The 72,089-nt window shown below is 32.4% G+C and overlaps 1 protein-coding gene and 2 long non-coding RNA genes across 3 annotated transcripts; 2 read left to right on the top strand and 1 right to left on the bottom strand.

The window, feature by feature from the left end:
* The first annotated feature begins 30,770 nt into the window (after positions 1–30,770).
* Positions 30,771–33,727, top strand: LOC139877399 (uncharacterized). The gene is made up of 3 exons (XR_011768565.1): positions 30,771–31,036; positions 31,941–33,046; positions 33,125–33,727. It is a non-coding gene; the product is annotated as an uncharacterized lncRNA (long non-coding RNA).
* Positions 33,728–34,151: 424 nt separating this feature from the next.
* On the bottom strand, positions 34,152–34,944 carry LOC139876265 (uncharacterized). The gene is made up of 3 exons (XR_011767993.1): positions 34,729–34,944; positions 34,536–34,632; positions 34,152–34,442 (listed from the first exon to the last, which is right to left on the bottom strand). It is a non-coding gene; the product is annotated as an uncharacterized lncRNA (long non-coding RNA).
* A 9,885-nt stretch (positions 34,945–44,829) lies between these two features.
* On the top strand, positions 44,830–49,500 carry LOC139874424 (uncharacterized). The gene is made up of 2 exons (XM_071861858.1): positions 44,830–45,920; positions 49,188–49,500. The coding sequence occupies exons 1-2, from the start codon at positions 44,830–44,832 to the stop codon at positions 49,498–49,500; spliced, it is 1,404 nt and encodes a 467-aa protein (XP_071717959.1).
* The last annotated feature ends 22,589 nt before the right edge of the window (positions 49,501–72,089 follow it).

Genomic DNA, 72,089 nt, shown 5'->3' with positions numbered 1-72,089 from the left:
AATAACAATTATATCATTAATAATATATAAATTGTTCGATTACAATTATATGTGTTAATATATATATATATATATATATATATATATATATATATATATATATATATATATATATATATATATATATATATATATATATATATATATATATATATATATAAATGATATAGGTTCGTGAATCCGAGGCCAAACTTATACTTATTAAATGGTGTTAAATGTATTTTTACTACAAAATACATTAGGTGAGTTTCATTACTCCCTTTTTATATATATTTTTGGGCTGAGAATACATGCGCTGTTTTATAAATGTTTTACGAAATAGGCATAAGTACTAAAACTAATTCTATGTGGGTTTAAACCAGAAATATACCCTTAGCTTGGTAACATTAAAACTACTTGTCTATGTACGGTAGGCGCGAATCCTAAAGATAGATCTATTGGGCCTGACAAACCCCATCCTGACTATGGGATGCTTTAGTACTTCGAGGTTATTTTAAACACACCTAATCTGGTGTACTTCAGAGGGTAAAACATGAACGTTAAGGCTTGTTACCGGGTGCCTATAGCTTATAGAATACTTTTATACACTTGCGAGTGTACATATATTTATAAACAGAAATCGTGTGGTCTATTAATATATTTAAATGATTGTTATGATAAACCTATGAACTCACCAACCCTTTCGTTGACACTTTTAAGCATGTTTATTCTCAGGTACGAATTAAGTCTTCCGCTGTGCATTTGCTCATTTTAAAGATATTACTTGGAGTCGTACAAGGCATATTTAGGTCAGTACCTCGCAATGGGACCAGATGTTGATGACTTCGTCCAGGTGGATTAGGACGGGTCGTTTCTGTTGGTATCAGAGCGTTGGTCCTAGCGAACCAGGTCTTGCATTAGTGTGTCTAACTGATAGTTGTTAGGATGCATTAGCGAGTCTGGACTTCGACCTTAGCTGCATATTATAAGTATTGTTTATCATTTCTAGTGGAAAATTACATGCTTATCATTCCTAAGTCTAGACACAACTTCCTGCACTTATTTGATAGATAGTGTACAGATAAATACATATCTTAGCGTATCTGCTAATTCATATCTTAGCGTATCTGTTACTGCAAACTTTATCTGACACGTTTCCTTATTTTTCTTCGTAATCTATGGGATCTTCTGTACTATGTATAGGTATTCTATATAATTAGAATATCATCCGATATCTGAAAATCATTTCATATCGAAAAATCCTTTATTCAATCGTACGCAATGGAACTCACCATTAGATCAAGTCCCTCGGATTCTGATATGGAGTCCCACTCCAGCCCCAGAAGCAGCGTCACCAGAATGAATCAATCAATCAGTCATCCCCGATTCATCTGATGGGTTCGTAATATACTAAATCACTGGAAACAAGAAGAAGGCGATCCTTTTCACCAACTGAATTTACCTCTTGGCGATGAACCTGAAGCATTTACCGATGAATCAGTCCGAAATCCCATTTTCACCCTCATTTCCTGAATATCTCAACACGATTATATTTTATCTAAAATTCTAAACCTTATTCATCCGCTCGTTCTGACCGACAATCATCCCGGAGTAATAGAAGAAGTCAATGAGCTTCGCGCTCGAGTAGTGGCTTTGGAGAATATGGTGCAAAATTTACCAGCTCCAGCAACATTACCGGCACCAACATTACCATCAATAATAGCACCAGTACCATCAATAATCCATGCCTCAACATCTCATTCTATACCTCGAATATAATCATCATTCTACGTATCGTTCTTCATCATTTATCTTCGTTCTACATGGCAATTATGTAATCTTTAATGTTTTAGAGATTATGTATTCTAGTTCTAACGGTAAATCAAATGAGTTTAATATCTTATTGACTCATTAAATCCATGATTACATCCGAAGAAAATATATATGTATGTATATTTTCATAAAGATTGTGATTTAAAAATTCTTTCGTACAAACTGTTAATGATGAAAATATTTTAACGGGTAGGTAATACCCGAGGAATATTTAGACTCCACATTAATAAGTTACACTGTACATTCTTCGAATCTGACTAAACGTTTACTCACTATCCTACTTGTATCCACCGATATACGAATCCGTTCATCATAGAACAACCATCTCCATTCAAATTTCATATTTGGATTTTGACCTATCAGAATCCAACAAGTGGCATAATGAAGAAAACATTGAACAAATAAAATTTGTTAGAAACAAACGGATTAACTAATTGAAATATTGTTAAGATTCCACGCTAACTGTTCCTAGCTAACTGTTCCCAGCTAACTGTTAATTCCGTATTACATTTTATTTATCGCAATTTTATTTATCGTCATTTAATTTCTGTTATTTACTTTTACGCACTTTAAATTGGGACACATGTACACAATACGTCGGATTAAATCTGAGACAATACGTTGTACACGGGTCATGATACATATTTATTTACTTTACGCATTTTAAATAACGGGACACGTATACAAGGTTTCGACCTATCATATCGAACCATCTATATATATATTTCGGAACAACCATAGACACTCTATATGTGAATGTTGGAGTTGGCTATACATGGTTGGAGTTGATTCCAAAATATACATATGGTTTGAGTTGTGATCAATACTGAGACAGGTACACGGGTCACGATACGTATTAATTAATTTGAATATTATAAATTAAACTATATATGAATTATTGGACTGTTAACTGTGGACTATCGACTATGGACTATCAAGATTGGACAATTAAAAATGAATTAAAATATTGATTATAATATATGAAATTAAATAATTCTTCAAGTTTGCCACTTGATTTCATCTTAAACCTCATTTGTATCTCGACGATTACAATTCGCGTTCAAATCTTTTATGATTCTTGAAAACACCTCAATCGAGAAGATGAACCAGCCGCACATCATCTACGGAAGAAAAGATATATGCATATAGTTATGCACTTGAAAAACTCTTGAACCCAAATTCATAGTTTAACACGTACCGCGACAAATTCTTTAGCATTTATTAGCAAAAACAACCTTACAACTTCTTTTCGAAGTAGCCAATTTTGTCACAGCTCCAGCAAGCCAACTCCGACTTTTCATTCGAACCAACCTTATTATAACTTTGATATATACGATTAGCTTTCCTCATCGTTACCGGAGAACCTTTTATATTCCACCATATTACCATCAGTGTTTAATCATCTAAAAACACAATTCTTCCGAAACCACCTTGGTTTGATAACCGATGACCCAGATCCGTTAACTTTGAAAATGCTAAAGAAGCAGCATGTTATAGGTGATCTCAATGGTCAAAAGTTGATGATAAAGAAGGAAGTGTTAGGAACACTTAATAGAAAATTTAGCACCGAAAAGTGGATTATGCGAAACTATGAAGGAAACCGTGAACAAATCACAAAGAATAATAAGTTTGACTTCAAAGAATCTAAATGATTCAGTGCCTGCTGAAATTCTTAGTACGTACCTTGCTCTTTACTCTAAAACCTTTACGGACAATATTCTTCATCATCATCATTATCTTAAATATTCTAAGATATTATCATATCTTTCATTATAAATATCCTCAATATTTCTGAAGATATTTTTATAACTATTCTTATCTGAAATCATTCATCTTTTTGCGCTATCCGTGTCACATCATAAAAGAAACTATTTTAGTTTCTAAATTCCGAAACCTTCAAGTTTAAAATATGAATGCTTTGAAGTAGTGTTGGGAACTGATGCATGAGTTAGTATAATATAATGACACTTGATCAACGTCATTATATTACAGTAAGTCATGTTGAGTTTCTAATGGAATGTGATGATTCACAGTACCATCATCATGTGCCATGTTACACGACTCTTACATTCTATCTAATCTCTAAACATATCAAGAAAATATTTTCTTGATGATTCGGTCTTTTCCAGGATATTCTGGTAATTTGACAAATCAAAATCGTGCCATTACCATTTCTTTCTTAGAGCATTAGCTATGTTCATTTCGAATTTCATACCTACGAATTCCGGATCATTACTCGCTTGACTCGAAGTCGGGAAGAGAAAATGAAAGCATGAAGCTCCGAAAAATAATGAAGAATATAAAACCCAACAATCACCCAGAAATTTCAAACCGTGTATATCAATACGTAGTGCAACGTAAAGACACGGGAGAATTAAAAACATTAAAATTTCAAGGAAATGATAGAAGTGAATAGATTCTTCTGGCAGTAGATGAAAAAGAAGAATGAAAGATATGGAAGAATCAGAACGGGATGGAGCATTTTAAAGAATACTCTAAGGTATAAGTTGAGGGAGAAATAATAGAAGATGTGAGGTATGAAAATAAGGAAGAAGGGAGTGGCTTTATAGTAAAATATTCGACAGAGAAATCGAAATAGATTACTGCAATAAATCAAAGGGATCCTGATTTTTTAATCGCCGAAGAACCAAATCTTATTACGTAAGATTTTCTTTAAATCCCATAAATTCTGAAAATCAATAGTAACTACGTTATCGGTTAAAACGATTCCATATTTACTCATTTCACTCTTTTGCGATAACTTCGCTTATACTCTTCACGTTATCAAATTGTTTTATCTATATTACTCGATAACGATAAAACTCTATTTTATCGACTCGTATTCGTCATGAAAACACTCATATTACTATCCATAACGACCTCTATCAAATTTCGGGGACGAAATTTCTTTAACGGGTAGGTACTGTAATGACCCAGAAATTTCCGACCAAATTTAAACCTTAAACTTTATATGTTTCTGACACGATAAGCAAAATCTATAATGTTGAGTCTCGAAAACCTTGAAATCTATATTCGGATAATCAGTTACCCTTTGACCATGCCTGATGATTCACGAACAATTGTTTGTAAATAAAAATGTAAATATATATAAATGTAAATATATATTATAATTTGAAATATTATTTGAAATATTATATGATTCAATTGTTGGAGATAAATATGTAAAATAATATGTATTGTAATAAATAATTTCGAGATTAATTAGTAAACGTCTGTGACACTCGATTGACGATTCGTTAGTTTTAATATAGATATATTACATGATCATGAAGGATTAAAATAAAAGTTGGAGTGTAAATAGATTATGAAGATTCTAGGTTTGTTAAAAATATTTTATACCTTTTTAGTTTAAATTTTAGTACTCCGTATATATTAATTGGTACAGAAAATAAATAATTTCCGAATCTTTTTGATCAGGTTTCAAACAGGTAATGAGTGAAATAATTAAACATAATTGCTCTAAAAGTTTGGGGATTTTTCGGAGAACTTTTATCCGTAACTGTTTAGCAATGGACACGGTATAGCACTCCGCGAATCAAAAAAAAAATCTTAATGTCGGCAGATGTGACACTTATATTCTCCCGTGATTGAATAATGAAATGATTTATTTACCGTTTCTTGCTTAATTACATTGAATTAGTTGTATATATATACAACTACATATATATGTAATACATATATGTACCCGATCACCAACTCACTTGCCGCCCTTTCACCCCCAACCGCCGCCACCCTAACCCATCATCCAAACCATCGGACCACCAATCACCATCATCTCCGGTCATCATAACTACCCTCTTTCCATTTTAACCGCTATTCTAAAACTCACTTAAACCATCATAAATTGTGCAGCTCATTAACCGTTTCCATTTTTTTATGTTTGTTTTGTTTTGTTAAGTTTAACCAAGAACCACCACAGCAGCCACCGGTTGCCACAACCACCGCAATCATCCTCCATCTCTCTACTCTCTCTCTATAATCTTTTATGGTGATACCCATTCTCGAACACCACTCATCACGAAATACCACTTTAATAGTTTGTTATTGCTACTGTTGTTCTATTATTATTCGAACACCACGAACCACCACCACATCTCCATAACCACCACCGGCAACCACTACTTTTGTTTTTCCATTCTTTGAAGAAAAAAAACGATGATGACGATGAGGTTACGTGATGATGATAATGATGTTCTGTGATGATGATGATTAAGATATTGATGATGATGAAACGTAATAAAAATGATGATGGTGACACTGAATTAACACAAAGGTGAATCACGATGATGATTGAATAATGGGGAAGATGATAACTGCTCCTATATACATTAAATATATAAATACGTATATTGTAATAAGAATCCACAGTGCTTCAGTGGTTGAGCGTGAGGTTGTTATACAAGAGGTCCTGGGTTCGAAACAACCAGGAGTCTCTATATATATATATATATATATATATATATATAATATGTCTTAAGAGTAGGTCGAAGATCCATCATATTCAGTTGGGCCGAGTAAATTTATTTGACTGTTGGGCCGTAAACTTGCTTAAGTTAGTTGGGCCGAATTATTTCATTTTGGGCCGTGTACTTGACTGTTGGACTTGAGAAAAAAAAACGGGTTTATTACAATTAAATAGTAAGATAATTTAATGAAAACTGAACAGAGGAATGGTTGGGTGTGTTTGTGTTAGACGAGAGGTCGCGGTTTCAAACCCGGGCTTGGACATTATTTTTAGGATTACTTCCTTTGAGGTAGTATTACTATTACCATTATCATTTTTATTATTACTATTATTATATGTATTATTATTATTAGTAAAATTATTATTATTATTATTATTATTATTATCACTTTTATTATTACTATTATTATTAATTTAATTGTTATTATCAATATTATTATCATTAAAAGTATTATTATTTTTAGTATCATAATTATTATTATGATCATTATTAAGTATATTACTAATATTATTATTATAAAATAATACAATTTTTTTTAGCTATTATTATTAAAATTATTTTATCAAATGATTTTTGGTTATATAACACTATAATTAATATATATAACATATCTATATTAACATTTTATTATAAATACTAATTATTAATTTAATGTACATAAAATAGAAATATTTAAATTAGTTATTAATAAAACATATAATTTATTAAAATAACAATTATATCATTAATAATATATAAATTGTTCGATTACAATTATATGTGTTAATATATATATATATATATATATATATATATATATATATATATATATATATATATATATATATATATATATATATATAATGATATAGGTTCGTGAATCCGAGGCCAAACTTATACTTGTTAAATGGTGTTAAATGTATTTTTACTACAAAATACATTAGGTGAGTTTCATTACTCCCTTTTTATATATATTTTTGGGCTGAGAATACATGCGCTGTTTTATAAATGTTTTACGAAATAGGCACAAGTACTAAAACTAATTCTATGTGGGTTTAAACCAGAAATATACCCTTAGCTTGGTAACATTAAAACTACTTGTCTATGTACGGTAGGCGCGAATCCTAAAGATAGATCTATTGGGCCTGACAAACCCCATCCTGACTATGCAATGCTTTAGTACTTCGAGGTTATTTTAAACACACCTAATCTGGTGTACTTCAGAGGGTAAAACATGAACGTTAAGGCTTGTTACCGGGTGCCTACAGCTTATAGAATACTTTTATACACTTGCGAGTGTACATATATTTATAAACAGAAATCTTGTGGTCTATTAATATATTGAAATGATTGTTATGATAAATAAATGAACTCACCAACCTTTTGGTTGACACTTTTAAGCATGTTTATTCTCAGGTACGAATTAAGTCTTCCGCTATGCATTTCCTTATTTTAAAGATATTACTTGGAGTCGTACAAGGCATATTTAGGTCAGTACCTCGCAATGGGACCAGATGTTGATGACTTCGTCCAGGTGGATTAGGACGGGTCATTTCATGTATTTATATACTTTTGAAAGACTTCAATACACTTATCAAAATACTTCTACTTAACAAAAATGCTTACAATTACATCCTCGTTCAGTTTCATCAACAATTCTACTCGTATGCACCCGTATTCGTACTCGTACAATACACAGCTTTTAGATGTATGTACTATTAGTATATACACTCCAATGATCAGCTCTTAGCAGCCCATGTGAGTCACCTAACACATGTGGGAACTATCATTTGGCAACTAGCATGAAATATCTCATAAAATTACAAAAATATGAGTAATCATTCATGACTTATTTACATGAAAACAAAATTACATATCCTTTATATCTAATCCATACACCAACGACCAAAAACACCTACAAAAACTTTCATTCTTCAATTTTCTTCATCTAATTGATCTCTCTCAAGTTCTATCTTCAAGTTCTAAGTGTTCTTCATATATTCTACAAGTTCTAGTTACATAAAATCAAGAATACTTTCAAGTTTGCTAGCTCACTTCCAATCTTGTAAGGTGATCATCCAACCTCGAGAAATCTTTGTTTCTTACAGTAGGTTATCATTCTAATACAAGGTAATAATCATATTCAAACTTTGGTTCAATTTCTATAACTATAACAATCTTATTTCAAGTGATGATCTTACTTGAACTTGTTTTCGTGTCATGATTCTGCTTCAAGAACTTCGAGCCATCCAAGGATCCGTTGAAGCTAGATCCATTTTTCTCTTTTTCAGTAGTTTTATCCAAGGAACTTAAGGTAGTAATGATGTTCATAACATCATTCGATTCATACATATAAAGCTATCTTATTCGAAGGTTTAAACTTGTAATTACTAGAACATAGTTTAGTTAATTCTAAACTTGTTCGCAAACAAAAGTTAATACTTCTAAATTGACTTTTAAAATCAACTAAACACATGTTCTATATCTATATGATATGCTAACTTAATGATTTAAAACCTGGAAACACGAAAAACACCGTAAAACCGGATTTACGCCGTCGTAGTAACACCGCGGGCTGTTTTGGGTTAGTTAATTAAAAACTATGATAAACTTTGATTTAAAAGTTGTTATTCTGAGAAAATGATTTTTATTATGAACATGAAACTATATCCAAAAATTATGGTTAAACTCAAAGTGGAAGTATGTTTTCTAAAATGGTCATCTAGACGTCGTTCTTTCGACTGAAATGACTACCTTTACAAAAACAACTTGTAACTTATTTTTCCGACTATAAACCTATACTTTTTCTGTTTATATTCATAAAATAGAGTTCAATATGAAACCATAGAAATTTGATTCACTCAAAACGGATTTAAAATGAAGAAGTTATGGGTAAAACAAGATTGGATAATTTTTCTCATTTTAGCTACGTGAAAATTGGTAACAAATCTATTCCAACCATAACTTAATCAACTTGTATTGTATATTATGTAATCTTGAGATACCATAGACACGTATACAATGTTTCAACCTATCATGTCGACACATCTATATATATTTTGGAACAACCATAGACACTCTATATGTGAATGTTGGAGTTAGCTATACAGGGTTGAGGTTCATTCCAAAATATATATAGTTTGAGTTGTGATCAATACTGAGATACGTATACACTGGGTCGTGGATTGATTCAAGATAATATTTATCAATTTATTTCTGTACATCTAACTGTGGACAACTAGTTGTAGGTTACTAACGAGGACAGCTGACTTAATAAACTTAAAACATCAAAATATATTAAAAGTGTTGTAAATATATTTTGAACATACTTTGATATATATGTATATATTGTTATAGGTTCGTGAATCAACCAGTGGCCAAGTCTTACTTCCCCACGAAGTAAAAATCTGTGAAAGTGAGTTATAGTCCCACTTTTAAAATCTAATATTTTTGGGATGAGAATACATGCAGGTTTTATAAATGATTTACAAAATAGACACAAGTACGTGAAACTACATTCTATGGTTGAATTATCGAAATCGAATATGCCCCTTTTTATTAAGTCTGGTAATCTAAGAATTAGGGAACAGACACCCTAATTGACGCGAATCCTAAAGATAGATCTATTGGGCCTAATAAACCCCATCCAAAGTACCGGATGCTTTAGTACTTCGAAATTTATATCATATCCGAAGGGTGTCCCGGAATGATGGGGATATTCTTATATATGCATCTTGTTAATGTCGGTTACCAGGTGTTCACCATATGAATGATTTTTATCTCTATGTATGGGATGTGTATTGAAATATGAAATCTTGTGGTCTATTATTATGATTTGATATATATAGGTTAAACCTATAACTCACCAACATTTTTGTTGACGTTTTAAGCATGTTTATTCTCAGGTGATTATTAAGAGCTTCCGCTGTCGCATACTTAAATAAGTACGAGATTTAGAGTCCATGCTTGTATGATATTGTGTAAAAACTGCATTCAAGAAACTTACTTTGTTGTAACATATTTGTATTGTAAACCATTATGTAATGGTCGTGTGTAAACAGGATATTTTAGATTATCATTATTTGATAATCTACGTAAAGCTTTTTAAAACCTTTATCTATGAAATAAAGGTTATGGTTTGTTTTAAAAATGAATGCAGTCTTTGAAAAACGTCTCATATAGAGGTCAAAACCTCGCAACGAAATCAATTAATATGGAACGTTTTTAATCAATAAGAACGGGACATTTCAGTTAGTATCCGAGCGTTGGTCTTAGAGAACCAGAATTTTGCATTAGTGTGTCTTATCGAGTTTGTTAGGATGCATTAGTGAGTCTGGACTTCGACCGTGTTTACTTGAAAAATGATTGCTTAACAAATTTTGTTGGAAACTATATATTTTTAACATGTGAATATTATGTGATATATTAATCTCTTAACTCGTTTGATATTATGTGATAGATGTCTACCTCTAGAACAAGTCCCATTGACTCACCTAATAATAATGAAGAGTCAAATGTAAATTGGAATGATTCGTGGACTGATTCACAAGTTCCCGAAGAGGAACCGGAAGAAGAGTCGGAACCGGAAGAAGAATCGGAACCGGAAGAAGAATCGGAACCGAATGAAGAAATAGAACCGGTGGGGGAAATAATAAAACGGTTAAGTAAAAGAAAATCCTCAACCAACCGACCAAGGTTAATTATGGTAAATGGTGTTTCCGCCAAGGGAGCAAAATATTGGGAGGATTACCAATTCTCCGATGAATCGGATTCCGACGAGAATTCCGATGATGTTATAGAAATTACCCCAACTGAATTTAAAAAGGCAAAAGAAAATAATAAGGGAAAGGCATAAAAATAGAGAAATCTAATTCCAACCCCGATGAACTTTATATGTATCGTCAACTCCCGAAGTCCTTAAGTTGTAACAATGACCCGGGAACCTCTAAACCACCAGGTTTTTCTAAACCAATGTGGAAAACGACGGCTCGTATTAGGGGAACATCATATATCCCTAGAAACTTGGCAAAACGAACCAAAACCGAAGAAGAAGAAACAAGCGAGTCGGAATAAGATAGTTGTATTCGTGTGGTGTAATATATGTAATATAGTGTGCTTATGCTTTATGATATATGTAAAAATTGCTTGTATTAATAAGTATTTTTTTTTTTATGAATCTAACTCTTGTCTACTTTACAGTATAAAAACACAAAATGGATAGACAACCCAATATTTTAAGAGACCTACCCGGAGACATGATTGATGAAATCTTGTCTAGAGTCGGTCAGAATTCTTCGGCACAACTATTTAAGGCGAGATCAGTTTGTAAGACATTCGAAGAACGTTCCAAGAATGCCTTGGTTTATAAAAGGCTTTCGTTCGAAAGATGGGGGATATCACATTGGGAAATCCATAAGTTACGATGTGTTTACTTTGACGCATATATTGCGGGGAACCCAAATGCTATTTTACGCAATGGGTTAAGAAATTATTTTGACTCAATATATCCGAATATTGGACTTCGTGATTTAGAAAAAGCGGCTAACATGCAACATAAAGAAGCAAGTTATGCTTACGGATTAGTAATGTTCGCTTCTCACCAAAGTGAGAACAAGAACATCGGGCTACAACTATTAAACAAAACTTTCTCACAAGTGACGGAGTCGGTAATTGGGGTAAGAAATGAGGTTTTTAGATTGTTACGGGACTGTTGGACATTACGTAACCCTCATCCCTTTGACGACGTTACAACACGCTGTCTTATCAACGGCCATAACGGTTATGTTCCACAAGACCAAGGATGGGAAGTAATCCTAGTAAAACCAGAATGCATGACTTGTTTCTGGACGTATGAATTACGTGTCTTTATTGCCTTTGCTGAACGACTTGTGTACTAGCTAGAATTATCTTCACAACCATCTTGTATCAAATTTATTGTGTGCTATATTTCATGCTATATGTAAAATAAGCGGTATTGTAAGTTTGTAAAATATTGTGTAAAAGTTTGAACGCGAAATATTATTATAATCAGTTTTTCATATAGAATTGTAGTAGCTGAATTGTATATTAGCTACTAAGTATGAACTTAACGGGTAGGTACTACCCGAATTTAAACTTATAAAACGCTAATATGAAGAAAAAGCTTTTATAAATGAGTTCATATTATGCTACGAAATACTATTAACTACTCTTAATATTCTGTATGATTAACTTGTTCCATTTGACTATTTTGAAGGAAATGGCACCGACTACTCAAAACACCGTGAATATGAATGAAGAGGAATTCCGTACTTTTCTAGCTTCAAACATAGCCGCAGTACAGGCTGCGCTACATACCAACAATAACCTTGGATCTAGCAGTACAGGAAATCGTGTAGGATGCACCTACAAAGAATTCACTGCCTGCAAACCTTTGGAATTTGATGGAACCGAAGGACCGATCGGATTGAAACGGTGGACCGAGAAGGTCGAATCGGTGTTTGCCATAAGTAAGTGTACTGAAGAGGACAAAGTGAAGTACGCTACACATACCTTCACAGGTTCTGCGTTAACATGGTGGAATACCTATCTAGAGCAAGTGGGACAAGACGATGCTTACGCACTACCGTGGTCAGCATTCAAGCACTTGATGAACGAGAAGTACCGTCCCAGAACCGAGGTCAATAAGCTCAAGACAGAACTTAGAGGGATACGAACCCAAGGATTTGATATTACCACGTACGAAAGACGATTCACAGAATTGTGCCTATTGTGTCCGGGAGCATTCGAAGATGAGGAAGAGAAGATCGACGCGTTTGTGAAAGGATTACCGGAAAGAATCCAAGAAGATATAAGTTCACACGAGCCCGCCTCCATACAACAGGCATGTAGAATGGCTCACAAACTAGTGAACCAGATTGAAGAAAGAATTAAAGAACAGACTGCTGAAGAGGCCAATGTGAAGCAAGTCAAAAGAAAGTGGGAGGAAAACAGTGATAAGAATCACCAATACAACAACAACAGCAATTACAACAATAATCGCAACAATTATCCCAACAATCGTAACATCAATCGCAACTACAACAAACGGCCCAACAACAACAACAACAACAACAACAACAACAACAACAACAACAACAACAACAACAACAACAACAACAACAACAGCAACTACAACAATCATCCCAACAACAATAATAACCACAACAACAACAACAATCAGAAGCAGCTATGCCAAAGGTGTGAAAAGTATCACTCGGGGTTCTGCACCAAATTTTGCAACAAGTGTAAAAGAAATGGTCATAGTGTGGCGAAGTGTGAGGTCTACGGACCAGGGGTTAATAGAACGAAAGGAACAAATGGTGTCGGAACGAGTAATGGCGGAGCAAGTAGTGTCGGAGCAAGTTATGCCAATGTAGTTTGTTATAAATGTGGAAAACCGGGCCACATTATTAGAAATTGCCCGAACCAGGAGAACACGAATGGACAAGGCCGCGGAAGAGTTTTTAATATTAATGCGGCAGAGGCACAGGAAGACCCGGAGCTTGTTACGGGTACGTTTCTTATTGACAATAAATCTTCTTACGTTTTATTTGATTCGGGTGCGAATAGAAGCTATATGAGTAGAGATTTTTGTGCTAAATTAAGTTATCCATTGACACCTTTGGATAGTAAATTTTTACTCGAATTAGCAAATGGTAATTTAATTTCAGCAGATAATATATGTCGGAATCGAGAAATTAAACTGGTTAGCGAAACATTTAAGATTGATTTGATACCAGTAGAGTTAGGGATTTTTGATGTGATAATCGGTATGGACTGGTTGAAAGAATTGAAATCAGAGATCGTTTGTTACAAAAATGCAATTCGCATTATACGAGAAAAAGGAAAACCCTTAATGGTGTACGGAGAAAAGGGCAACACGAAGCTACATCTTATTAGTAATTTGAAGGCACAAAAACTAATAAGAAAAGGTTGCTATGCTGTTCTAGCACACGTCGAGAAAGTACAAAATGAAGAAAAGAGCATCAATGATATTCCCATTGCAAAAGAATTTCCCGATGTATTTCCGAAAGAATTACCGGGATTACCCCCACATCGATCCGTTGAATTTCAAATAGATCTTGTACCAGGAGCTGCACCAATAGCTCGTGCTCCTTACAGACTCGCACCCAGCGAGATGAAAGAACTGCAAAGCCAATTACAAGAACTTTTAGAGCGTGGTTTCATTCGACCAAGCACATCACCGTGGGGAGCTCCTGTTTTGTTTGTCAAGAAGAAAGATGGTACATTCAGGTTGTGTATCGACTACTGAGAGTTGAACAAACTTACCATCAAGAACCATTACCCACTACTGAGAATCGACGACTTATTTTATCAACTACAAGGCTCGTCTGTTTATTCAAAGATTGACTTACGTTCCGGGTATCATCAAATGCGGGTGAAAGAAGATGATATTCCAAAGACTGCTTTCAGAACACGTTACAGTCATTACGAGTTTATGGTCATGCCGTTTGGTTTAACTAATGCACCAGCTGTGTTCATGGACCTTATGAACCGAGTGTGTGGACCATACCTTGACAAGTTTGTCATTGTTTTCATTGATGACATACTTATTTACTCAAAGAATGACCAAGAACACGGTGAACATTTGAGAAAGATGTTAGAAGTATTGAGGAAGGAAGAATTGTACGCTAAGTTTTCAAAGTGTGCATTTTGGTTGGAAGAAGTTCAATTCCTCGGTCACATAGTGAACAAAGAAGGTATTAAGGTGGATCCGGCAAAGATAGAAACTGTTGAAAAGTGGAAAACCCCGAAAAATCCAAAACACATACGCCAGTTTTTAGGACTAGCTGGTTACTACAGAAGGTTCATCCAAGACTTTTCCAGAATAGCAAAACCCTTGACTGCATTAACGCATAAAGGGAAGAAATTTGAATGGAATGATGAACAAGAGAAAGCGTTTCAGTTATTGAAGAAAAAGCTAACTACGCCACCTATATTGTCATTGCCTGAAGGGAATGATGATTTTGTGATTTATTGTAATGCATCAAAGCAAGGTCTCGGTTGTGTATTAATGCAACGAACGAAGGTGATTGCTTATGCGTCTAGACAATTGAAGATTCACGAACAAAATTATACGACGCATGATTTGGAATTAGGCGCGGTTGTTTTTGCATTAAAGACTTGGAGGCACTACTTATATGGGGTCAAAAGTATTATATATACCGACCACAAAAGTCTTTAACACATATTTAATCATAAACAACTGAATATGAGGCAGCGTAGGTGGATTGAATTATTGAATGATTACGACTTTGAGATTCGTTACCACACAGGGAAGGCAAATGTGGTAGCCGATGCCTTGAGCAGGAAGGACAGAGAACCCATTCGAGTAAAATCTATGAATATAATGATTCATAATAACCTTACTACTCAAATAAAGGAGGCGCAACAAAGAGTTTTAAAAGACGGAAATTTAAAGGATGAAATACCCAAAGGATCGGAGAAGCATCTTAATATTCGGGAAGATGGAACCCGGTATAGGGCTGAAAGGATTTGGGTACCAAAATTTGGAGATATGAGAGAAATGGTACTTAGAGAAGCTCATAAAACCAGATACTCAATACATCCTGGAACGGGGAAGATGTACAAGGATCTCAAGAAACATTTTTGGTGGCCGGGTATGAAATCCGATGTTGCTAAATACGTAGGAGAATGTTTAACGTGTTCTAAGGTCAAAGCTGAGCATCAGAAACCATCAGGTCTACTTCAACAACTCGAAATCCCGGAATGGAAATGGGAAAACATTACCATGGATTTCATCACTAAATTGCCAAGGACTGCAAGTGGTTTTGATACTATTTGGGTAATAGTTGATCGTCTCACCAAATCAGCACACTTCCTGCCAATAAAAGAAGATGACAAGATGGAGAAGTTAGCACGACTGTATTTGAAGGAAGTTATCTCCAGACATGGAATACCAATCTCTATTATCTCTGATAGGGATGGCAGATTTATTTCAAGATTCTGGCAGACATTACAGCAAGCATTAGGAACTCGTCTAGACATGAGTACTGCCTATCATCCACAAACTGATGGGCAGAGCGAAAGGACGATACAAACGCTTGAAGACATGCTACGAGCATGTGTTATTAATTTCAGAAACAGTTGGGATCGACATCTACCGTTAGCAGAATTTTCCTACAACAACAGCTACCATTCAAACATTGAGATGGCACCGTTTGAAGCACTTTATGGTAGAAAGTGCAGGTCTCTGATTTGTTGGAGTGAAGTGGGGGATAGACAGATTACGGGTCCAGAGATTATACAAGAAACTACCGAGAAGATCATCCAAATTCAACAACGGTTGAAAACCGCCCAAAGTCGACAAAAGAGCTACGCTGACATTAAAAGAAAAGATATAGAATTTGAAATTGGAAAGGCGTTGTTCGATTTGGTAAACGAGGGAAATTAAATCCAAGGTATATTGGACCATTCAATATTATTGATCGTGTCGGACCAGTAGCTTACCGACTTGAGTTACCTCAACAACTCGCGGCTGTACATAACACTTTCCACGTCTCGAATTTGAAGAAATGTTTTGCTAAAGAAGATCTCACTATTCCGTTAGATGAAATACAAATCAACGAAAAACTTCAATTCATCGAAGAACCCGTCGAAATAATGGATCGTGAGGTTAAAAGACTTAAGTAAAACAAGATACCAATTGTTAAGGTTCGATGGAATGCTCGTAGAGGACCCGAGTTCACCTGGGAGCGTGAAGATCAGATGAAGAAGAAATACCCGCATCTATTTCCAGAAGATTCGTCAACACCTTCAACAGCTTAAAATTTCGGAACGAAATTTATTTAACGGGTAGGTACTATAGTGACCCGAACTTTTCCATGTTTATATATATTAATTGAGATTGATATTTACATGATTAAATGTTTCCAACATGTTAAGCAATCAAACTTGTTAAGACTTGATTAATTGAAATATGTTTCATATAGACAATTGACCACCCAAGTTGACCGGCGATTCACGAACGTTAAAACATGAACGTTAAGGCTTGTTACCGGGTGCCTACAGCTTATAGAATACTTTTATACACTTGCGAGTGTACATATATTTATAAACAGAAATCTTTTGGTCTATTAATATATTGAAATGATTGTTATGATAAACATATGAACTCACCAACCTTTTGGTTGACACTTTTAAGCATGTTTATTCTCAGGTACGAATTAAGTCTTCCGCTGTGTATTTGCTTATTTTAAAGATATTACTTGGAGTCGTACAAGGCATATTTAGGTCAGTACCTCGCAATGGGACCAGATGTTGATGACTTCATCCAGGTGGATTAGGACGGGTCGTTTCATGTATTTATACACTTTTGAAAGACTTCAATACACTTATCAAAATACTTCTACTTAACAAAAATGCTTACAATTACATCCTCGTTCAGTTTCATCAACAATTCTACTCGTATGCACCCGTATTCGTACTCGTACAATACACAGCTTTTAGATGTATGTACTATTGGTATATACACTCCAATGATCAGCTCTTAGCAGCCCATGTGAGTTACCTAACACATGTGGGAACCATCATTTGGCAACTAGCATGAAATATCTCATAAAATTACAAAAATATGAGTAATCATTCATGACTTATTTACATGAAAACAAAATTACATATCCTTTATATCTAATCCATACACCAACGACCAAAAACACCTACAAACACTTTCATTCTTCAATTTTCTTCATCTAATTGATCTCTCTCAAGTTCTATCTTCAAGTTCTAAGTGTTCTTCATATATTCTACAAGTTCTAGTTACATAAAATCAAGAATACTTTCAAGTTTGCTAGCTCACTTCCAATCTTGTAAGGTGATCATCCAACCTCAAGAAATCTTTATTTCTTACAGTAGGTTATCATTCTAATACAAGGTAATAATCATATTCAAACTTTGGTTCAATTTCTATAACTATAACAATCTTATTTCAAGTGATGATCTTACTTGAACTTGTTTTCGTGTCATGATTCTGCTTCAAGAACTTCGAGCCATCCAAGGATCAGTTGAAGCTAGATCCATTTTTCTCTTTTCCAGTAGGTTTATCCAAGGAACTTAAGGTAGTAATGATATTCATAACATCATTCGATTCATACATATAAAGCTATCTTATTCGAAGGTTTAAACTTGTAGTCACTAGAACATAGTTTAGTTAATTCTAAACTTGTTCGCAAACAAAAGTTAATCCTTCTAACTTGACTTTTAAAATCAACTAAACACATGTTCTATATCTATATGATATGCTAACTTAATGATTTAAAACCTGGAAACACGAAAAACACCGTAAAACCGGATTTACGCCGTCGTAGTAACACCGCGGGCTGTTTTGGGTTAGTCAATTAAAAACTATGATAAACTTTGATTTAAAAGTTGTTATTCTGAGAAAATGATTTTTATTATGAACATGAAACTATATCCAAAAATTATGGTTAAACTCAAAGTGGAAGTATGTTTTCTAAAATGGTCATCTAGACGTCGTTCTTTAGACTAAAATGACTACCTTTACAAAAACGACTTGTAACTTATTTTTCCGACTATAAACCTATAATTTTTCTGTTTAGATTCATAAAATAGTATATATATATATATATATATATATATATATATATATATATATATATATATATATATATATATATATAATATATGAAACCATAGCAATTTGATTCACTCAAAACGGATTTAAAATGAAGAAGTTATGGGTAAAACAAGATTGGATAATTTTTCTCATTTTAGCTACGTGAAAATTGGTAACAAATCTATTCCAACCATAACTTAATCAACTTGTATTGTATATTATGTAATCTTGAGATACCATAGACACGTATACAATGTTTCGACCTATCATGTCGACACATCTATATATATTTTAGAACAACCATAGACACTCTATATGTGAATGTTGGAGTTAGCTATACAGGGTTGAGGTTGATTCCAAAATATATATAGTTTGAGTTGTGATCAATACTGAGATACGTATACACTGGGTCGTGGATTGATTCAAGATAATATTTATCAATTTATTTCTGTACATCTAACTGTGGACAACTAGTTGTAGGTTACTAACGAGGACAGCTGACTTAATAAACTTAAAACATCAAAATATATTAAAAGTGTTGTAAATATATTTTGAACATACTTTGATATATATGTATATATTGTTATAGGTTCGTGAATCAACCAGTGGCCAAGTCTTACTTCCCGACGAAGTAAAAATCTGTGAAAGTGAGTTATAGTCCCACTTTTAAAATCTAATATTTTTGGAATGAGAATACATGCAGGTTTTATAAATGATTTACAAAATAGACACAAGTACGTGAAACTACATTCTACGTTTGAATTATCGAAATCGAATATGCCCCTTTTTATTAAGTCTGGTAATCTAAGAATTAGGGAACAGACACCCTAATTGACGCGAATCCTAAAGATAGATCTATTGGGCCTAACAAACCCCATCCAAAGTACCGGATGCTTTAGTACTTCGAAATTTATATCATATCCGAAGGGTGTCCCGGAATGATGGGGATATTCTTATATATGCATCTTGTTAATGTCGGTTACTAGGTGTTCACCATATGAATGATTTTTATCTCTATGTATGGGATGTGTATTGAAATATGAAATCTTGTGGTCTATTATTATGATTTTATATATATATAGGTTAAACCTATAACTCACCAACATTTTTGTTGACGTTTTAAGCATGTTTATTCTCAGGTGATTATTAAGAGCTTCCGCTGTCGCATACTTAAGTAAGGACGAGATTTGGAGTCCATGCTTGTATGATATTGTGTAAAAACTGCATTCAAGAAACTTATTTTGTTGTAACATATTTGTATTGTAAACCATTATGTAATTTTTGTGTGTAAACAGGATATTTTAGATTATCATTATTTGATAATCTACGTAAAGCTTTTTAAAACCTTTATCTATGAAATAAAGGTTATGGTTTGTTTTAAAAATGAATGCAGTCTTTGAAAAACATCTCATATAGAGGTCAAAACCTCGCAACGAAATCAATTAATATGGAACGTTTTTAATCAATAAGAACGGGACATTTCGGATGGTGCCGTCGCCAAAGGGAGAAGGAAGAGGGAGGAGAGCAAATTAAATTTAGGTTTTTAATTAAAAGTGGAAGTGATAAAATTAAAATGCCAAAAAAAGAAAATGGGGAGTATTACTCCCTCCCCCCTTGGAATTTCGGCTGAATAGGGGTGTGTGGAGTGGGCCCCACTAGCCCAAGTTGCTAAGTGATTAATTCCTGATGGCCCGAAAGCCCGAACGAGTCCCGAAACGCGAAAACGCAATTACGCGATTAAAAATCCGGAAAGATAATAAACGCGCGACGAAAAATAAATATAAATACCCTATATAATTATATGACCTTAAAATATCATATTTAAAATAATTAGGATTTAAATATCCCAAAAACGCGACCGTTGATTTGAAAACCGAAAAGATTCGCCGGACAGAAATCCGCGACACGTAGAAACGTACGATTTAAAATATGAATACAAATATTCATTTAACACATAATAATTAATATATTATTACAAAAATAATAATATAGGTCATAGAAATGACGTGGCACGAATAACAGTTAACGGTCGTTAAATAATTAACGGTAAAAGATAACGGAAAAAGTAGGGTCGTTACAGTATCACTTCTCGTTGTTTCAACTGGCACATTAACCTTTGTCTTATTATACTGGTTGTGAAATGGGTTGTGAAAACCAGTTTTCTGTGGCCTGGTACATGTTCTTTTGAAGTGTCCTAACTCATTGCAATTGAAACATCTCACTTTTGACATATCAAAGCCTAACTTAGTATCTCTAGTAACACCTAAGCTCTGTTGACCTGTCCTTTTCAGAAATTTCTTCTCTCGTCTAATCACACTACCCATAGCCCAGAGGATATCCATCTTTTCAAGTTCATCCTCGTCAATCTGCTGATAATCTTCTGCTTCTAAATGAGCATTACCAATTTGACCACCAACCATTTCATTATAAGAATTAACTACCAAAGCAACTAAAGCCATATCTTCCTCTACAACTGAAAAGGGCCTAGTTCTTAAATTCTCAGTGTTGAGAACTACAGTTTTTAGCTCCTGTCTAATGGTGGACTGATTTGTACTAATAGGCTTATTTACTTGGGTTTGAAACATCACATTTTGAGCAGGTTGTGATCTATTTACAGCACTATCATTAGTAACAAAAGCTGTTTGTAAGGGAGCATGAACATTACTCAATCCAGAAGTACCAGCTTTGTAAATTATAGGACTCTGCTGACCCTCAAGACGTTTCTTCTTGGTTTCCATATCCAAGTCCTTTACCATCAATTTTGATGTGAATTTATCTAGGGTCAGTGATTCACCAGCAGACGAAGCTCTGTCTTCTATATGTTCAATAAACGCATCCCACTTGTGTGGTAAACCATCTGTTAATTGTTTGATAGCTTTGTGTTCTGTAACTTCTACACCTAAGTTACCCAATTCAGAGACAAGATGACGATAACGAATGATTGTCTCCTCTAACGTTTCATGACTTAGAGCAGCAAACCTTTTCCATTCACTTTTGATTACTTTAGCTTTCTTTTCACGATACGCCTTATTTCCTTCTACACCTATCTTAATAGCATTCCAAAGAGAATAAGATGTTAAGTGCATTTGATATTGATGATAAATATCACCATCTAAACCCTGAGTCAATTGAGCATAACATCTACATTCTAAGGCATATGTTTCTTTTTCAGTCACGCTGTAATCTTCATACTTTTTACTATTACCATCAGTACCTAAAGGCTCTTTATATTCATGTTGTATCAAATCCCACATTCTAGGATCAAGGCCTCTAATGTAATTCATAAACCTAGACCTCCATCTAATGTAATCATTTGTATTATCAAGTCTAGGAGCACGATTGGCACTGCCTGATTCACTATCAGATAGTAAAATGTTTTGAACGCCGGAAGTAATTGCCATTGTCTGATCAGACATCGTTAAAATTAATTAAGGTTGAATCTGATCCAAAGTCGGTCGACTGTGGTTGACAGTCGGTCGATGAACAGTTACAATCGGTCGATTGTCAATGGTTAATCGGTCGAAGTTCTGTTTACATTTAGCCAAATGGTATTACTTTTCTCAATCGGTCGATGTTTCTTCAATTGGTCAGTTTAGAACTAAAGTCGGTCGGTTTAGAGATAAAATCGGTCGGTTTAGAACTAAAGTCGGTCGGTTTTAAGACAATCGGTTGAACTAACGTCAAGCAGTCGAACTAGTGACAATCGGTCGAAATACAAGAAAATCGGTCGATTGACACCTAAGTCGGTCGACTGTAAAAGTTAAACGTAAAAGTATGCAAAATTCAATCCAAGACCAATTTTTGACCCAAAAATATACCAAGAACTCGTTTAAAACAATTTATTCAGCAAGCCAATGCTCTGATACCAATTTGTAGACGCTGGGAGAGGATCTTAGAATCAATCTAACACGATCTAGAGGCGGAATAACACTAGAACGAGCTTAAACGAATATCTATGGGTTTTCGGGTTTGTACAAGTCAAACCAAGATTAGATCTTGATAAACACGAAGCCTAGACTGACATTCTGTGGTATTTGGACATGAAGATTGAGAGAGACCCGACCTGGAACTGTTTGTGTGTGTGAAAATATGCAGAATGATTAACCAAATTAGTGGAGATTAACTTGGCTTAAATACCTCAGTTCCTATGTCGGTCGACTGTGGTTGACAGTCGGTCGACTGACTATGTCAGTCGGCCGACTGTCGAGTAACATTACAGATTACATTTAAACGTTTACAAATATAAAATAACAACTCGACAATCAACGTTTAACAATATTGCAGGTTACAACATGATCAAATAAAACGTTAAAGTTCATGGAAGTAGGGATTACAAAATATGCACTAACAATAACCCTTCTACCAAAACACAAAAATACGTGAATAGTTTCTTCCAATATGTTTACATATTCTGTACTACATGTTTAAAAAGATGTACCTACCTTCTACATTTGTTCTTAACGACTAAAACCTCCATACCCTTCTATCCCTTACTTTTGCTGCAACTTATTCTTTCTTCGAGGGTTTTCCCTCTGTAGGTATTCCATTATGGTTTTAACGATTCACGTTCAGCTCCACCTGTTAGGGTTGATGAACAGTTTTTGGCTTGGAACAATTCTTGACTTTGGGGGTAAAAATTAGGGTTTCGTCTTTCATATGTCTGATTCCTGCGTTGTTGTTTGGCCCTAATCATGAGTTAATCGTAATGAAGAATCTTCCTTATCAATTTATTTTATTTCGTAGATTATCCTGTGTGTTTATATCTAAAATTAACGAGTTGCTTATGTCAATTTCGTCTTCTCCTTTGATTGGTAAAGTTCAGCTTTTCTTAGTTTTTGAAGTTTGTTGCGTTGTACTATATATTCTAATCCGCTTGCCCTACTTTAAAATCCGACATTTTTTTAATAGGTACTGCTTTCCTTGATGATTTGCAAAATAATTATTTAGTAAACAAAGTTTTTTATTTTCATCTACTCTGAACACGAATATCGGTTACCTGAAACCCTAAATCTGAACGTTGGTCTTCAAACATAAATCTAAGGTTTAATGTTGTAGAATTATAAAATTAAGTATGTGTTAGACCATTTTTAATGGTGATGGTGTGATGGGATTATTTGTGGAGTAAGGTGATGATGTGGCAAGTGTGATAGTATGATGGATGTTTTGAGTGTGGTGTGATGATGGTGTGATGATGGTGTGATAGAGTGTGGTGAGTGATGTGTTAAATTATGATTGGAAGTTGTAAGTAAAAAGTGGAGAAAAGAATGAAAATAATATTAAAATATATAAAAATAGCATGCTCACGCCACCTACTTCTACCATGATGAAACGATAACGCCAAAAAAATTTGTTCCATAACGCCGGGTTATGGTGTTATGGTGGCGTGATGGGCAAAAAATCGAGGCTATAACACTGCGTTAAATATGGTCTTGATATTTGCCTTCTGCTTTTTAGATTCGTTTTTTGCAGTGTCTTACATTATTTGATTTTTGGCTACCTTTTTTTATTTAACTTTATTCAGATACTTAAGGCCTTTATTTACTAGGATTTATATATTTTTTGGTCAAATTTGATTGCAATTGTTCTTAACTAGTAAAGATATGGCCCGCGTTGCTGGGCTGATGAAGGAAATACAAAGGAAAAAAACTCTGTTAGAAATACCGTATAAAAAAGTAAAAGCTAAAAAGTATAGCTACTATTTTACCATGGATAATTTTTTCAATAATAAAAGGTTTCGCTATATACAATATTTCAATTGTTTGTTAGTAAAATATGCATATTAATAATTAATTAAAAAAATACATATTTTCAATTAGTTAAATATTTTTATAATAATAAATTTTTACTGTCTATTATATGAGTAATGCTAATTAAAATTAGCCAATCATACCATGAAAAGAAATGAGTGAGCCGCAACAATTGACTACAACATTGTTTTAAGAGGAAAGTTGGACGGCAACGTTTTAGTTAACACACAATTATTTAGGGTATTAAACGACCACTAATGAGATGTACTTTAGCATATACTCGAAAGAAATCGGAACGCGCGTTGCGGCGGTCATATTTGAATATACGTTGTTCGGTACATGTTTGTAGTATCAGACGATATATATGTACAAAATGTCTACGTATGTTTTATACTCATTACAAACGTACATAATGTTGTACATTTGAAAATTTTAAAAACACGATATTTAAAGAAAACACGATATTTCTGAAAATAACGTTTTTTTGCCGATTCATTTTCTTCTTTTTTTCTATCAAAACCAAATACTGATATCATGATGCATTATATTGTTCTCTTTAATTCTACCCAAGGAAAAAAATATACCGAATGGTCCGTGCGTTGCGGTGGAATATTTTAACGTTTTTTATGAAATCAATGTTGAGCAAGAACTAAGAAAAAATTGTGAACAAAAAGAAAAAAAAAAGCAAGAGGACTCAAACCCAAATCTTTTCCCTTAATAACTCATTAATTTATCACTTATTCTAGCCATCCATTTAATATAATTAGTTGGGTTTATTTATTATTATATATATACATATATAATTTATCTAAAGTGTTCCCTTTTAAAAAAATCCGTTTCGAATCTAATTAATTGCGTTTTGTTCATAAAATTATTATGAGTTGAACGGTAATAACGAAGAAACTTATCTCGCGGCCGAAAAAAGATAAATTTCGTTAAAGAATTGGTTGAATTTTATTTAATGATTGTTGTATTAGATTAAAAACTTACATTTCAACCCCTTAAGTTATCCTTCATATCTAACTTGCAACCTTGAACAGTTACATATATTACCCCTAAATAGTAGATGAGTTTACCTAAGGGTGTGTTTGATTGCATCTGAACTGAAGCATTCAGCGCTGATTGCTGAATCGGTAAGCGTTCAGCGCGTTTGATTTACACACCTGAATGACTGGTCGGTGCTGAACGAGAAGATTGGGCCTCTGAACCGTTCACCTTCATGACTCTCTCTAAATCGTTCAGATCTTCACTTTTCCCTCTAATACCCTTCATTTCTCATCTCTTTCTCTTCTCTATTTTACAAGATCATCTTCAACCCAAAACAACAATTTGAACAAATTAATGATCAAAATCGATTGAAACAAGTTTCAGGTGTAGCGATTAACATTTTTGTTGAATAATCCGATTCAAAATATCATCTCAAAATCACTTCTTAATGCTCGAAAATCATTAGATTAACCAGAAACATCACATAAATTGCGAATTTGTTGAAGAACAAATCGGTTGACTTTTTACTCCGATGTTTGACTTCGAAATTCGGATTCGATATTGAGAATTAAGATATGAGATTAATTTTCCCCTAGAATATTGAAAAAAATCCATACCTCTTCTTCTTCATCCCGATTATTTTGATGAGATATTTAATGGGGTAGGTGTAAATGGAAGAAATTGAATGGGGTAGTTGTAAAGTGAGAAAGAAGATAAATTGGGAGAGTGATTCGGGTAGGTGTAGTGTAAACTGATTTCTAGTTCTGTGTGTGATTTTTTGGTAAAATAATACTCCATACTCCATAATATGAGTATAATATGAATAAATATTAATACATAAAAAATAATACAGATTTTATTTTATTTATTTAGCAGAAGGTTAAAATGGTAATTTTCTCTTATTCAAAGGGTTGATTCAGAACTCGTATCAAACACTGATTTTCATTCAGAATCATATTGATTCAGAGCTTCTGAACCATTCAGGCTCTGAATCATTCAGTGCTAAATCATTCAGTTTTATCAAACGCACCCTAAATCTTCCCTGGCCAAAACTACATCTTCCAAAACATAAGACTACATAAAAGTTGGTTGGTGTTAGTATATATGGTAATAAGCTTCAATTACCTATACGCTAATTGTTGTAGGTTAATTTGTTTTCTGTTTAGTGTCGTCGTGGACAGAATGTATGAGTTAAATGTTGTAGCTCCTTAGTGTTGGTATTAGGATTGTAAGCTGCTGTTTATCTTATGACCGGTGGGTTCTTGCATTTTAATTTAGTGGGTTTTTTGTGTAGTTATTTTGATATTTGTGTCCTTTTTGGAGTTGTAGACGTTGGTGACTGTTCTTCGTCTTCTGTTAGCAACTCCTAGCTTTATATTTTTTATTTGTTTTACTTTTGTTATCGTAATAACTAGGTGTATCTTCTGTGTATCGGGATATGGGTGATTGTGCGACTGTTTGTGTAATTGTGTTCATTGGGTTACATTGTTTTGGTATGAAGAGAGGTTGATATCATATTTTTCCGTTTCCCCATAATATCATGTTGCACATACTAATACAGCTACTTATTTATTTTCTCGCAACAAGGTTGATATCGAATTAGCCACTTTATTAGCACACATCGCTACGAATATACTAACTGAAGTAAAACACAACGTATAGGTAAACATTATTGTATACATACAGTTATTTAATATAAATTAGCATATAATTTAAGTGACATACCAAACCATATTATAATGGGACATACATCTGGGTCAAGATGGTTTGGATTGGATTTGACTCAAATATTTATATGGGTAAAAATGAATTGAATCAGCTTCACCCAAAAATTTCTGTAAAACCATTTAAAAACGGATACACCATCTTTTGGGTACAAATTGTTTTACTTCAAAATCTATATGGGTCAAATTGGTCAAAACATAAAAAAAAAAAAAAAAAAAAAAAAAAAAGAAAAAAAAAAAGAAAAAAACATAGTACCCAATAATTCTGTAAAATCATTTAATTGTAACGAGGAAAACAAGTCCGCGCTTTGCTGCGGGGTGGTTTCGATCGGTTAACAGTCGGTGATTTTGATCGTTTAGCAATTGATTAATTACACATTTAAAAGATAACGAAATGAAAAAAGAAGTTATAAATGTCTATTAATGAGAATTTTTTTAAAAAAGTACTCCGTATATTTATATTTTTTTATGTATAATACGTAGTACAGTATAATTTATTGATAAAGTTAGTAAAAATAAAATTTTCCAGCAAAATAAAAACAATATATAAATTGCGGGAAATTTTCATCGAAAGAAAGATGAAAACCCGAGAGATTACATGAATGAGAGAATTGTATATGATTCTCAAATGTTGCCTATGAATACATGTGATAAGGAGAATTAAAGAAGAGCTAAGCATCTCAGTTCATATCCAACTTTTGCAAACCCAAAAGGAAATTGTCTAGTCATTTGAATTACCATAATTGCGTCCCAACAGGTGTAAGAATTGATTCTAATGGAACTCAAATTATCATGTCTTCTTACATTGGGTCCAAGACAATGAGCTTCACCATTCATTGAAAACGAAATCGTCTTTATCCACATATGCTTGAACTGGGCCTTATTGCCCAAATTGCCCATAATGAAAATGGCAGAATAGTCTTGTAAACAAGCATCATGCCAAGATGACAGTTGCCATCTTTTCCATTCCAAATTTGTGGGGATATGATTCCATTGTTAGAAAAGAAAATAAACAAGACAATGATTAAAAGACAAAACATAAACCAAGAAATGGAATCTTACCTTTTAAGGTAATTTGACCTTGGATAAGAAGACATGTACACCACTTCCACTTATAGATGTGTCACAAGATGGCTTAAGAAGATGCATTCAACGGATATATGAATGCTTAAAATGGAGAGACTCTTTTTCTTTTATATGTTTCATAAAAAGCTCCATTCTAGAATTAGAAGCAACTGTTACCTTTGTGGTTGTATAAGTTGTCAAGCTATCTCAATGTATTAGCTAAGCAACTAAGTCACAAAGTAAACCATTAAAGCTTTTGCTCTCTTTTATTTTCCGGTTCATCATTCTAGATCTAAATATTCATTCCAATATTCATATTCAATCAATATCAATAAAATCAAGTATTTCCGCATATCAATTGTTAACATCCATACTTAATGCAAGATGATCATTTGTAAATTAAATTTGTAGAGATATGATTCCATACTTAATGCAAAATGATCATTTGTAGATTCTAAATTAAAGATTGAAACGGACATCCATAACCTCTTGCTTTCGATTTCTTAGTTGGCAACTCCTCGGTCGCCATTTTTTCCATCAAAATGTCAAACTTTTGAAGTTCTTCCTTATAAGTGAGTTTAGTTTTCGTACCCGCCATTGTTTTCATGTTATTTTCTGAAGTACTGACATGAAACGAACCTTGAACATCACTTGTTTTGATCTCACTGACCGTGTCAAACGCAGGCGATTTGAGCAATGAATTTTCAGGCTTTTCTTGATCACTTAATGCTGAAACTATTTTCAAAGTGGATTTAGACACATTGGCATTATTGTTGGCGAGTTTCACTTTATCACCTCTTTTACGAATAGCCTCGCATTCATCTCCACATTCTTTATCGTTGCATTGATTCTTATTATGAACGCTAGTAGGTTCTGAATTTGTGTTGACTAACTTTTGAGGTTTTGATGAAAGGGCCTTTTTTGATTGACTGAGTTTTTACTGTTTAGGGGACAAGCAAGGAAATTCATTTTTCTTGTAGGCAAAAGGAACATTGTTGGAAGGTGATAAATTTGCAGACCCCTGGTCCATTTCTATATAAAGTTAAGTGGAAGTTTATGTGGGAAGACATCAACAGTCAACAATATTTTAATATTCAAAACCTTTGTGTCTACTGTCTAGTCTTATCGTATGTCAGGCCAACTCATAACGTTAACGAGTACCTCTAATTTTTTTTTTTTTTTTTTTTTTTTTGCTACAAACGAAGGATGTATTAATAAGCATTTTCACGAAATAGTGAAAACGAGATATGAAGAGGCCCGCGCATTGCTGCTGGTGTGTTCGTGACACTATGATTTTATAGTCGTTTAGCTGTGAGTTATAGATTAATAATATTCGATAGCATTAATATAAGAACGAACATACATTTTATTGTATAATGATACTAACCTCAAATCAATATCTAATAAATATTTTTAAACACCCTTTAATCCACGTTAGATCAACTAATTACTTCACCATAATAAATCATCTACAAAAACATATTAGGTAATAAATATGATTTGTGAGTTAACGTGTCTCTTATACCTTTAAAAAAAAACGGGGTCATAGAACAAAACTAGAAAAAATCCGACCGCGCGTTGCTGCGGTTGTATTCGACGCGCGGTCCAATTTGGATATACGATGTTCGTTTCGCGTATAGTTAGTCGTGTTGTATATGTATATATATGTATGTAATATAACCCGAAATATTTATTTTTTTTAACGATGTCCGTTTCGCGTATAGTTAGGCGCGTTGTGTTCGTAAAATTATTTCGGGTTGAACGGTGGTCTCGGAAAAATTTAACTCGCACCGAGCGTGAATATAGGGCCCGTTATTTAGTGTTTTTTTAACGATGTCCGTTTTGCATATAGTTAGTCCCGTTGGGTTCGTGAGATTTTTTCGAGTTGAACGGTGGCCTAGGAAAAATTTAACTCGCACCGAGCGAGAAGATAGGACCCGTTATAAATTCGGGTGGTGTAAGGTTTTTTTATTTTAATTAAATTATAAATTTACGTTTTTTACCCCTGAAAAAGTGTAAAGTTGAGGGGTTGTTGTGTAATTTGTGCGAAAGTTGGAGGACCATTTGTAGTGTGAGCGCAAACTCAAAACGACAACTCGGTAAAACTGAAACGACCAAATTTGGGAGGAGGTTTAGTATAGAAGATAGATAGATAGATAGATAGATAGATAGATAGAGGGATAGATTAATAATAATAATAATAATAATAATTAATAATAATTAATAATTAATAATAATAATAATTATTATTATTATTAAAATAATAATAATTAGGGTCTTTGGTTAATCACTTCATTCTCATTTCTCATCCCCAAGTAAAATAACTCTAAATTCATAACCACACAACTGCAATCACGCTGCAGATATATACCCTAATTCTTTAACATATTTAATCTGAAAACGTTACCATCATATGTGTTTCGATCTAATTATCCACCTCAATCAAAAAATCGATACTGATTTAACTCATATGGTAACCATCAACTTCCTTCTTTCTCTTTGTACACTTTCTTCCTTCTATGAAGATCATCAGATTACTGGCGTAATCGACTCAATGTCACCCTTAAATTCACAAATCGGATATTAGCCAATACATCGGTACCTTCGTGTTCTTCATATTCTCTATATTTTCCATATATAATTTATGTGATTAGTTATTGTTTTTATATTTAATTTAAATTTAATATATCTATAATCTATAATCATATGTATTTCTGTTATACCAAAATCGTATATTTCGTTAACACAATTTGAAGATTTCTGACTATTGAACTTATTGTGCCTAACTTTAGGTCTTACCTAATATATTTGATCTTTGATTTGGTTTTTTTTTTTTTTTTTTTCCAAAAAAGGTTTACATTTAAGGTATTGATAATACACTAACAATTTTCCATGTATAATTGCTTAATTATCGAAAAACCGTAAATTGTTTAAATGTTGTAGGCAAATTAGTTGTTGTTTACCTGTAGTGTGATTTCAAATCAATTCCTTATTTGAATTCAAAATACAAACTAACTTAAACCTTATAACTATCGATGCTACTCTATATATAATATAGTATTCGCAACATTGTATTACACACAAAAAACAATTCCTCTGCAAACCGTCAATAAAAATTTATTCAAATGGTCGCAGGTATTCATTTGGTTACGTGTATATATATTTTGATTTCATTACTATCTGATTTTAAATATAGTTTATGTTTAATGATTGTTTATGTTTTGGTTATGTGTATATATACCTGCAATGGCATAAATATTTACTGATGATGGCTATTTTGCAGCAGCTTATTTACTATACGTTTGATATATAAAACAAAATTGAATCGATATATAAATACACAATATGTTTGACTATGATTAATTCTATATGTAGCAAAATGGGCACGACGAGTACCTTTAAACATGGAGAAGTTTGGGTTGACTATAAATATGTTCTTTTTCAGAATTCTGCATGTTTAGGTCTGATTATTTAGTTTTGTACTCCGTATTTGAATTTGTAGGTTCTTGTGGATTGAATAATGGTCGCAACAACACTGGGTTGTAATCTCATGGATGCTTTTGTCTAATACCCTAATATGGTAAGATACCCGAATCTGGTAAGACTTACAATGTTAGAAAAAATTTCGTTTAATTTTACCTTATTTTTATCTTTCATCTAATTTCCAATCTCATCATTTTTCATCATTATATCTACATTGATCTTTAGTATATTAAATAAACTGCTTCTGGGTTTTGTCAACATTAAATAAACTGCTTATGGGTTCTTTGGAGCTACATACTGATATTCTTGATTTAATGCAAGATTTTAATATTTGTATTCTGATTGCTCCACTTTTTGCGAATTTGCTATAAATAATATATTAAAGTGTAGAATTTTTTGGATTTGCTTGTAAACACTACTGTGATTTTTGAAAACCATGTTGAAACCTTTTTGTCCAAGTGATCACGTAAATGGGCCTATTGTATCTGATTCATCGTATTATTGAACCGTAAATGGTAACATAAATAATTTAGTGGATGCAATTAATGTATTTCAATAACAGTGTTTTGCGTTACAGATCAAGGTACAAAACATAACAAGTTTATTGGCATGTATGCTTTCAACTGTCCGTGTTTTTTCTAAGTTTAATTTTTTAATCTTTCATATTGAATTTACTATCTATGATTGTTTGTAAGTTTAATACATGAATAGTTGTCATGTGTGATAAGTTTGTTGTCACATCAAGTATTAACAATCTTTTTCTAGTCTAACTCAAAATTCCCCAGTTTGAATTGTGTCATCTCTGATAATGAACTTTTGTTGTCTCTTTTGGAAGTTAAGATTACTTGGACGCTCACCGTATCAGGTATCAACTCTTACAAATTTCAGTGGGTAACAATGTCTAAAAATGTTATGCCATGTTCTTATATAAAAGGATCAAATTAGGCACCTGACTCTTTACACGATATTGCATTGTCATCTCTCTTGTGCTTAGCTTTATTAAAAAAAATCGTGTAGACTCGTTGATATGATGGTGGCTGTATAATCCGTCAAGATTGTATTGTATCATACAGTTGGTCCGCGACTTTAAATAACGATCATTGGCATTGCAAAGCAATACTAAAAGTTAGTATCCTAATTTTCGGTTCAACTCTATTTATTATTGTTTGTTTTACTCATCAAGATCGTGATGCTAATTTTCAGATACACACTGCTACAGATTGCATACTTATCCTCTGAATTCATAGTTGGAAAGACATTGACAATGCTGCATGGAAGTAAAGGCATTACTAATGAGAGGTTCTTCCGTTTTTCTCACATCCTACACAAATTCTGCATTTGATAATTTGGTTATCAATTTAAAATCTCAGGTATTCATATATATTTTTGATGTAGAAGTAACTGATGATATTAATCATTATTTGGATAAAACCGATAATATGTGATGTAGAAGTAACAGATTAAGGGGTTTCTAATAACAAGTATTTTATACAGTAAGATGATGTAGTTTAATCAGTGCATTATTTGCATTTTCATTTTTGCATCACCGGAGAAGGCATAGTACAATTGCAGTTGCAGTGAAGAACAAATTTAGATAGTATCATGAGTTATATTAGGTGCAGAAACAGAAGCTTGGCTAAGATAGTGTGTTTGTTTGTCGATTTCCATTTATGTTTTTATCGTGTTGTTTGTATATGTAGGTTTATGATTGAATGTAATTATACAAGTAAATTATTGTATAAATGGTACAGTGTAAATTGATTGTTTGAAAAATCCTTATAAGTATTTAATTTTGACTTCTTTGCATATCCTGGCCTTTTCTAATTTTTTAGGTGATAGAACTTTTTTTTTTTTTTAGGTGATTGAACTTTTTTTTTTTTTCTTTCACATTAGGAGTCAATAACATGAGAGTTTTCTTATTTGATTCCATGAACAGGAAGATAAGATGAAATCGTTAGTTTTGTTTCATGAACATGTAATTTCATCTTATACTTGGTATGTTCTAAACTCTCTTTCTTTGTCATGGATTATATAACTCATGCAATAAGTATTGTGTTTTTGTATTTAAGAATTACGCTGGCTGATTTTGCTTCTTGAAAGAACTCCTTAATCTAAAAAGTGGTTAACCTTGTTATAATACATCAATTATTGAAGTAGAAGTCAAGAAATGGTGGCTAACAATTTTATATAATTCACAAAAGTCAAATATGTAACACTATTTGTAGTATAAATATGCATCAATATGTACAAGATAAACACACCATTCTTGAATAAGAATTTAATCTCTTCTTTCTTCCTTCATATTAGTATCTTCTTTCATAATTAGTAAAATATATGCCATATAAAGTATTAAAATTATAACACGTTATCAGCACGAAGAGCTCTCGTCGGTCACCATCCTCCATAATTGAAACTGCCGGAAGATCTTGAAAACTCTGATGTGTCTTCTGATCAAGAATTTATCAACTTGTGTTCTTCCACTACTGAGTTATACTCATCAGGTATTCCAAAAGGTTGTTGACTTCATTTAATTTACATTTGACTTAATTAATTAATAAGAAAATCATTTTATATACGAATCAAAAGAATATAAGATTGAAGCAAGAATCCGTACCTGGAATATTAATTGTATGTAGTGTTCTTGCGATTTGTTAAATTATTACTCCATACTAGTTTGTAACTACCTTCGAAGTCAAAGAAAAAGCCTTCGACTATAAAAAATTTTTCAAAACAAGATATCCACAATAATTGTTATATATTTAAAATCAAAATAATTATATATTCAGTAACTTGTCTTTTTCGCTTACATGTTACTGCCGACAGTCTTGTGCTTTGTTAGGCTTGTACCTTTTGCATTATAATTTGTACATTAAGCGATTTGACTGTATTTGCATTTCCATGATCTTCAAATGGTTGAAACTTGAATTAGAAATTCCTGTGCAATACTTGTTTACGATATAATTTTACTAAATGAACTAAGAAATAAAAATAGAAACAGGACGTAAGTGTTTTGTGTGTGAGAGTATCTTCTGTCCTCTCCTTTTACATACATATGTGTGTCTATATATATATAATATGAATACATATTTGTAGTAGGCCTCAATTATTTTTCTCACTCTATAATGCAATTTTTATTTTTCTGATTAGTACTTGGTAGGGTCCATTGCTAGCACCATCATACTAGTGTAGATTATTATTGAAACTAATTTGAAAAATGATATGATACTAAAGTAACGAAAATTACGGGATTGTGTTGATTTTTGGTTAACCGTTGGGTTCCACAACTTTGCAAAGTGATAATAATTGGTTGGCATGTGCAAATCCACGTACAACATGTGGTCAAGACCATATGCTAGCATCATTTGTTATTGATGATTATCATTATTAATAATTCCCTATAAAATATAAGGTATTGATAACTAATATACTCCGTAGTAGATGATTAAGATATATAGAGATTTATTTAAAGGTATCAATCACTTTTACTTTTGATCATCTTTAGTTAGCTTTTAAGATAATTTGTAACGTGTGTTCAATAATGTTATTGGTTGGAGATAACTTTTTCAAAATTAATATTCCGATCAAAACACATTTAACTTAATTAATTTTAGTCCTTATTTACTTTATATCTTGGTTGAAAAAGCTTAAAAATTACTGTAATAACAATAAGGAATTAGTTAATGTTAATAGTTACTGTATAATTTATAATCATTATATAACATATAATATATGATATAATATAATATATTTCAATAAAACTCTTTGCTAGAACGTACATAGTTTATATATAAATTTCAATTATAATATCCATATAATCTGATAGAGAATGGTTTCGGTAATGGTATAAGAGTATAAGACACACTAATAAAAAAAAAATTACTCTGTATATCGTCTTAGAATTTTTTTTTAATAAAAGGTGACGTTTTGACGTGAATATCTTGGTAGAGTGGTACTTTATTCTTGAGTAATAATTTACGAGTATATAAATTGGCCATAAAAGTTAAGATTAGACGGCATGTTATTGCTGTTTGTTAGATATTAGGTTCGGGTTTTCGTCCGAAAATGTGTATTACTAGTATTCTAGTCTAAGAACTATAGTTTTTGATTGGCTATTACCTAGATAACCATTTAACTATGGTGTCTAGATTAGAAACTAACTCTATATATATGCTTCAAAGGACTGGAGTTTATATAGTTGGAAAAATAAAGACCATGTATGTTATTAAGTCTTATATAGTACTCCGTAACCTTTATTAAAAAAAATTATGCAAATAATAGAGGTTAACTAATACAACTAAAACTCCATCCAAATATATGTTTATTAGGTGTTATCATTTATGTAGTGCGGATTGTAACTTGTTTGCAGCTAATAATATTTGATTATCTTGATGAAATATTTACTCATTATTTACTTATCTTATTTGAAGTTTTAATCTTGCTGAAATACAATATCAATTAGATGATAGAGATCTATGTATTGCGGATAGTGGTAACATACACACTATGATCAAATCTAAGAAATATTTCATTGATTTAAATCAAATGAAGGAATTATAAATGCTATATCAGGTCTTGCAAACTTGATACAAGGAACGGAAAGAGCAAAAATTCATATTACCAAATGGTACGAATTTTCTGATAAACAATGTCTTGTTTTTCTCCTAAATCAAAGAGAAATTTGTTAAGTTTCTCTGATATATATTATAATGAATATGATTATCAGTCAATGATAGTCGGAAATGAGAAATATCTATGTAGCACCGCAACGCATATGATGAAAAGCACATATGGTGACTAATGAAAAGTATATATGGTGATTAATGAAAAGTACATATGGTGATTAATGAAAAGTACATATGGTGATTAATGAAAAGCACATATAGTGATTAATGAAAAGAATATCGAGAAAGAATCACCAATGTTTCTTGAATGAATTCAAGGTTATATATATGGACCAATTCATCCATCATGTGGACCATTTTGATATTTCATGGTTCTAATAGACGCATCTAGCGGATGGTCTCATGTTTGTGTGTTATCAAGCCGTAATATGGCATTTGCAAAGTTTCTTGCACAAATTATTAAATTGAGAACACATTATTCTGATTACACCATTAAAAAGGATGAGACTTGATAATGTTGGTGAGTTAACATCTCAAGCATTTAATGATTATTATATGTCTACAGGGATTGTTGTTGAACATCCAGTTGCTCATGTGCATACACAAAATTGGTTTAGCTGAATCAATAGATAAACGCTTGCAGCTAATAATTAGACAATTGGAAATGAGTACAAAACTCTCAATATTTATATGGGGACATGTAAATTTACATGATGCGACATTAATTCGCATTAAACCAAGTGCAAGTCATAAATATTCTCCATTACCAACTTAATTTTGGTCAAGAGCCAAATATTTTCCATCTTAGAACATTTAGTTGTGCAGTGTATTTTTAATTACACCACCACAACAAATGGTTTCTCAAAGAAGGATGGAAATATATGTTGGATATGAAACATCTTCAATCATAAGATATATTGAACCCATGACGGGTGATGTTTTTACAGCACGTTTTACTGATTATTATTTTAATGAAAAATTGTTCCCTAGATTAGGGGGAGAAATGAAAAAAATAAATAAATAAAATGATGTTTCATGATGTGAACATCAATCAAGGTATCTTGATACTCGCACAAAAGAATGCGAAACGAAAGTTCAAAAATAATGCATATGCAATAACTTGCAAATCGATTACGTGATGCATTTAAAGATACAAAAAGAGTGACTAAATCATATATAATAGCAGTAAATGCTCCAGCTCGAATTGAAATTCCAAAAGCTGGCAATAATGTCACTCTTGAGTCTTTGCCACGCATGAAACGTGGAAGATCAATTGGTTCCGAAGATAAAAATTCTCTAAAAGAAAATCAGCTGATAATGAGGTAAAATAAAGTGTTCAATAAGAACCAAATATCAATACTCCTTCTGCAGAGGATATTGATAATAAATACAGAAATTGCAATAAACTATGCAATATTATAGAACTGAAACGGAATAAAAAATATTGATGAGAATTTTTCATATAATGACATCATGTTTAAAGATGATGATCTAGAACCAAATTTGTCATTGAGTGTCAAAATAGACATGACTGAGCTCAATGGAAAGGAGCAATACGAGCTGAATTAGAATCGCTCGATAAAAGAAAAGTTTTCGGATCAATCGTTATCACTTTTAAAGATGTGAAACGTATGAGATACAAATGAATTTTTATCCGAAAAAGAAATGTGCAAATGAAGTTACAAGACAAAACTAGACTTGTAACTCAAGATTTCCCACAAAGACCGGAAATGAATTATGAGGAAAACTTATCCTCCTATGGATACAATTAGTTATTAGATACTTAATCAACCTGGTAGTTACTTAAATGCATCTCATGGATGTTGTAACTACTTATCTGTATGGATCACTTGATAGTGATATACATGAATATACCTGAAGGGTTTAAGGTATCATAAGCATCTAATGCAAAACCCAAGGGAATGTATTCTATTAAATTACAAAGATTTTTATGGGTCTATACAATCGGGAAGTATGTGGTATAACCGATTAAATGACTACTTGATAAGAAAAGTGTATACAAATAATCTTATTTGCACATGTGTTCTTACTTAGAAAACAATGTCTGGATATGTGATTGTAAGTTGTTTATGTCAATGATCATAACATCATATAAACAAATAAAGAGATCAGTATTACCTTGGATTACAAATTGAGCATATGCCTAATGTTTTACTTGTACATCAAACAACTTACACCGAAAAGTTTTTAAAACATTTTAATATGGACAAGACAAAAACCATTAAGTATTTCTATGGTTGTTAGATCTCAATATTGATACTGATCCATTTCATCCTCTAGAAGATCATGAAGATCTTCTTGGTTGAGAAGTTCCATATTTTAGTAAAATTGGGGCTCTTATGTATCTTACAAATTGTACAAGACCTGACATTTCTTTTGCAGTTAATTTGTTGGCAAGGTTCAGCTCAGTTCCCACCAAAAGATACTGGAATGAGATCAAACACATATCTCGATACCTTCGAGGAACTACTGATTTAGGATTATTTTATTCTAACGAATCAAAACAAGATTTGGTTGATTATGCAGATACAGGTCATTCATCAAATCCTCATAAAGATAAATCTCAAACTCGATATGTATTCCTAAATGGAGTTACCACAAAATCATGGCGTTCTCAAAAACAAACACTTGTTGCAACATCATCAAATTATGCCGAAGTGATTGCATTACATGAAGCCAGTCGGGAATGTTTTTTTTTTTTTTGGTTGAGATCAATGACACAACTCATTAATGATTCTTGTGGACTAGAACGCAATAAAAGTCCAACAACTATCTATGAAGATAATGCAGCTTGCATAGCACAGATGAAAGAAGGGTATATCAAAAGTGACCGAACAAAACACATACCTCCTAGATTCTTCTCATACACTCAAAATCTCATTAAGGCCAACCAGATTGAAATGAGATACGTTCAATCAACAACTCTGCTGATCTTTATACCAAAGCACTGTCAACTGCTATTTCCAGAACACACGTTCACAATATTGGCATGAGTCAAGTTCAAAAGATGTGACGACTCAATGATGTCTACTTGAGGGGGAGTCAACCTTATACTGCACTCTTTTTCCCTTAGCTAAAGTTTTTATCCCACTGGGTTTTTCTTTAGCAAAGTTTTTAACGAGGCAGTACAAGTTGTTCGCTACTAAAATTGTCATCCAAGGGGGAGTGTTATAATACATCAATTATTGAAGTAGAAGTCAAGAAATGGTGGCTAACAATTTTATATAATTCACAAAAGTCAAATATGTAACACTATTTGTAGTATAAATATGCATCAATATGTACAAGATAAACACACCATTCTTGAATAAGAATTTAATCTCTTCTTTCTTCCTTCATATTAGTATCTTCTTTCATAATTAGTAAAATATATGCCATATAAAGTATTAAAATTATAACAAACCTCACATATTAAACACACAAAGATACTTCTACTGAGGATATTGGGCCCAATTTAAAGGAGTTCTAGATTCTAGATTTGTTGTGTTCGTTAACATATTTTGTTTTCTATAATTGATTATTTGGATCTCTCGCACGTTTAAATACACGTAGATACTTAAATTTTTTTGGTAGTAGATAATAGAAATCAATAATTACTTGAAAAAAATGTGTTAAGTTAAAACGGTTACAACCTTTCCTTGCTAAATATATGATTAGTTAATGAAGGATGACGACCTAAACTTGAGAAAATTGGGGAAGTTATTAATTCTCCTCCAACTATGTGTCAAGGTACCAGATCAACATGAATTGTTTGTACTCATAGTGGCAAATGGGTGGGTTTGGTGGTGGATCATAACTGAAAAATTTTATGCTTGTCAAACTGGGTTGGATTGTGGTAACAAATATTTGTTCTAAAAATTTTCAGAACAAACAAGACAACAAGCTATAATATTATCCATAATTCATTACCACCTCAAAAATTAATGACATTAACAAATATGTGGGAAACTAAACCGAAGACTAAGATAACACATCAAAAAAAGTTTCATTATCGCCGCCTGCAACTTAATAGGTCGAACCTATTAGAAGATACGAACACTTGCTTAATACTACTTTCGAATTCAAGTCGGTTACTTTAATTTATTTTGAACAACATTTTTAAGTATGTTTTTACATATTTTGTGTTATCAATGTTATCATGATCGTGAAGATTGTTTTAAAATATCATAACTTAATAAAACCCGCGAAATCGCGGGTCTTTAACTAGTATAGCAATAATAATTAATAATCTATCTATCTGTATACTACGTAGTATATATTAAAAGAAAATCTTAATTGAGATATAAAAAAAAAAAATCAACTCTTAATCCACACCATTAGATTAAAAAAAAGATAATCATTAACCCTATCTCTAAACCATTGGATCTAATTATAACTCAATAAGTCATCCTTAATCACTTTTATGCCCTCAATACCCCTAAAATCTCAAAAATTATACGCGCTCTAAAATCTCAAAAATTATACGCGGGTTTATACACGGCAACCGATCTAAAATCCCTTCCTTCTACATGAATCTTTTTTCAAAATCAATCCCAAAAATCAAAATCTAACAAGTTTCCTGTATCTTCATCGTTACTCTCATAAATAAAGGTCAGTTATTCTACTACTATATCTTATGATTTTGATGTTTTAGGGTTCTATATTGTGTTTCTGATTTGGCTAATAAAGAACAACTCGATTAGAAAACTTTAATATAATGGGTTCCCTCATCCTAATGATGGTAACCAAAGTTATGGTTCAGAATCTAAGTTTATTTTTTTGATACATTCTCATATGATTTTGTTGTTAGATGGTTCAATAGGTTATTTTTTTGATACATTTTCATGTGATTTTGATACAAATTAATCATGAATTTATGTGTATAACAAACACAAATAGAGTTTTCTTTGTTCAGTGACATCTTTAAATTGTATTAATTCATCTGCAGTTAGGTTTGTATGTTTAGGGTTGTAATTTAGGTTGTACAATTAGAGTTGTATGTTTAGGGTTGTAATTTTTGGTTGTATGTTCAGCGACATCAGACATACTATGCTATAGATTTATTTTAGGTTGTACAATTAGAGTTTTTCAGTTACACAATTATGCATTGTGTAATATAAATGAAGGTTTTTGTTTAAGTTTGATTATCTAATTTAGCCATGTATCATCTTTTCGTACAGCGCTTTTCTTGAGGAATTCATTGGTCTTCCAAGAGTCAAGCATGGGCGTAGAGTTATTTGCAATAATCTTGAATATGATGATTTGAATATTATGTTATGGTGGTATATGTGACTATTTATCTAAGGTATATGTAGTTTTTCAATGACCAATTGCACACTTTTTTTGTGATTTGGAGCTTCAATAGGTGATTGGTGCAAAAAGTTAAAACTTATTTTAAGAGTATCGGGTCTAATCACTTAGCTCTATTATAATAACTTGGAAAGATAGAGTATTATCTATTGTAGTAATGTGGAAATATAGAGTATTATCTATTGTAATAAATTGGAAATTTAGTATTTTTAAAAATAATTGGACAGTTTCATCGGGTAGTTTCATCGGTTGACCTCAAGATATGTATTGCATTTTGAAAAATGGGCGGGTTGGTCAAAATGGGCGGGCTGGTCGAAATGGGAAGATTAAGTTGGTCAAAACGGGCGGGCGAGTGAAAATGGAATCATACATTATCTCAATAATCCTCCTTGCAATGAAGAAAATGACCCTAGATATATCTTGGTGGATATATTATCTTATACATTATCTTAATAACCTCGAATCTTTATATAACCAATTGCAGCTATATGTAAAGATATGATTTATAATATCATTGTATTGAAAGTCTATGTCTTGACTCTTGACCAACTCTAGGTTGACATTTGAGTTTTGCAGGAGTTGGGTTGTTACTGGTAGAAGTATTGCGAGGAGTATAAAAGCATGTGGTCTTCTTTGGAATTAAAGGTCCTATTGGCGAAAGACCATATGATTTAATTACTCGAAATCATATGGAGTATAATCATAAACTTACATTTCAAGACTTGATAATTGCTAAAGTAAGTTTTCTATCTGTATTTCATATCAGGTAATTGAATGTAATTTAGGAATTTGTGTGCATGCTCATTAGTATCTTAACCAAGTGATGTGAAGTATTATGAATTATAAATATAAAAAGTGTTCTACTATTTGTTAGTCAGGATTAAATTTTGACGTTGGTTAAAAATGGTCATTGCTTGATTGAATTTTTTGAGAATCTCATACATACCTAGACGGTTCGTATATTCTGATTACAAATCAATTTGTTCGTTGTTATTTGGTATTACTGCTGCTCACATAAAGGTTCGAGGTTGGTTAAAAAGGGTCATTGCTTGATTGAACTTTGTGAAAGCACTAGTGATCAGTTTTGTTAAGGAATAACATGTGGGAAAATTTGGTGATTAACTGGTTAGTCAAAGGAATCTACTGTTTCGAGACGAATGTGATAAAACTTTCTCAATTACGATATCTAGATTTCTGAGCAACTCATCTTTTCCTCCTACTCTTGAATTCGAATTATTTTTAGTAGCTGCATGGTGTGTGTAAGTGTGTTATCCATGATATAATTTCACCACTAATTAGCTCATATCTTCGTAACTAATTTTTGACTTGTTACAATTGTGTTTTGGTGGCAGCGGTTGAAATTCTTTGAATACCACATCTAGTAGAAAACTACAAATTTAAATTCCAATCGCGACAACTTTATTGGTCACCTGCTGCTTGGATAGGCAGTACAGTTATCCGTAAGTTAAATTTAGCCATTAGGATTTGGAACAAGCTGTGTTATTATTTTATCCAAAATGTTGGCTTCCTTTCATTTCCTGAATATCGATTATATCATGTCCTTTTATGGTAAGGTTGACATTTAACCAGCGTCTTTGACATTTACCAATCAATTTGTTTGTTGATTATAATCATTACTGCAGCTCAGCTTTATCGAGTATATTTGTGCCTAGAAAGTCACTGGTTTCAAAACATTGAAGTTTAAAATGCTATAAATTTCAGTACAAGTGTTTGATGATTTTTTATTTTAAATACAATGTAGTTGGCATTTGTAGTGTACTTATATAGTTGTATATATGACCCATGCTTTATAGTGAAGTTCCTTAGCGGAAAGTCCTTGGGAAGTGTTGATGAGACCGCCACATTGGTTCTCGATTCTCTCTTTCGTATGTCAAATGTTCACTCTCTGTACACTATAATTAAATAAAAGGATAATATATATATTTAAATGCGTTGCTACATTATAAAATTTTTTATTCTGTAATCCCGCGATTAAACTATTAACTAAACTTTATCCGTATATTTCTATTAGTAGTATTATTATTAAACTATTAACTATTAATAATTAATCTAACTATTAATTATTAATCTAACTATTAATTATCATTATTTAATAATTAATGTCATTGAAAAACAACTTTATTTAAATTAATGGCGACGAAAGATTTTTATCCGTTGATAGTCGTGAGCCGATCTTGGATATATCATGCTCGTAGCATGTATAACTCGACTCGTAAATCTATGATACCTCTTTGAACAACCCGCGGATATATATGTTAACCTGCAACTTTATTTAATTATATAGTATTGTTTATTGTAATTTGTAATTATATTATAATCTTAACCTTTTTAGTTTTTGTTATTGTGTTAGCCTTTTTAATTAGTTGTATTGTTTACTTTTTTAACATGCGTGTCGTTGCTATTCACCGGGTTACGCGCTCGGGCAAAAAAATTGACCAATTAATTGGTACACGGGCCCGACGAGTAAAAAACTATTGTGTGCAACAATACATATATTTTTCTTATAATTTACACATTTAATTTAATTTGATATAAATCTCGTTCATCAAAGCCGTCATAAAATATTATTTCAACATACTTACGAGATTATGTAGATTTGACAATCTCGTTTATAACCACAAGGGTTTTATCTTTTTAGTTAAAACTCATATTATTTTAACTACAAGGGTTGTACGTACTTGAAGACCAAGTTAATTTGGGAACAAGTTTTTAGGCCAAGTTAATTTGGGAATAATAATAAATTCTATCTATTCTATATATAATCAATCGCAATCTCCATAATTTGATCATCTCGACTCTATCCACGCAATTACGATGACTTTTTTTTTTCCGGTGGTAAGCAAAATCTATACCCGAATTCAAAAGTAGTATATTAAAAAATTATTTCAGTGATTTCGTTTGAAAATCTAGAGCTAGCTAGGTTTTGTAAGTGGTTAATCGAGGGTTTCTGTTACGATGTCGATGGTAACGGCGGGTGTTAGAGAAAGAATTAGGGATAAACATTATAGAGATAAAATAGGGCAAACGAAAGTAAAAAGATATAGGCGTGGTAAAGCTCCTGAGTGGGCAGATAATGGCGGCGATGAAGAAGGAAGAATCGATAATATACAAAATAGAATGTGGTCGAGATCATCAGCTTGTTTAGAAAAAGCGTTGTTGTTTCCTAGTAGTAGGGATAGGAATGATGATGATGATGGTAATAATATTGTGAAAGGTGATGATGATGATCCTAGGTTGCAGAGGTTAACCAAGTATAAGTTAAGGGGGGATGATGATGATGATGATGATGATGATGATGATGATGATGATGATGATGATAAGGGAGAGGAGGTAAGAAGAGCTGATCATCATCGAAGATTTAGGCAGGCGACAGAGATTATTAATTCGACTGAAGAAAAGCGGTTGGATTTTATTGATGATGATGATGATGATGATGATGATGATGATGATGCAGTTGATGAAAGGAGGAAGAGAATCAAGGAAACGTTTCTGCAGAGGGAGCAAGATGAAGAAGCAAAAAAGAAGATGATAATGGAAGGAGAGGATGAAGAGGAGGAAGATGAATCATCATCTGAGTATGAAACGGATGATGATGATGATGATTTGGAAGAAGAACAGATACAGATGATGGGGATAGCAGAAGCGATGGTGAAGCCGGTTTGGGTACCAAATACGGAATGGCATACTATTCTTGAACGGAACAAGATTCAAGCTGCTGAAGCACGGGCGAGTGAAAAAGTGGAGAAACGGAAGATGGAAACGAAGGAGATGCTTATTAAGGAAATACGTAAAGATATGGAGATTCAGAAAAATATTGTTTCTGATGACGTGGTGGAAACAGATGATGATGATGATGATGAGTTGAATGAAGCGGAGGAGTATGAGGCGTGGAAGGCTCGTGAGAAGGCGAGGAATAAACGAGATAGAGAGAATCGTGGTGATGCAACGGAACGAGAGGAGGATAATGAGAAGAGAGTTACTGATATTGAAGAGTGGGACAGGAATAATCCGAAGCCTGCCGGTGCACCGAAACGGAAAAGGAGGATGTGACGACCCGTCCTTATCCCCCTGGACGAAATCAACAACATCTGGTTCCATTGCGATGATCGACTCCAAGTAAGGTCCTTAGTATGAGCTAATGCACAGCGGAAGACTTAATTCGTACCTGAGAATAAACATGCTTTAAAAAGTCAACATAAAGTTGGTGAGATATATAGGTTTAATGCTAGCAGCGTTATAACTATGGACCACAAGATTTCATATATAAAAATATAATACACTCGCAAGTGTATGAAAAGCATTCTAAGCAGTGGGCACCCGGTAACTAGCCTTAACAAGAGTGTGTACCCCTGAGTTATAATAATATGTGCACCGAATCAAGTGCGTTCCGTTAACCTCGAAGTACTAAACACCCGTTCTTCTAGTTTAGTAGTGACTAGAACAACATCTGGGTGGGGGTGTAAAACCCGATAGATCTATCTTTAGGATTCGCGCTTACATGCTATTATAACATATAACTAAATTACCTAGCACATCAATCCGCAGAATATCATTTTTAATCACTTGTGTCCATAACGTAAATCATTTATAAAAACAGCGCATGTATTCTCAGCCCAAAATATTTAAAGTTTAAAAGGGACTATATACTCACCATTCTGTATTTTGTAGTAAAAATACACATATAACATCATTGTACAAGTGTAAGGTTGGCCTTCGATTCACGAACCTATATCATTTGTATATATATTAACATATATAATGGTAACCGAACAATTTATTAATTGTTAATTTAGTAAATTATATGTTTCATTAATAACTTAGTTAACTATTTATTTTATATACTTTAGATAGATACTTAGTATTTATTATAAAAATTTAATATAGTTAAGTCATATGTATTTGAGTATATTTTTATATAATAAAAATTTATTTGGTAAACTAATATTAATAAAAAAAAATTTATTTGATTAATAATGATTATACCAATAATCTTAGTGATAATAATAATAATAATAATAATAATAATAATAATAATAATAATAATAATAATAATAATAATAATAATAGAAAACTACCTTAGAGAATAAGTTCCAAAAATAAGTGTCCTTGCCCAGGCTCGAACCCGCGACCTCTCGTTTACACACAAACACCCTAACTATCCACATTGCCTCGTGTTATTGGAATAATTCACCAGTTATATTTATTTAACCTTAAACTGTTTATCTTATTTTTCTACAAAAATTAACTTGACCAGACCTATCATCCATCCCCTATCGTCATCATACATAATCCCTAACGAATCATCATCATCAATACCATCATCCATCACCTTAATTATCTTTTCATCATTCATTAATCGTCATTCTTTTTATATCATCAACTCGTAAATCATTAATATTATAATTATGTCCACAACTAAACAATAACAGGAGGTCATCCTTCATCTCATTACTTCATCTATCCATATCTATAATTATTATTTTCGTACGTCAATGTAACCATATCTCTTCCTCATTAATCTTCTCGGCTAAAAATACAAAACAAACACTCATGGCCCAACATAAAACATAATTTGGAATCTCGGCCCAAATGCACAACAAGTTCAGCCCAACAGCAAGAAAGGGAACTCTCGGCCCAATGTTAACAAGGAGTTTCGGTGGCTAGCACAAGGATTCGTATTTGCACGTGAATAAGAGGGGTTGGTATTTTGTTGACCCACTGAATCCTCACCTAACCATCACTTTTTCTTTAGTTAATTCACCAATAGACATCATCATGCCACTAATCAATCATCTCCTTCGTGTTTAATTTTAATAGAAACGACGAGTGGAAACTGCAGTTTACAGCAGCAGTAAAAGAAATAGCAAAATAGTAATTGTTATTGTTATTTTCGCCAAGAAGAAGCAAAAGCCGTATCATGTGTAACATTGACACTGTTATACAAATATACACAAACACATCTTCATAGTGTTATGTTTAAGTATATGTATATAGAGAGGGAGTGAGATTACGGCAGGGAAACAGGTACTAGCGAGTATGTATATATTTTGTTTTTCATTTGAATGTAAAAGTGATTTACCTAAACAAAAGTTGGCTCCCACACACAAGTGTGTACACCTAAATGTGATAATTAAAATAAAGACCACTTGTCTTCATCCTTAACGTTTTGTATATCTCAATTATCATGCAATCCTAGTCCCACTTGTTTTCCAACTTGTCAGCCAATTGAAACAAAATAAAGTAGTATTTCATGAGTATAATAGGTGACTCCATGTTGCTCGTCAACAGAAACAATATAAAATAAAAGGTGATGTGTTCGCTGGTTTATGACGGTTGAAGAAACAGAAAGGAAAACACAAGGTGATAGGAGGGTGATGAGGTGGCGGTTATGGGTGTCATAGTGAAGGTGAAGGTGATGACTTGTAGTCCGTGGTGGTGGATTTTGAGTGGCGCAAGGTGATAGTTCATGGTGATCTTGTGATCGATGGTGGTAGTAGGAGAAAGAGAGTAGCGACGGTGGTGGTTGTTTTAATTGTTTAACAAAGAGAAGAGGGAGAGAGATAAAGGGTGGCGGTTCAACGATTGAGTGGTGGTTCAAGATATGATCTTCGAAGGAGATGAAGGTCTTTAATGGTGATGGATTTCGTGGTTGTTGAGTGTAACCAAAACAGGAACTAAACGATAGTAGTAGGGATCGGTCGATTAGCGAGGAGGTTCTTGAATGATGAAGATTCACGGCCAAACCAAATCAAAAGAGGAGATAGAGAGTAATGGTTTCTAGTGATCATATGTTGTTGTAGGGTGTTGGGTGGTATTGCAAATCAGAGAACAAAACAAGTGTTCTCCCAATCTCTAATATGTAAATATGTATATATATTATATGTACATGGAGATGCATATGTATATAAATATATAATGAAGTCAAGCATAGTAAACATAATCAAGTTTAATTAGGAACAGTAAACTTAATAGTTTAAATCTCGTGACATAATAATTGAAACTATACTGCCGACATGATTTATTTTTATTTATATTTATTTAATTAATTTATATACTTAATTATATATTATATAATATTTACAGTTATGGTAAAAATATAATTTTTACAAAAACTACTTTGTTAACGCTATTAATACATATCGTATATACACATAGATGTTCGTGAATCGTCAGGCTTGGTCAAAAGGGTATCTAATTATCAAATATAGATTTTGAACTTTCTAGTCTCAATATTAGGGTTTTTGCTTATCGTGTCGGAAACATATAAAGTTTAAGGTTTAAATTTGGTCGGAAATTTCCGGGTCGTTACAGAGGAGGTATCTGCAGAAGTATTATCATAAGGGTGCTTTCTTTCAGGATGATGATGATACGTATGGAATTTTTAGACGCGATTTCTCAGCACCAACTGGAGAGGATAAGATGATCGATAAGACGATTTTACCAAAGGTTATGCAAGTCAAACACTTTGGTCGAAGTGGAATGACAAAATGGACTCACCTTGTTAATGAAGATACTACTACGACTCACTACTACTCGAATAACCACCACCCATGGACGGCATACAACCACGATACAACACTTTGGTGGTCAAACTACACCACCACCAAAATGGCGCGAGTATTATGAATGCTCCTCCAATAGCTAAACAAAAAAAAAGCTTAGAAGAACTCAAGAGGAGGAGGAGGATGATAACATTAATAATGAGTACCGGATGATGCCTGTTAATCCTTATATGATGATGATGATTATAAAGGTGCAGGTGTAAATCAGGCTTGGTTTATTTGTTGTCCGGATTTCAAATAGGCAAATAACGATTATGGTTGGTTTATGTGATTGTTTTGTTCACTTTATGCTAAATTGAATTGAATTGAACTAGTGCTTGTAATGAATCTTATTGTAATGAACTTGTGCTTTTGGTATGAACTGCACTAATAATTTAGTTGTTTTAATGTCATGCTTGTGTCAAATTGACTGCTCCTGAATAATCTTGTATAACTGCTTTTAATGCACTGAATTGTAAACCAAAACATCTCTTCATTGATAGATACAAAGAAGTACAAAACATTACAATTGACCAACATACATAAACTAACTTACATAGATCACTAATCTTAAGACTTGGTTTCTGAGTTTTTTGGGTGACTCATTTATAATGGAAGAATGAATTATAGTTCTTGTGACTTGTATTCTTTTCTAACATTGCATGTATTTTTAATTTGTATGCAAACATGTTACTGACGGGTGACTTATGACATCTGATCCGTTTCATTTTGTCAAACGATTCTGTTTCATATGCAAAACAGGGTGTTGATTTAGATAATTTTTTGACCCGAAGACAAATTTATAGATTGGTGATTCTTACTTTTTTTTGTAGTTAGCGAGGATGTGATTAAAGTTATAAAATGTGATTTTTCTTTTTTAACAAACTAACATATTGAAGGATCAACTCACAAGCAGAAGATAGCTTTGTACAAACAGCTCTAGTACACTTTTTTTCATCTCCTAATCTTTGCATCTTAATTATATCTTTTTTGGAGGCTATCATAATTAAATTACAAAGAATCGAATGAACTTCAGATTTTCAATGTCCAAAGCTTTTTTTTAAATCGTTTTCATTTTTTTTTTCTTCTTGTTGGTCTACATATTCTTTTGAACACTCTTTCACCTTTTTAACTTCAAAGTACTCGAAAAACACTAAACTCCTTTTTCAAAGTCTTCCGGATTTGGATGTTTGACGCGTCACCACTTTGTACTTGGTGAACGGCCACAATTGACATATTACAAAATCGACGATCCTCGAGATATTAAACACTTAAAATACTCAATTTTGTTTATAAGCAAAAACAATAATTTACAAACTGAAACTGGTTTTATCATCTGAACTCATTACATTCCCTTGAACTCATTACATTCCCTTATCAGTCAAAAAGTAGCCTTGTAAGATGTACTTAATAATAGTCCACATGTACATATTATTTACTACATGAATACCATATCTTCAACAGATTGGTTAAAAAATAGAAAAATTTAAGATGGAGTAATACAAGCAAGCAAATGTGTAACACTCGATGAAGAATCTGTTTGCGAAATACTTAAAAGTACGGTTCTAGCTTCTAGCAGTCGCTCTAAAATACTTTGTACAATCACTTCCTCACTTGCCATCAACGATGACAGTAACTTGGCCCCACCTATCCTTTCCTGATCAACAAATACATAGTTATAGACTTCTGGTACACGAAACTTTTGAAACTTATAAGTCAACGTGAGCTCGTTTTGGGACTAAAATAGTAAAGAGATGTATGTAAGGGTGAAATTACCATTTCGGATCCACGCTTTAGAGATTCTTGTGAGGCTTCTAGAAGATCGGAAGAGTATGGAAGGACAACGTACTTCAAATGGTAGACAATGGAGAACAGAACCTGCATACATGCAGTTCTAATCTCAGGTTCCTTCACGTTCTGTTGATAACACAAGGCATTCGGATTAGTAGGATGCAAGGTTGCAAATATCTCTTTGGTCGGGAATTTTTAGGGAGAACTCGGATATTGACCAAGTTTGACTTTGACTGATAATCCGAGTAATCCCGAGTTTGACCGAGTACTCGCCGAGTTGCAAAAACCCAGTACTCGCCGAGTAATTCCGAGTTAGGCAAAATTGGTAGGATGGATAATAGAGTTGCCAATTTTCACACAATGAATAATGAACATGAGCGATTCAGGTTACGTTTTCTCTAATGGGTTATATAGGTAAGTACTACTAAAATAGCCCAAAATGTCTTCTTCTTTTTGATGCATAAAAATCCAAATTCACGCTATTTAGAAGATATAATAATCATTGAAATAATGTAGTTTTTATAGTCATAATTTGCACCATACAAAAAATGCACGTTTGAACCAAGGTGGCCCTATTCTACTTTCATTTTAATTAGCTTCTTCATTTCCCAAGCTTGAATCTACTATAAAGTATCCAAAGTATTGTGAATCATCTTCCATTCTCTCAAATGCTTTCCTATACTTTATAGTTGATTCCAACATTAAAAAAGTAGAGTTCCACCTAGTGGGAACATCTAAGCAAACACTTCCACCCACACTTATTTTTTCATCTTCAATACATTGCTTAAATTTGTTTTTTTTTTGAACTGCAATAATATTAAAACTCAAATTTACAAGTTTACACAGATCGTTACAAGGTAATTAGCAAATTGATACCGAGCTAGAATAAAAACTCTATCACCTAGTAACATACTCGAAAATAAACTCAAAAAAATGAATCGATTACATAATGAAAAGAGATGGATTTTGTAGCCAATCGATCCATTCGATATGTATTGATTTGCTTCTTCTCGATATCCATTCAAAACTCTTAACTTGTACGTCATGATCTAACATTGCTTAAATTTGTTCAACCTTGACGATGATGATCGAACATATTTCACTGCATTTCTAATCACTTTAATTAATTTATCAGTCTTTCAAACCGCTAGTCACAACCAAGTTCAATATGTGTGCACAACATCGTATTTGCAAATGATCACAATTTAATATCCCTTTGCCCCAATTACATATCTTTTTTTCATGTAAACAAGTGCCACATCATTAGAACTTGCATTATCCACGGTTATTGTTAAAACGCCTTCAATACCCCAAGCAATCAAACATGTCTCAATCATTTTCCCAATAGTCTCGCCCTTATGATTAGAAATAGTTTCAAAATTTAAAATTCTTTTTTGCAATTTCCAATCATCATCTATATAATGGGCTGTTAAAACCATATAATTGATATTTTGAATTGATGTCCATGCATCTGTTGTCAGACATATCTGTTGTGAAAATCTTTTAAACAAATCTTTTAGTTTTTTCTTTTCTTCCCCATACAATGACATAATATCCCTTGCAATTGTGATCCAACCAGGTAACTCGAACTTAGGCTGCAACATGGAACAAAAATTAATAAACCCTTCTTTCTCAACAAACCTAAAGGGAAGTTCATCAATAATTATCATTCTAGCAAGAGCTTTACGACACACATCTTTGTTATAGGTAACAGCCTCAAGACTTGCACCAATAACTATCATTCTAGCAAGAGCTTTACGACACACATCTTTGTTATAGGTAACAGCCTCAAGACTTGCACCACCACTAGTATTCTTCTTGAAGATCAAAGTTTTTTGCTTTTTGTCTTTTATATTTTTAGGATAAACTTTACATTTAATTATATGATTTCGTAAAGAAGTAGTACCAATAGTAGAAGGACCGAAAGCATAATCTTCCTTGCAATATCTACACCAAGTTCGTGGGTTATCTTTCGGAACGGGATTTGGGATAATAAAATGTGACCACACATCAGCCTTGAGTTTCTTCCTTAAGGCCGGGTTATCATCAAACAAAGTAGGATCAGGAGCTTTAGGGTCCATCTCAGCATCATCTTCTATATAAATAAAGTCTATTTTATTTGTCATATTTGATACAAAATCTACAACAATAACAAACACAAAGAACAAGAGGAGGTCAGGAACATCACTATCACTATACAAGAATCTATTCCAAAATCTAATTCTAGAAGCATTGAAAAAGTAAAAAATAAATATGCTTTATACTTAGAACATCAACAAAGATGATAAAAGATTGAAGGATTAATAGTTGATCTTGAAGGATGAATCATTGATGAAAGATGATAAAAGAGTAGTGAAGTGATCTTTGAGTGTAAAAGTGGTGGTGTTGATATTGAAGAAAAAGTAGTGAATGTGATCCTTGAGTGTAAAACTTAGTACATAGTATACCTAATGACATATGCGTATTTAACGTCAGGAAAATCGCATAAAAAGGGGACGGTACCATCAATATGATGTAGGTAGTTTGAGCGATTTATTGTACATGTATGTATATGTATGAAAGATAACCCGAAATATTTAGTGTTTTTTAAAGATCGATCGTTTCGCGTATATTCAGTTGCGTTGTGTTCGTAAAATTATTTCGAGTTGAACATTGACGTCGCAAAATTTTAACTCGCGGAGAGCGGGAAGATACACTCCGTTAAAATTTTGGGTGGAGTTAGTTTAGGTTTTTTTTTTATGAAATTGTAATTTTACAATTTAGAACCGTATTTTAGGGGGTTGAATTTGTATGTTAGTTAAGGTTTAGGGGTAATTTGTTTGTTTGTTGGTGATGTCGTAAAATTATTTCGAGTTGAACATTGACGTCGCAAAATTTTAACTCACGGAGAGCGGGAAGATACACTCCGTTAAAATTTTGGGTGGAGTTAGTTTAGGGTTTTTTTTTTTTTTATGAAATTGTAATATTACAATTTAGAACCGTATTTTAGGGGGTTGAATTTGTATGTTAGTTAAGGTTTAGGGGTAATTTGTTTGTTTGTTGGTGATGTCGTTTTGGTGTTTTTTGGTAAGCATACGATCAAAACGTAAGCCTCATTCAGTGTGACTTATTGTTGCTTAGGGCATGTACGGGAGTTTCTAAACTCTACTTTACCTTGCGTACTTGCCCTCCTAGTATATTTGAGGCGGTTCAATGTACTGACCCGAACTTTTCCATGTTTATATATATATTAAATGAAATTGTTATTTACATGATTAAGTGTTTCCAACATGTTAAGCAATCGAACTTGTTAAGACTTGATTAATTGAAATAGGTTTCATATAGACAATTGACCACCCAAGTTGACCGGTGATTCACGAACGTTAAAACTTGTAAAAACTATACGATGACATATATATGGTTATATATATAGTTAACATGATTTTATTATAAGTATGTATCTCATTAGGTATTTTAACAATGAGTTATATACATAAAAATGAGACTATTAATTTAAGAAACTCGAAAACGATATATATAACGATTATCGTTATAACAACGTCTTATTAGGTACATATGAATCATATTAAGATATTGATACACTTGGTTAATTATGTTAAATGATAAGTAAATATATTATTAAGTGTATTAACAATGAAATACATATGTAAAAATAAGACTACTAACTTAATGATTTCGAAACGAGACATATATGTAACGATTATCGTTGTAACGACATTTAACTGTATATATATCATACTAAGATATATTATATATCATAATATCATGATAATATAACAATTTAACATCTCATTTGTTATAATAAACAATGGGTTAACAACATTCAACAAGATCGTTAACCTAAAGGTTTCAAAACAACATTTACATGTAACGACTAACGATGACTTAACGACTCAGTTAAAATGTATATACATGTAGTGTTTTAATATGTATTCATACACTTTTGAAAGACTTTAAGACACTTATCAAAATACTTCTACTTAACAAAAATGCTTACAATTACATCCTCGTTCAGTTTCATCAACAATTCTACTCGTATGCACCCATATTCGTACTCGTACAATACACAGCTTTTAGATGTATGTACTATTGGTATATACACTCCAATGATCAGCTCTTAGTAGCCCATGTGGGTCACCTAACACATGTGGGAACCATCATTTGGCAACTAGCATGAAATATCTCATAAAATTACAAAAATATGAGTAATCATTCATGACTTATTTACATGAAAACAAAATTACATATCCTTTATATCTAATCCATACACTAACGACCAAAAACATCTACAAACACTTTCATTCTTCAATTTTCTTCATCTAATTGATCTCTCTCAATTTCTATCTTCAAGTTCTAAGTGTTCTTCATAAATTCCAAAAGTTCTAGTTTCATAAAATCAAGAATACTTCCAAGATTGCAAGTTTACTTCCAAGTTTTCTAAATCCATTCCAAGTAATCATCCAAGATCAATAAACCTTTGTTACTTACAGTAGGTTATCTTTCTAATACAAGGTAATAATCATATTCAAACTTTAATTCAATTTCTATAAATATAACAATCTTATTTCGAGTGGAAATCTTACTTGAAATTATTTTCGTGTCATAATTCTGCTTCAAGAACTTTTAAGCCATCCAAGGATCCTTTGAAGCTAGATCTATTTTTCTCATTTCCAGTAGGTTTATCCAAGGAACTTGAGGTAGTAATGATGTTTATAACATCATTCGATTCATACATATAAAGCTATCTTATTCGAAGGTTTAAACTTTTAATCACTAGAACATAGTTTAGTTAATTCTAAACTTGTTCGCCAATAAAAGTTAATCCTTCTAACTTAACTTTTAAAATCAACTAAACACGTGTTCTATATCTATATGATATGCTAACTTAATGATTTAAAACCTGGAAACACGAAAAACGCCGTAAAATCGGATTTACGCCGTCGTAGTAACACCGCGGGCTGTTTTGGGTTAGTTAATTAAAAACTATGATAAACTTTGATTTAAAAATTGTTATTCTGGGAAAATTATTTTTATTATGAACATGAAACTATATCCAAAAATTAAGGTTAAACTCAAAGTGGAAGTATGTTTTCTAAAATGGTCATCTAGACGTCGTTCTTTCGACTGAAATGACTACCTTTACAAAAACGACTTGTAACTTATTTTTCCGACTATAAACCTATACTTTTTCTGTTTAGATTCATAAAATAGAGTTCAATATGAAACCATAGCAATTTGATTCACTCAAAACGGATTTAAAATGAAGAAGTTATGGGTAAAACAAGATTGGATAATTTTTCTCATTTTAGCTACGTGAAAATTGGTAACAAATCTATTCCAACCATAACTTAATCAACTTGTATTGTATATTATGTGTGATGACCCGGAAATTTCTGACCAAATTTAAACTTAATCTTTATATGATTTCGATACGATAAGCAAAGTATGAAATGTTGAGTCTAGAAAATTTTGAAACGATGTTCATATATCCAATTGACCTTCGACCAATCCCGACGATTCACGAACAACTAATTTGTAAATAGATATGTGTGCTTATATATATATATATATATATATATATATATATATATATATATATATATATATATATATATATATATATATATATATAATATTATATGTTGTTGTTATTAAAAATTAATAAAATAAAGATAGGATATTATAATAATTATTATTTAAAATATATCTCTATATATAAATAAAGTATATTAAAAATAAATATTAAATTCTTGTAATACCCGTTTGATGTTCTGAATGATATTAAGCAAGTTAAATTCAAACTTTTGTAATTTTCAAAATAAAAGTGATCCGAAAATGAGATATCTGAGTTATAGGCTTATTAAAAGTATATTTAGGATCTAATTATTTAATTTTAATACTTTTTATATTTTACTCATAAATAAGAGGGACAGTTGATGTAACTTTTATTTATCAAATTAATGATTGAATTTTATACCATAATGATTAAAATAAATAAATGGACTTAATCTAAAAATTTGGGATTTTTAGGAACACTTTTATGTATTAACTATTTAGCAATGGACACGATATAATATCCATTTGAAACTGTCGGTAGGTTAGATCTAAATTAAAATCACGTACTTAATAATTTGCAACATGATTGAGATTTGTTTTGATTTTTAGACCCACACATCTTAACTTCTACACAAACATGGACCGATGAATCATCTCACTTTATAACGTATAGTGTTAGTTCTCCTTAAACTGACTATCAACCCCACTAATTCACAAATCAAACATATAATTTCAATGCTTACTGTTTCTTTTTCCTTCCACATGTTTATACTTCTTATTGATATTATATTTGACGTTACTTTATCAATCAAACCAACTAATCTATATATGTAGACACATATATGCATACTAAGAGGTACAACTACAAAACAAACCCATTTCTATTCCATTTCTATTTTAACCAACACCCACAATCACTTATTTTTCTCTCTATTATCAATATGCTTGAAACACCATTTCCATGTAAAACTATAGACTTCACCACCTTATCCATCTACACAACCGTGAGCTTTAACCACCACCTCACCTCACCACCAATCACCACCCATGAAATAACCACCCGCATGCAACTCGAGTTTTGCTACTGACTTATTCATGTTTCGGTTACCAAGACCCAAATCACCATAGGTATTTTCTCCTTCTTTCTTCTTCTTTTCTTCTCTTCATTCCTGTGCGAATCAACCAAACTACAACTCGGACTGTGAATGTTTTCTGTTTCAGCTATCCTTTTACTCGACTGAACCACATAAATCAACAACCATCCACCACCATTGCTATCTCCCTCTCACTTTAATCTGTTTCTGTTTTGTTACCAGGACCAAAAGCAAACCCAAACCATCTTTAAAACACCGTCAATTACGCGATAATTTACTGCCACTACTTCTGTCCACTTCTTATATGAAAACAACACCAACAATGAACCATCATCACCACTGCAACTATTTAAACGCCATCACCCTCACCATTCGTGTTTTCCTTCTTCTCCATCGTTAACCACCACCAAAACAGTCACTGTTACTGCATATTTCTGTTTTAATCACATACAAACCATCACCATTTATACTCTACTATTTATGTCTAGAAAACTCACAACACGAACAGTCCACCTGCGATTTTTTTTTACATCGCTGTTTTTGGGCTGCTGCCATAGGAAGTTTCTTATTTCTTATCTCTTTTAAATGATAATGATTATGGGGAATAATAATGATAAAGTGATTGATAGTGCTCTTCACAAAAAAAAAAAAAACAAATTAAAAATAAAGAAGGTATGGTGGGGTTTTGGAATGACTAACTAGATGTTATTCTTTCCTTACTTTTGATTAACTTACTTGTGATTAAGCTGCAAAACAAATAACTTAAGATTACTGGTGGATCGATTTACTTATCTTTGGATTCCTTTTATTTGGGCCATCCATGTTTTACATACATTTGCAATACGGACTACTTGTTGGGTCAACAACCAAAAACAAAAATCACTAAACCCATTTAAAACCAGGCCGCTGTATTTATGCTTCTCTTCTTCGTGTTGCTGCTACAGCTGTTGTAGCTGTTTTTTCTGTCGAACCAAAAACCAAACAATTCTCCTTAAGGATGATGATGATGAGGTATGTGATGATGATTGATGACGAGCTATAAGGATGGGATAATAAATCACATTTATAATCATGGAAGACGATTATGATCATGTACATGATGAAAGACGATGATATTGATTATGACAGTGGAATGATGATAACGATTGAGATAATTGTGTTAATTAGGTTATGTTATGAGGATAGATAACGATGATGATATGAGGGTGATGTATTAAGTATTACGAGTATTATATATTGCTTTAGCAACCTCACAGACAAAAATATGCAAGTGGAACACTAGTGGCCAACATGCTTTGATAAACCCCACTTGAATGTGTTTGGTCCTTTTGTATACCGAATTTATCATTTTTTTTTCCTCTTAAACGTATCAGTTATATATGACGGGCTGGTGGACTTTAGTAGAACTAGACTATCGGATAATGGGCTTATGGAACCCACTTGATAAAATAAATGGGTTTAGCTAACTTTGTTCTTAAACTTGGGCTTCTTTTAGTTAGTTATAGGACTAAATATAGAGTGGGCTGAGATATTTAGGCCGAGATCAAATTGATGTTTTCCAGTTAGGCCGAGGATAAGATGATGAGACTTACATGAAATAACGATGATATAAGGAACGGTTTCGATGTTGTATAGATGGTGTTAAGCAAAGTATTATGATGATGTATGATGGTAGAGATGATGACATAATGATGTAAAGATGATGATGTTCACAATATTGATAATGATAATGGTTTAGGTTGTATTCGGGTAGCGGGATGTCGCGGGTTCAAACCCGGACTTGAGCATTTTTAAGGACGACTTCTGTGAGGTAGTTATTTATTTATCTATTTACTTATTATTATTATTATTATTATTATTATTATTATTATTATTATTATTATTATTATTATTATTTACCTAAGAAATATTAGATACATACAAATATATTTGATACGTAATATATTAGTATTACATAAAATTATAGAATAAATGTATTAATACTAATTATATAAATAATTACATATAACAAGTTGTTGATTTTTAACATAATACTAATCATATATATATATATATATATATATATATATATATATATATATATATATAAAACTATCTAAATATTAATATACAAACTAAATATAAGATATATAATTTAAGATATAATATATATATTTATTCGACTACAATTATGTGTGTTAATATATATACAAATGATATAGGTTCGTGAATCCAAGGCCAACCCTGCATTGTTCAATATAGTCATATGTATTTTTACTACAAAATACATTAGGTGAGTTCATTTGCTCCCTTTTTACTCTTTACGTTTTTGGGCTGAGAATACATGTAAATGCTTTATTAACTGTTTTACAATATTTATATGCGTGAGTTTCATTTGCTCCCTTTTTAAATGCTTTTGCAATATATATTTTTGGGACTGAGAATGCATGCGCTTTTATAAATGTTTTACTAAATAGACACAAGTAATCAAAACTACATTATATGGTTGAATGATCGAAATCGAATATGCCCCTTTTTATTAAGTCTGGTAATCTAAGAATTAGGGAACAGACACCCTAATTGACGGGAACTCTAAAGATAGATCTATCGGGCCCAACAAGCCCCATCCAAAGTACCGGATGCTTTAGTACTTCGAAATTTATATCATGTCCGAAGGAGGATTCCGGAATGATGGGGATATTCTTATATGCATATTTGTGAATGTCGGTTACTAGGTGTTCAATCCATATGAATGATATCTTTGTCTCTATGCATGGGACGTATGTTTATGAGAAATGGAAATATGAAATCTTGTGGTCTATTAAAAATATGAAATGATTATTTATGCTAAACTAATGAACTCACCAACCTTTTGGTTGACACTTTAAAGCATGTTTATTCTCAGGTATGAAAGAAGTCTTCCGCTGTGAAATTGCTCATTTAAAAGATATTACTTGGAGTCATTCATGTTATATTTCAAAAGACGTTGCATTCGAGTCGTCGAGTTCATCAAGATTATTATTTAGTCAATTATAGTTGAATATATTATGAAATGATTTGCATGTCGTCAATTTTCGATATAAAGCAAGTTGTCTTTTAAAAACGAATGCAATGTTTGTAAAATGTATCATATAGAGGTCAAGTACCTCGCGATGTAACCAACTATTGTGAATCGTTTGTAATCGATATGGACTTTGTCCGAATGGATTAGGACGGGTCCTTTCAGTTGGTATCAGAGCGATGGTCTTAGCAAACCAGGTCTTGCATTAGTGTGTCTAACTGATAGTCGTTAGGATGCATTAATGAGTCTGGACTTCGACCGTGTCTGCATGTCAAAAGTTTTGCTTATCATTTTTATCGAAAATCACCTGCTTATCATTCTTAGGGAATCATTTGCTTATCATTCTTAGTCTAGACACATCTTACTGCATTGATTGCATGAATAGTGTATAGACAAAAATTTAAATCTTAACGTATCTGTTACTGTAAACTTTGCCTGACATATTCCGTGAATTCCTCCGTATTCTACAAAATCTTTTGTTCTATATATATAGATATTCTATGTAATTAGAATACCATACGATAGCCGAGAATCATTTCATACCGAAAATAAAATCCTTTACTCAATCGTATGAAATGGAACTCGTCACTAGTTCAAGTTCTTCGGAACCCGACAACTATTCCGACATGGATGTTCACCTAAGCTCCGGAAGCAGCGTCACCAGAATGAATCAGTTAATCAGCCATCCCCAATTCATCTAATGGGTTCGTAATCTACTTAATCAATGGAGACGCGAAGAAGGCGATCCTTTCCATCAACCGAATTTACCTCTTGGCGAAGAACCTGAAGCACTTACCGGCGAACCAGTCCGACACACTATTTTCACTCTCATTTCCAGAATATCTAGCAACGATTATATAATATCAAGAATTCTAAATCTTATTCATCTCCTCATTCCAACCGCCAATCATCCCGGAGTAACAGAAGAAGTCAACGAGTTTCGCGCCCGAGTTGTAGCCTTGGAAAATATGGTACAAAATGTACCAGGTTCAGCAACATCACCGGCACCAACAGTACCACCAACATCAATATCAGTACTACTAACAACTCAAGTTTCAACAAAACACGCCTCAACATCTCATTATGTACCTCAATCATAATCATCGTTCTACGAATCGTTCTACATCATTTATCTTCGTTCGACATGACGGTTATGTAATCTTCAATGTTTTAGAGATTATATATTCTAGTTCTAACGGTAAATTAAATGAGATTAATATCACATTAACTCATTAAATTCGTGATTATATCTGAAGAAAATATATCTGTAAGTATATTTTCATAAAGATTGTAATTAAAAAAAAAAATTCTTTCGTATAAACTGTTAATGGTGAAAATATTTTAACGGGTAGGTAATACCCGAGGAATATTTAGATTTCACTTTAATAGGTTATACTGTACATTCTTCGAATCTGATTCAACATCCATTTACTATCTTACTTACATCTACAGAGATACAAATCCGTTCACCACAGAATAACAATTTTTTTTTATTTATTTTATTCAATTTCATATTTGGATTTTGATTTATCACAATCCAACAAGTGGCATAATGAAGAAAACATTGGACAAAATAAAAGTTGTTAGAAACAAACGAATTAACTAATTGAAATTTTGTTAAGAATCCACGCTAACTTTTCCTAGCTAATTGTTCCTAGCTAACTGATTACATTTTAGTTATCGCAGTTTATTTATCGCAATTTAATTATCGCAATTTTATTTATCGTCATTTAATTTCTGTTATTTACTTTACGCATTTAATTTATCGTCATTTAATTTCTGTTATTTATTTTACGCACTTTAAATATCGGGACACGTATAAAAGGTTTTGACATATCATATCGACGCATCTATATATATTATTTGGAATCACCATAGACACTCTATATGCAGTAATGATCGAGTTCTCTATACAGGGTTGAGGTTGATTCTATAATAATATATATACTTTGAGTTGTGATCGAGTCTGAGACATGTACACGGGTCACGATACGTATTAATTAATTCGAATATTATATATTAAACTATATATGAATTATTGAATTGCTAACTGTGGACTATCAACCGTGGACTACCAACATTAGACAATTAAAATGAATTAAAATATTGATTATAACATATGAAACTAAACAACTCTTCAAGTTTGCCACTTGATTTCATCCTAAACCTCATTTGTATCTTGACGATTACATTCTGCGTTCAAATCTTTCATGATTCTTGAAAACACCTCAATCGATAGGATGAATCAACCGTACTTCATTAACGGAAGGAAAGATTTATGCATATAGTTATGCACTTGAGAAATGCTCGGCAACTGAGTAAAAGTTTAACATGTAGCCGCGTCAGATCCTTTGACATTTATTAGCAAAAATAACTTTGCGATCCCTTTTTAAAGTAGCCAATTTTGTCACAGCTCCAGCAAGTCAACTTCGACTTTTCATTCGAAGTAGCCTTACTATAATCCTGATATATACAATTACCCTTTTGATACCGAAAAATTCTTTTATATTCCACCATATTACCAGCAGACGTACCAACAACCTCGTTGCTTTTTGGCTTAAATCTCTCTGATAAATCATTATATTTATTCATTGAAACCCTATCATATACTCATCCGCATCTTATAACGAGAACTGCCATAACAATTACCGGGAATCAGCAATCAGTACTTTGAAAACTCACAGCATATCTACATCAACAGTTATATGTATGACATTTATCTCTTAAAATTATGATCTCTCATTCTGAAATTCTGAAAAGCACTCAGTCACAAATCAATACTCTGAATGTTGAAAAAGCTGAATGAAGCAGCAGAAACTGTAGATAACCGTAAATGACCATAATCATCGAAAGTTGATGATAAAGATTAGTATGTTGGAAAAGCTCAGAAAAGTTGGAACAGGAAAGCGGATTGAGCTAACCATAAAGGAAACCAAGGAGAAATACAAGTAACATACCCTAAATTCATAGAACCCAGATAAATCTAGATCCGTTGAAATCTTTAGAGAATATCTTGCTCCGAAGTCATGTTAAAATCTTGCGGAAAATCTTTCTCCATCAACCATCGAACTTAGAAATTCCAAAATATCATCATCAATATCTTCGATATTTCTGAGGATATTTTCATAAATATTCTCGTCCAAAATTATATACCTCCTCGTGCTTCCTGTGTATCATTATAATGGAAACATTCAATAGAAAAGTTAGTACCAAAAAGCAGATTATGCGAAACTATGAAGAAAGCCGTGGACAAATCACAAAGAATAAGTTTGACTTCAAAGAATCCAAAAGATTCAATGCCTGCTGAAGTCTTTAGCGAATATCTTGCTCCTTACTCTAAACCCTTGCGGACAAAAGTCTCCATCATCCTTTAATCTTAGATATTCAAAGATATTATCGTATCTTTCATTATAAATATCTTCGATATTTTTCTGAATATATTTTCATAACTAATCTTATCTGAAATCATTAATCTCTTCGTACTATCAGTGTTACATCATATAGAAACTGTTAGTTTCTATATTCTGTAAACTTTCGAGCTTAAAATATGAATGTTATTGAAGTAATGTTGGGAACTGATGCATGAGTTAGTACAATATAATGACACTTGATCAACGTGATTATATTACAGTAAGTCATGCTGAGTTCTAATGGGACGTGATGATTCACAGATCATAACGTCATCATGTGCCATGTTACATAACTCTTTCATTCTGCTTAACTTCTGAACATATCAAGAAAGTATATTCTTGATAGTTCTATTCTCAGTGATTCTGGTAATTTGACAAATCAAATCGTGCTATAACGTTATTTCTTGTTTATAACATTAAATTCATTCGAAACTCCATATCTACGAATTCTGGACCATTACCTGAGATGTCCAATCATAAAAAGAAGAAACGAAGGGACAAAGCTCCAAAAGAAATAGAAAGTTGGAGTATAAATTGCAGCAAAATAGGAGAGAGTATTAACTGTGGATAACAATGATTATAAGAAACAGAAATAGGGACATTGAAATATAAGGGGAGATATAAAGCCCAATAACAACACAAAAATTACAGACCGTGCATATCAATGTTTATCGCAACATATAGACAAGGGAGAATTAAAAACACTAAAACCCCAAGGGCGAAGTAAAAGAAAACAGATTCCTCCGGTGGAAGTTGGAAAAGGAGAGTGATTGTTGCAATAATCAGGATAAGGACAAGAATCAGAACTGGATTAAGCATTTTCACAATCTTGTGGATGTAAGAACCATGAAAGAAAGTATAGGAATGGTGAAAACTATGGAACGGGAAGAGTTTAATTTATAATGGAAATATCAGACGGAGAAATCGAGGCAGATCACCGTATTTAATTATAGAGATTTTAATCTCCTTATTCGCCGAAGAATCAAATCTCTCAGATTTCGAAGATTTTCTTTAAATCCCTTGAATTCCAGAATTCAACCAAGGCAACGTCAAAAGTTAAAATGAAACTTCATTTATTCATTTCATTTTTTGTGATAGCTTCATTCGTGCTCTTCGAATAATCGAATTATTTTATCTGCATTATTCAATAATGATAAAACTCTATTTATCAGCTCATATTCGTCAGGAAAACATATTTATTGTTAGCCATGACGACCTCACTCAAATTTCGGGATGAAATTTCTTTAACGGGTAGGTACTGTGATGACCCGGAAATTTCTGACCAAATTTAAACTTAATCTTTATATGATTTCGATACGATAAGCAAAGTATGAAATGTTGAGTCTAGAAAATTTTGAAACGATGTTCATATATCCAATTGACCTTCGACCAATCCCGACGATTCACGAACAACTAATTTGTAAATAGATATGTGTGCTTATATATATATATATATATATATATATATATATATATATATATATATATATATATATATATATATATATATATATATATATATATATATATATAATATTATATGTTGTTGTTATTAAAAATTAATAAAATAATGATAGGATATTATAATAATTATTATTTAAAATATATCTCTATATATAAATAAAGTATATTAAAAATAAATATTAAATTCTTGTAATACCCGTTTGATGTTCCGATTGATATTAAACAAGTTAAATTCAAACTTATGTAATTTTTAAAATAAAAGTGATCCGAAAATGAGATATCTGAGTTATAGGCTTATTAAAAGTATATTTAGGATCTAATTAATTAATTTTAATACTTTTTATATTTTACTCATAAATAAGAGGGACAGTTGATGTAACTTTTATTTATCAAATTAATGATTGAATTTTATACCATAATGATTAAAATAAATAAATGGACTTAATCTAAAAATTTGGGATTTTTAGGAACACTTTTATGTATTAACTATTTAGCAATGGACACGATATAATATCCATTTGAAACTGTCGGTAGGTTAGATCTAAATTAAAATCACGTACTTAATAATTTGCAACATGATTGAGATTTGTTTTGATTTTTGGACCCACACATCCTAACTTCTACACAAACATGGACCGATGAATCATCTCACTTTATAACGTATAGTGTTAGTTCTCCTCAAACTGACTATCAACCCCACTAATTCACAAATCAAACATATAATTTCAATGCTTACTGTTTCTTTTTCCTTCCACACGTTTATACTTCTTATTGATATTATATTTGACTTTACTTTATCAATCAAACCAACTAATCTATATATGTAGACACATATATGCATACTAAGAGGTACAACTACAAAACAAACCCATTTCTATTCCATTTATATTTTAACCAACACCCACAATCACTTATTTTTCTCTCTATTATCAATATGCTTGAAACACCATTTCCATGTAAAACTATAGACTTCACCACCTTATCCATCTACACAACCGTGAGCTTTAACCACCACTTCACCTCACCACCAATCACCACCCATGAAACAACCACCCGCACACTCGAGTTTTGCTACTGACTTATTCATGTTTCGGTTACCAAGACCCAAATCACCATAGGTATTTTCTCCTTCTTTCTTCTTCTTTTCTTCTCTTCATTCCTGTGCGAATCAACCAAACTACAACTCGGACTGTGAATGTTTTCTGTTTCAACTATCCTTTTACTCGACTGAACCACATAAATCAACAACCATCCACCACCATTGCTATCTCCCTCTCACTTTAATCTGTTTCTGTTTTGTTACCAGGACCAAAAGCAAACCCAAACCATCTTTAAAACACCGTCAATTACGCGATAATTTACTGCCACTACTTCTGTCCACTTCTTATATGAAAACAACACCAACAATGAACCATCATCACCACTGCAACTATTTAAACGCCATCACCCTCACCATTCGTGTTTTCCTTCTTCTCCATCGTTAACCACCACCAAAACAGTCACTGTTACTGCATATTTATGTTTTAATCACATACAAACCATCACCATTTATACTCTACTATTTCTGTCTAGAAAACTCACAACACGAACAGTCCACCTGCGATTTTTTTTTACATCGCTGTTTTTGGGCTGCTGCCATAGGAAGTTTCTTATTTCTTATCTCTTTTAAATGATAATGATTATGGGGAATAATAATGATAAAGTGATTGATAGTGCTCTTCACAAAAAAAAAAAAAAAATTAAAAATAAAGAAGGTATGGTGGGGTTTTGGAATGACTAACTAGATGTTATTCTTTCCTTACTTTTGATTAACTTACTAGTGATTAAGCTGCAAAACAAATAACTTAAGATTACTGGTGGATCGATTTACTTATCTTTGGATTCCTTTTATTTGGGCCATTCATGTTTTACATACATTTGCAATACGGACTACTTGTTGGGTCAACAACCAAAAACAAAAATCAATAAACCCATTTAAAACCAGGCCGCTGTATTTATGCTTCTCTTCATCGTGTTGCTGCTACAGCTGTTGTAGCTGTTTTTTGTCGAACCAAACACCAAACAATTCTCCTTAAGGATGATGATGATGAGGTATGTGATGATGATTGATGACGAGCTATAAGGATGGGATAATAAATCACATTTATAATCATGGAAGACGATTATGATCATGTACATGATGAAAGACGATGATATTGATGATGACAGTGGAATGATGATAACGATTGAGATAATTGTGTTAATTAGGTTATGTTATGAGGATAGATAACGATGATGATATGAGGGTGATGTATTAAGTATTACGAGTATTATATATTGCTTTAGCAACCTCACAGACAAAAATATGCAAGTGGAACACTAGTGGCCAACATGCTTTGATAAACCCCACTTGAATGTGTTTGGTCCTTTTGTATACCGAATTTATCATTTTTTTTTCCTCTTAAACGTATCAGTTATATATGACGGGCTGGTGGACTTCAGTAGAACTAGACTATCGGATAATGGGCTTATGGAACCCACTTGATAAAATAAATGGGTTTAGCTAACTTTGTTCTTAAACTTGGGCTTCTTTTAGTTAGTTATAGGACTAAATATAGAGTGGGCTGAGATGTTTAGGCCGAGATCAAATTGATGTTTTCCAGTTGGGCCGAGGATAAGATGATGAGACTTACATGAAATAACGATGATATAAGGAACGGTTTCGATGTTGTATAGATGGTGTTAAGCAAAGTATTATGATGATGTATGATGGTAGAGATGATGACATAATGATGTAAAGATGATGATGTTCACAATATTGATAATGATAATGGTTTAGGTTGTATTCGGGTAGCGGGATGTCGCGGGTTCAAACCCGGACTTGAGCATTTTTAAGGACTACTTCTGTGAGGTAGTTATTTATTTATCTATTTACTTATTATTATTATTATTATTATTATTATTATTATTATTATTTACCTAAGAAATATTAGATACATACAAATATATTTGATACATAATATATTAGTATTACATAAAATTATAGAATAAATGTATTAATACTAATTATATAAATAATTACATATAACAAATTATTGATTTTTAACATAATACTAATCATATATATATATATATATATATATATATATATATATATATATATATATATATATATATATATATATATATATATATATATATATATATATATATATATATATATATATATATATATATATATATATATATATATATATAAAACTATCTAAATATTAATATACAAACTAAATATAAGATATATAATTTAAGATATAATATATATATTTGTTCGACTACAATTATGTGTGTTAATATATATACAAATGATATAGGTTCGTGAATCCAAGGCCAACCCTGCATTGTTCAATATAGTCATATGTATTTTTACTACAAAATACATTAGGTGAGTTCATTTGCTCCCTTTTTACTCTTTACGTTTTTGGGCTGAGAATACATGCAAATGCTTTATTAACTGTTTTACAATATTTATATGCGTGAGTTTCATTTGCTCCCTTTTTAAATGCTTTTGCAATATATATTTTTGGGACTGAGAATGCATGCGCTTTTATAAATGTTTTACGAAATAGACACAAGTAATCAAAACTACATTATATGGTTGAATGATCGAAATCGAATATGCCCCTTTTTATTAAGTCTGGTAATCTAAGAATTAGGGAACAGACACCCTAATTGACGCGAACTCTAAAGATAGATCTATCGGGCCCAACAAGCCCCATCCAAAGTACCGGATGCTTTAGTACTTCGAAATTTATATCATGTCCGAAGGAGGATTCCGGAATGATGGGGATATTCTTATATGCATATTTGTGAATGTCGGTTACTAGGTGTTCAATCCATATGAATGATATCTTTGTCTCTATGCATGGGACGTATGTTTATGAGAAATGGAAATATGAAATCTTGTGGTCTATTAAAAATATGAAATGATTATTTATGCTAAACTAATGAACTCACCAACCTTTTGGTTGACACTTTAAAGCATGTTTATTCTCAGGTATGAAAGAAGTCTTCCGCTGTGAAATTGCTCATTTAAAAGATATTACTTGGAGTCATTCATGTTATATTTCAAAAGACGTTGCATTCGAGTCGTCGAGTTCATCAAGATTATTATTTAGTCAATTATAGTTGAATATATTATGAAATGATTTGCATGTCGTCAATTTTCGATATAAAGCAAGTTGTCTTTTAAAAACGAATGCAATGTTTGTAAAATGTATCATATAGAGGTCAAGTACCTCGCGATGTAACCAACTATTGTGAATCGTTTGTAATCGATATGGATTTTGTCCGGATGGATTAGGACGGGTCCTTTCATTATGTAATCTTGAGATACCATAGACACGTATACAATGTTTCGACCTATCATGTCGACACATCTATATATATTTCGGAACAACCATAGACACTCTATATGTGAATGTTGGAGTTAGCTATACAGGGTTGAGGTTGATTCCAAAATATATATAGTTTGAGTTGTGATCAATACTGAGATACGTATACACTGGGCCGTGGATTGATTCAAGATAATATTTATCGATTTATTTCTGTACATCTAACTGAGGACAACTAGTTGTAGGTTACTAACGAGGACAGCTGACTTAATAAACTTAAAACATCAAAATGTATTAAAAGTATTGTAAATATATTTTGAACATACTTTGATATATATGTATATATTGTTATAGGTTCGTGAATCAACCAGTGGCCAAGTCTTACTTCCCGACGAAGTAAAAAATCTGTGAAAGTGAGTTATAGTCCCACTTTTAAAATCTAATATTTTTGGGATGAGAATACATGCAGGCTTTATAAATGATTTACAAAATAGACACAAGTACGTGAAACTACATTCTATGGTTGAATTATCGAAATCGAATATGCCCCTTTTTATGTCTGGTAATCTAAGAATTAGGGAACAGATACCCTAATTGACGCGAATCCTAAAGATAGATCTATTGGGCCCAACAAGCCCCATCCAAAGTACCGGATGCTTTAGTACTTCGAAATTTATATCATATCCGAAGGGTGTCCCAGAATGATGTGGATATTCTTATATATGCATCTTTTTAATGTCGGTTACCAGGTGTTCACCATATGAATGATTTTTATCTCTATGTATGGAATGTGTATTGAAATATGAAATCTTGTGGTCTATTGTTACCATTTGATATATATAGGTTAAACCTATAACTCACCAACATTTTTGTTGACGTTTAAAGCATGTTTATTCTCAGGTGAATACTAAGAGCTTCCGCTGTTGCATACTAAAATAAGGACAAGATTTGGAGTCCATGTTTGTATGATATTGTGTAAAAACTGCATTCAAGAAACTGATTTCGATGTAACATATTTGTATTGTAAACCATTATGTAATGGTCGTGTGTAAACAGGATATTTTAGATTATCATTATTTGATAATCTACGTAAAGCTTTTTAAACCTTTATTTATGAAATAAAGGTTATGGTTTGTTTTAAAAATGAATGCAGTCTTTGAAAAACGTCTCATATAGAGGTCAAAACCTCGCAACGAAATCAATTAATATGGAACGTTTTTAATCAATAAGAACGGGACATTTCACTCAACGCGCTTTCGATGGAGCACTTCGATCTTCCTTGGAGCGTATTGTTACTGCTTCCGGGCCTGGGTTTGGTGATTGGCAGTGGCGGCTTTCCACCTTGCCATTTGCATTTGGAGGGCTTGGTGTTTATTCTGCGGGAGATGTTCGTCATTATGCTTTTGTGGCTTCTCGATTACAGTCTGCTGGGTTGCAGACCAAGCTCCTACGTCATGCGGGTATTGTTGGTCTTGGTCGTACTTTTGAAGAGGCATTGGGTCTTTTTAATAAAACGGTTGGGTTTGATATTTTAGGTAATCCGAGTGAGGTCGCTGCCCCAATACTCATGAAGAAATTGGCAGATGTTTATTTCACAAAGGTTACCGCTTCTGCAGAATCTACTTTTTCGTTATCTCCCCGACAATCGGCCTTATGGAAATCACAGCAGGGTGATCACACCTCTGCTTGGCTAAGGGCAGTCCCTATTTTGGGGTTGGGTCAGACGATGAACGCAAAGACTTACCGATATGTGTTGTGCTACCGGTTGGGTGTTCCATTGTTCTCTATCTCGACGGCATGCTCTGCCTGTTCTAGGGTTTTTACTGGGGATATTTTCGGGGATCACGCGGTGTCTTGTGCTGGTATGGTGGGTATTAAGCATCGACATAATGTTGTTCGGGATTCCCTTGTTGATGTTTGTTATCGATCTGGGATTTCAGCGAGAAAGG

The sequence above is a fragment of the Rutidosis leptorrhynchoides genome, chromosome 11 (genome assembly GCF_046630445.1).
Source record: "Rutidosis leptorrhynchoides isolate AG116_Rl617_1_P2 chromosome 11, CSIRO_AGI_Rlap_v1, whole genome shotgun sequence".
Taxonomy (NCBI): domain Eukaryota; kingdom Viridiplantae; phylum Streptophyta; class Magnoliopsida; order Asterales; family Asteraceae; genus Rutidosis; species Rutidosis leptorrhynchoides.
Note: the sequence above shows the minus strand (reverse complement) of the source record. Positions and strands in the feature narration are given on the sequence as shown.

Coding starts and splice junctions, on each gene's coding strand:
- LOC139874424 (XM_071861858.1), top strand. CDS start 44,830: ATGTCGATGGTAACGGCGGGTGTTAGAGAAAGAATTAGGGATAAACAT. Junction 45,921..49,187: donor CCGAAACGGAAAAGGAGGAT/GTGACGACCCGT, acceptor GTCGTTACAGAG/GAGGTATCTGCAGAAGTATT.